General features: G+C 34.6%; 2 protein-coding genes across 3 annotated transcripts; one reads left to right on the top strand and one right to left on the bottom strand.

Moving 5' to 3' along the window:
• Nucleotides 1-8,840: 8,840 nt before the first annotated feature.
• Nucleotides 8,841-23,631, top strand: POU1F1 (POU class 1 homeobox 1; the record flags this gene model as incomplete). 2 transcript variants are annotated; one of them, XM_082654179.1, is made up of 6 exons in its annotated part: nucleotides 8,841-8,982; nucleotides 11,801-11,950; nucleotides 19,092-19,316; nucleotides 21,364-21,528; nucleotides 22,264-22,324; nucleotides 23,421-23,631. In XM_082654179.1, 6 exons carry the CDS (start codon nucleotides 8,841-8,843, stop codon nucleotides 23,629-23,631), a joined length of 954 nt encoding a protein of 317 aa, XP_082510305.1. The 2 variants fall into 2 exon arrangements, with proteins under 2 accessions (XP_082510305.1, XP_082510306.1); XM_082654180.1 differs by having other exon boundaries at nucleotides 11,879-11,950.
• A 4,597-nt stretch (nucleotides 23,632-28,228) lies between these two features.
• Nucleotides 28,229-58,070, bottom strand: CHMP2B (charged multivesicular body protein 2B). The gene is made up of 6 exons (XM_082655034.1): nucleotides 57,826-58,070; nucleotides 42,402-42,493; nucleotides 37,304-37,498; nucleotides 33,471-33,573; nucleotides 30,133-30,239; nucleotides 28,229-29,936 (listed from the first exon to the last, which is right to left on the bottom strand). Exons 1-6 carry the CDS (start codon nucleotides 57,857-57,859, stop codon nucleotides 29,826-29,828), a joined length of 642 nt encoding a protein of 213 aa, XP_082511160.1. The 5' UTR covers nucleotides 57,860-58,070; the 3' UTR covers nucleotides 28,229-29,825.
• Between the last annotated feature and the right edge of the window lie 14,019 nt (nucleotides 58,071-72,089).

Genomic DNA, 72,089 nt, shown 5'->3' on the forward strand with positions numbered 1-72,089 from the left:
TTACCTCCACAGACTTGTTCACTTACTACACTGAAAGAGTTCTTGTACTGGATGAAAATATATGTGGAGAGATTAAGATTTTTAAAGTAAGTACAAGTCAGAATATTTAGATATTTCTGTGATAGTAACACTACAAGAAACATAAAGGAAGTATTTTCAACTAAAGAAACATAAATAACAAATTTACATTTAAAATTTATATATCTAACAATGTCGGGAAAATATAGAACAGAGATCAGCATAAAATCACTTGGATATTGTTAAAATTACACTCAATTAAGTAACATATGCTGGGGTAACATGATATATTTCAAAACACTTAGCACAAATGGGTCACAGAGTAGATGTTCAATAAACAATAATTGAATCTGTATTCAAATTAGAAAACATTGTTTACAATAAAAGAATGTTCTTTCCTAATAATTGGGCACTAACCAGAAATGTGTGCCTGTGAGCCAAGAGCAGCCCTCAGAACTATTCTTAAATAATGACCCCCAGGCACTGGGGGTTTTCAATAAATTTAGATACGCTGCTACTTAGTTCTCCCACATTCATCAAGCCATTCATTTTTCCCCCATTTTAATCAGTGACTGAAAATAGATATAGTCACATCTCATTCAGAATAATATAGATTTATGAAAGTTTAGGTTATTAGATCTGTTTCTCAAATGATCACACAAATTTAAAAACACTTTATCTGCTTATGACATTGCTGCCTGATAAGTAGGAAATATAAAAGCAGCATAAACATTGTAGTAAAAAAAAAAAAAAAAAAACAAAGCATAGGATAAGCAGAAGAGGAGTAAATGGTATAGATAACATTTCAGGAGAGGTAGTCTTAAAGCAGAACATAGTATTAATTTGTCTTCTGAAAGCCTTCTAATTCTTCATTATGATCTATAATGCCTTGCTTACCGTCACTTTAAGAACATGTTTTTCTTCCAGTTTTATTGAGGTATAATTGACATATAGTACTGTATAAGGTTAAGGTGTACAGTATAATGATTTGACTATATGCATCATGAAATGATTACCACATTAACTTGAGTGAAATATTTTTTAGCAAATGTTGGGAATCACACATAAATAACTGAATTTTTTAGTTGACATATTCCAGCCCGCCTCAAAAAGAACACAAAATACTGAGGCAATCCCAAATAATCAAACTTAGCCTTTGATCTCTATCAGAGGAAATGAAACACCTTTCTTTCTCCTACTTTGCACCCCTGTTTACCTTGTCCCCCTTCTACAACCCCTACATTAGATTATCTTGTGTCCTGAACTAAGCCACAGCCAGATGATTATAATTAAATAATCTCACTGCAGTTACTAAGGAAAGCATTTGCTTCTTTCATCTTCAGAGATACCTAAATGAAAAAAGGAGTCAGACTCACTCGGCACAGTATCAATTAATTTGCTGTGTTCTGTATACATTTCTTGTTACACCACATGATATCCTTGTGTCACCCAATAAGACTACTAAGGAGCTAATCTTTTTTTTACACCATGAGTATAAGGAATAACAATATAATTTCTAATTTAGGTTCAAATAGCAAACACCTCTTGTGAAAGATTTACTCACTCCAGAATGTACCTCTATGCATCATGTATTAACGCTGTCTAATGAAACTTGGAGCAAAGATGTTTTCCAACTAAGTTAATTCAAGTGCAGCAGTCCATTGTTTAGACAAGACTTACTCTATTAAGTGAGTGAAGCAAATAATAAATCTACCCATGAACTGTAGTACAACAGGGATATGGCCCTTGTGGAAGAGCATCATTCCTAAGTCAATGTCTCACCTTGACATTTATTTTCCATAAGTACCAAGTTTACCCTTTAGACATCATTAAGAAAGCATTCATCTTCAGCAAGGCTGCAAGTCATTGACATTATCTCTTCCTTGGGCAATAAAGAACCTTGATTTCTGGAAACGAAAGAATTTAAGCAAGAATAAACTGCATAATGTGCACATTCGTTGCTGCTTTCACAATCAACAAAGAGCTAAATATGACATGCATGACTGCTGCATGTTTTGAATAATGTCAGCTTCCAATGTAACAGAGTTTCTTTTCAAGACATATGTCTGTATAATCTTTTCTTTAAAAAGTGCTTTGAGTAAAATCTATCGTCTTCTCAAATGTTGAGTTGTGGGAATACTACATTTTATTGTCACTTACACTAACTGAATAAATTAATTTAGATTCATTTTCATATCCTGATGGGAATCCCCCATCTTAATTCCTTCTCCTCTCTCTCTCTCTCTGTTTACATATAGAGAGAACATATGTATATACATATATAAATTCTAATTAGTTCAAAGTGATTTGAATTACAAATTGGTAAAGAAAGAATATTAACATTAATTGAACATATTGAATAGGGTTAAATTATTTAGTAGTGCCAGTCCATTACCCCACAAGAAATAATATCTATATTATTCATGTAATACACCTGGGAACTAATATAGGTTTATACAGAGACCCATATGCTGAGAAGGTGAGAATACTACATCTTGTAGAGAATTAGCTCTATTTCCATGTTTTCTCCCTGAAGTCATGTGACAAGCAAAAAGTCTAAATATAAAGATACGTAGAAAGAGTCAGGGAACTATAGTTAATAAATCTCAAAATCAATACACCTTTTCCTTATACAATAAAAGGCAATATTATGTAGCTTGTTTAGGCTTTAAATGGATGGCTTGGATTCCTATACCATCTCCGTTACTTACCGTATGACTTTTGGTAAGTCTTTAACCTCTCTATTCCTCAGTTTCCCAGTCTGTAAAACAGTGCCTAGGTTGCTGGATTAATGTGAGGATCAAAGAAAATAATTACCATAAAGCACATAGGCTTAATAAGCATAAATGTTTATTTTAAAATTCACATATTAATAATTCTTAACATTTATAGAGAACTTATTAGTATTATCTCCATTTTATAGAAAAAGTAAACTGAGACACTGTAAGGTGAAGTTACTTTCCTGTCACTTCATAGCTATTAAGGTGTCAAACTTGAGCTCAAGCCCAAAGATTTTGGCTCCAAAATCTATCTACATGCTGAACTATTACTTTATTTCTCAACTCATGCAAAAATGTAGAAAAATTAAGAAAAAAGATGTGAAAAAGAAAAAAAGATTTCACTTCTATTATCTGGAGACAAATAGATTTGAGTATTATTTCCTAATAATGTAACAGCAGTTTTTCTGGGTTTATATATTTTTGTCAAAATGTGATTATTCTGTCAAAACTCAGTTTATTTTTTAAAAAATAATTGTTTACTTAATTGAACAGAAGCTACAGTGAATGAACCAAACTAACAAATGTGCCTCACCAAGACGTCTGCTATATTTTCTATTATTACCTTAACTTGAAGTGGATTTTTCTTCTTATTTATCTGATAGTTTTCAAATTATGCTATAATTTTCATTAGTATCTAAGAAATTATAAATGAACTCTATTGCAGCATTATTTACAACAGGCAAGATATGGAAGCAACTTAAGTGTCCATCAATAGATGAATGAATAAGATACGGTGTATGTATACAGTGGAATATTACTCGGCCATAAAAAAGAATGAAATTGTGCCATTTGTGACAACATGGATGGATCAAGAGTGTATTATTCTAAGTGAAATAAGTCAGGCAGAGAGAGACAAATACTGTATGATTTCATTGAGATGTGAAATCTAAAAAACAAAACAAATGAACAAACATAACTATACAGAAACAGAGTCATAATACAGAGGAAAAACAGGTGGTTGCCAGAGGGGAGGTGAGTGGAGGGAGAGAAATAGGTGAGGGAGATTAAGAAGTACAAAGTTTCAGTTACAAAATAAATGTCACAGTTGTGAAATATATAGTATAGGGAATATAGTCAATAATTATGTAGTATCTTTGTATGGTGACAGATGACAACTAGACTTATCAATGTGATCATTTTGAAATGTATAGAAATATCAAATCACTATGTTCTATACCAGAAATTAACATAGTGTTGTAGGTCAGTTATACTTCAAAAACAAATAAAACTCATAGAAAAAGAGATCAAATTTGTGGCTACTACAGGTGGGGGTTAGGGGAAAGAGAAATTGGTTGAAGGTAGTCAAAAGGTACAAACTTCCAGTTATAAGAAAAGTAAATACTAGGGATGAAATGTACAACATGATAAAGATAATTCACTCTGCTGTATGTTATATATGAAGTTGTTAAGAGTGTAAGTCCGAAGAGTTCTCATCATAAGGAAAAACATTTTTTTTTTAATATTGCATCTATATGGGATGATGGATGTTAAGTAAACTTGTTGTGGTAATCACTTCATTATGTATATAAGTCAAATCATTATGTTGTACACCTTAAACTTATACAGTGCTGTATATCAATTATATCTCAGTAGAAAAAAGTTTTAAATAAATCAACTCTAGAAACATAATGCATACATCAGCTTAAAATGTTAAGAGGAATTTTTTAAGGCTCCAAAATAAAAAACAACAAAAACGAAAACAAAACTTCTAGACAAAAGAGAATTTTAAAACTTAAAATCACTAAGAAATGCACAAAGGAAAAGATCAACATATTTAGTTCATGGACAAAACATTATATATGTCAATATCCAATATAAATTTAAAAGACAAACAAGAAATTTTAAAAAATTTAATCATGAAATGATGTAAACAATGATAATTAAATTAATGTTTTAATATATTTAAAAAACACGTACAAATTGATAATAAAAATAAATATTAAGTAAAAAGGTAAAACATAACATCTTTTATTAATGAAACAAATACATATAGCTAATATAAATATGAAAATATAACATATTAACAATAAAAATGCAAATTAAATTAATAAAATGCTATTGTCTTAAGTGACTAATAGAGTTAAGTGTTTAAAATTTAGTTTATTAATACCATTGAGAAAGCAACAAAAATGTTTAAGTTTTACTCTACTGAGGCTATTATGAAATTGCAGAACAGCATCAGTCACATTTTAAGGGTGTCTTCCCAGGTAGCAATCCATCCTTCATTGTCTACAAATGCCTGAACGCTTCCAATGCAACCCAATCCATTCACAAATGTGGACACAGGGAACCACGTTGTGCTTCTGGAACACAACAAAAGCCATGGCCAATCAGAATGTTTCTCTCATAAATGTAGACTGAGAAATGGCAAAATAGTCTCTTTGGTTAAGAGCTTAAGGTGTGATCTGGAGATCTGTGAAGTGGCCATAGATGGACTCAACGTAGGTTGTGTTGTAGAGAGTTAAAAAGTGAGAGACACAGAGTAAAGGAGATAGGAGAGTCAGAGAGATGTGGCAGATGGCTTTCATTTCCTATTCAGTCCCTCCCTATGGCCTGACCTCTGTGAGTTCCAAGAATCCTCTGTATCACCTAATAATAAACAATTATTTTTTGCTCAACTTGTTCCTGGTATTTGAAACCAAATCATAATAGAACAAATTGTTTGAAAAAGAAACTTGGAAGACAAGCCACAAACTGGGAAAAAATATTTGCAAAAGACATATCTGATAATGGATTGTTATCCAAAATATACAAAGAACCCTTAAAATTCAACAATAAGAACAAACAGCAACCCAATTTAAAAATGGACAAACGATCTGAGCACTTTACTGAAGAAGATATACAGATGGCAAATAAATATGAAAAGATGCTCAACATCATATGCCATCAGGGAATAGTAAATTAAGAAAACAATAAAATACTACTGCATACCTACTAGAATGATCACAATCCAAAATACTGACAACACTAAATGCTGAGGAGGATGTAGAGCAACATGAACTCTCATTCACTGCTGGTGAGAATACAAAATGGTACAGCCACTTTGGAAGACAGTTTGTCAGTTTCTTACAAAACTAAACATATTCTTACTATACAATCCAGCAATCTTGCTCTTTGGTATTTATCCTAAGAAGCTGAAAATTTATGTCCACACAAAATCTTGCACACAGGTGTATACCCCAGCCTTATTCAAAATTGCCAAAACTTAGAAGTAACAAAATGTCCTTCAGTAGGTGAATGGATGAACTGTGGTACATCCAAACAATGCAATATTATTCAGAGCTAAAAAGAAAGGAGCTACCAAACCCTAAAAAGATCTGGGGGAAACTTACATGCATATTACCAAGTGAAAGAAGCCAATGTGAAAAAGCTATATACTGTATGATTCCAACCACATGGCATTCTGGAAAAGGCAAAACTATGGAGACAGTCAAAAGATCAATGGTGCCAGGGGTTAGGAGGAAGGGGAGAATGAATAGGCAGAGTAAGGAGGATTTTTAGAGCAGTGAAACTATCCTGTTTGATGCTACAATAGTTGATACAGGTCATTAAATATTTGTTCAAACTAGTTGAATACACAGGAGTAAACTCTAATGTAAACCGTGGACTTTGGATGATAATGATGTACCATTGCAGTTTCATTAATTGTAACAAATGTATCGCTCTGGTGCAGATGTGAGGTGGACCGTGCATGTGTGGGAGCAGAGTACATATAGGAACTCTTAGTACTTTCTGCTCCGTTTTGCTGTGAACCTAAAACTGCTGTAAAAAAAAAAAAAAAAAAAAAAGTCCTTCGAAAAGCAATTAAAGAATGTTTTCAAGAACTTTAAAAATATCATAAGACAAACTCATAATCCCACTTCTAAGAACCCATCATAAGGAGGGATATTCAAAAAATCATATAGATAAATTGTAAAAATGCATCGTGTAAAAAAACCATTTTGGACAAAGAGTTAATTGCACTGTTATTTATAAAAGTGAAAAGCAAAAAGCAATACAAACACCCAACAATAAATGGCTAAATTGTAATAGAGCTATATAGTTCAATACTATGCAAAAGCAAAACTGTGTACAAAAACGCATTTAAAAATCTGATAAATTAATAATTTACAGTGCTAAGTAAAGATTATAATGGGAACATCTACTTCCTGGCTTTACACAGTTTTAACTGTAACAGTCTGGTTTCCACTTCATAGCATAAATAGTTAAAAATTTTTAAACCATTATTAAGGAAATTATGTCTAAAATTGCAATTCTAGAATTTTAGATGGCAAATACTGGTGAAGTTCTTTGTTGCTCTTCCAGGCAAGTTTTACAGTGCTCCTCTTTATCATTTGGTTCATATACTTTACCGACATATTCCAATGACTCAAACTATAGCAAAATTATTAGGGGCAATTTTCAAGTACTATTCTCTCTAAATATCATTTAGTTTATTTTTACAATTATTGATGCCCTATAAACTTTTAATTTTCTTAGCAAATCTCTTTATAAAAAAATTCTCTTTATAAACACATCAAAAAAATACTTTTTTGTATAGGTGAAGTCTGAAAATTACAAGAATTCTGCAAAAGTAAAATAAATATGTTTGATTATCTGTAACCTTCTTCTCTCATTAGAGAAGACAAATGGAGCTTCAAAGAGAATTCAGAATGGAAAATATGTCATTTTTACAATAAATATTTTCAGGCAATATCTCATGATTTGGGCAACCTTATAACATCTTTTTCCTACAAAATATTTACTGGTTAATGACAAGCATTCAAATTTCAAGTTTTTGAAAGTGTATTCTCATCAATATCAACATTAAATTTAGCACAAAGCAACCAATTCCAAGGTAAATATTCCATAATATAAAATTTCAAAAATATCTAATGGAGCATAAGTCCTTGCTTTTGTCAGTAATATCTCTGCCTGTCAGGTTACTTCTGGTTCCTATATTATCCCTAGTATACATAATAAAGGCAGTATTGCATTCATTCATTTATATGTAGAAATCATGATCATTGTGAAATCATTATACTGATAATTATCTTTGAATCAATTGTTTATAGTATATTATTTTTTTCATAGTCTTATAATGTCAATATATTTTGTGTGGAAAGTTTGCACCCAGTGCAGGTTCTGGAGTGGAATGGCAAAGATCAGAGGCTCTGGCACAATCAAGGTTAGTGAGAATGGTACAGAGCTCACAAAGATGTGACATTTGCTGACATAACTGTAGAAAGTGACTAGAATAGTGTTGACATCTAGTAAGAGCTCACTAAGTGTATGTTCTTGTTGAATAAATTGAAACCAAGGGAAAGATACTATCACTAATGTTCATCTTCTCTACAAATTACTAGAATTTTATTTAATATTTTATCATTTTCTATTTGTGATATAGTAAAAATTCAATTGTTTTTCAGAATTATATTGAGTGTGAATCACTAGTTGGCAATATATTCATTCTCACATTTAGTCTTTTATGCTTCTTTCAATTTAAACTTTAAAATTCTGCTTCTTAAAATTATGTAGCGTGTACTTCTCTTGTTTTGTTATTTTTCAGATTTAATGAGGTTATGAAAAAAAGAAAAATATCTCATATGTATAAATTTATCATTTTGTTAGTAGCAAAAACACACCTAGTGTTTTTCAATTCATTGTAGTGTTATTTCTTTGAGGGCACTTTTTTTTTTTTTAAGCTCTTGATTCCTTTCTAAAAGGTCTGAATTACTGAAGTTGTTAAATAAAGTTTCATATTTCTCCTTGGCCTTCAGTTTGTACCCAAGAACCAGCTTCCCCACTTGGGCATGGATTATGTTTGGGTAAGAAGGAAGACTGTCCAGATTGATGAAGCAATACCCCTGGGAAAAGACGATTAACATGTATAAAGGGATTTCCCTGCAGTATAAATACCAGCACGCGTCCTCCTGGTGCTCAGAGCCTCCCTGATGTATATATGCAGGTAGTGAGATTTGAAACGGCCCTTTGAGATGGTGATATAATAAAACTCTGACTTGAGGAGCAGACTTCTCCTCATTTTTCTACTCTTTTGTGGGAATGAGTTGCCAACCTTTTACTTCGGCTGATACCTTTATACCTCTGAATTCTGAGTCTTCTGCAACTCTGCCTCTGATAATGCATCACAGCGCTGCCGAGTGCCTACCAGTCTCCAACCACGCCACCAACGTGATGTCCACAGGTACTGACTCCAATAACCGTCTACGTGTGGCTGGGCCTAACATGTCAGGGTGGACGCTTTGAATCTTGTTAGTTTAGAATCTCATTGCTTCTTTTATTTTCATTGGTGTTAAGTTAAATATTCAGGATATTGAAGAGGTCAAAATGCCTAAGAAAATTTTCAAGAAATATTAGTAAGTGTAGTAATTTCTATTATTGTTGGTTTTATTATGAAAAGAGATCTGTTTTCTATATAAGTAAACAGTGAGTCTGAGATTTATTTGGTTTTTAGATTACATTTACTACCATGTCTAAAAACAGTCATACACCTCACAGTAAACACAACTGAATGATTCCAAATACCAACAACAATGGGTTTCAAAGAATAAAATAATTAAGTGTTTAAATACTTAATTACTTTAATTACTTAAATACTTTAATTACTTAAATACTTTAATTTAAAGTATTACTTTAAATACTTTAATTTTTAGCATAATTAAAAACTCAGAAATCAAATCTAGAGGCAATATAATATTTAGAGCCCATGGACTGAGTTGAATTTTCTCAAAATTGAGTTCTGAAGAGACTTCAAAGTTTTTATATTTTCTTATATAACTTTCTTAAATGAAAATTAAACTTGAGAATTCAAATATATTGTCTCAAACACAACCAAGCAAATAAGTATATTTTTTTAATGTGTCCATTTTTTATGCAGTAACAAAGTGTTTTGAAGTTGATTTATAAACAGTCTTGAGTTGAGTAAATGTCTTCTGTTTAACAGCACTTTCCACTTGTTTTAAAAGCAATCTAAATATGAACTAAATTTTATACATTTAAAAATCAAAATTTGAGTTGATACATTTATATGCTGATTTAAAGTATTTTAGCCTTATCTTTTGTTATAATTAAGCAGCTTTCAAACTTATACGTAAGTTTAGCATTAATCTTCAGCTGAATTTTAAAGTATCTAGAGATCATATATTTAGACTCTGGGAAAATTATTAATGTAGTGATTTTTTTATATACTAAACATTCTCAGAATTTAATTTAAAATGTACTAATGAAAATATCCTCAAACATATTTTTTGGAAAATGTAATAAAGTATTTTTATCAAAGAGGTGTGGTATAAATAAATTTAAACAACCATCACATAGCTAATTGTATATTTTACATAATAGGCATTTATATAGGTTGGTGATGAGAAGGAAAATGCATTGTTTGCTTAATCTACTGTGTGTGGATAGTATTTGGCTAGAATAAAAGTAAAATTTGGAATTGAGGTTAAAATTAAGCAAGTTTAGGTCAAAACCCTATTTATTTATTTAAAAATAAGTAAATAATGTATAAATAAATAATTTATAACTAAGTTATAAATATTTATAACTAATTTATACATAATTATAAATAATTATGTATAAATAAATAATTTAAAAATAAATAAACAGTGTATTTAGTAAGTTAGCCTACCCTTTTACACTACTTCCCCACATCAGAAAGACAAAAGGTATTTAAACCTTGGAAGTAAAAACATTCATAATCAATAAAAGTGACCTAATGTGTTTTAAATAACAATAACATTGATTTTTATAATTTTTCCATCAAATTGTAATCATATACATCTAATTTTCTAAGTAAGGAATTAAAAATAGTGATTATAATGAGAAGAGCACTTAGATATTGAATGCGTTTCATGTTTATTTGTTTAATTTTGGAATGCATAGTAATCATTATAAAGTAAAATGATTTCAGTTCTCTCTCTGTGTCAGTTGTAAAATGAAAATTTATGCAGATATTTTAAAATATTAAAAATTGAGTTATAGTTAGAGAAAATATGTTTTACGTTCTGAAGAAATTTTGTCTTTAATCGGTAGACCATATATTTTCAAAGGATTCTAAATCTATTCTTTATAATATCTCATATTATTCAAGAAGATAAAACTTTATTTATGAAAATCCACCACTACATTCAGGATATCATGAAAAAAAAGCGAAAATAAAATACATAAGAAAACGTTGGCTAGTGATTTTATTGTCAGTAGTCCATTGTTATTCATCTTTAAAGCTTGATAAAAGTTTAGTAATTCAAATTTATACTTTCAACATATACATTAATTCAATGAAACCTATAACTATTTATAAATGAGGTTAAGTTTATATGCTAGGTTCAACCTTTATAAACCTCAAGTTACTCAACAATCAACGAACTTATTTTTTGACCAGCTTCATCATTAGACTTGTTGAATTAATTGTGTGCATGAAGAAAACCTACAACCTCAAGGTTTCAACACCAGCCTAAATACATCGTACATTGTCACAGGCTTTTCATAAGCCTCTGAACTTAGTGGGGTTTTTTATTATTATATCCAGTAAAAGGCTAGTGGCTCTGCCATTTCCTCTTTGATAGAAAAAATTTGTTAGGTGAATAAGCAGAAGTAAAGACTGATCAGGAGTTGATTTCTGTATTCATTGTTCCAGAAAAAGACCAGTATTATACTATGTTATACAAGAATTTTAAGAAAGTATCCTCTCGTCAGTTCTTTGCAATGTCTATATTGAGTGGAACCTGCGAGAATTCGGCTACTTCCGATTAGCCAAGTTTCAAACTGGTCAGTCACCCCAACACAGAGCACAGGATATAATTAATGAAGGCTCTAGTCCACTTTGATGATTCATGATCTCATTATTTGAGACAAATTTCAACCTCTAGTTTTAACCTACTCATCAGAGAACCGCCCCCAAATGAGAATAAATTATTGGCATATAACTTTAAGAATAGCTTAAACGTGTACTTTTGAAATGAAATGAATGTGTCTTGAATCCTCGTACATTTTCTTACCAGTCCCGTCTATTTTGTCTTTGATCCAAACTCCTAAATGTTTGTGCACATATTTCTTGGTGACAACATTGGGAAACACAGCAACAGGACTTCATTATTCTGTTCCTTCCTGTCATTATGGAAACCAGTCATCGACCTATGGAGTGATGGCAGGTAAGAAAAATTGTCCTTACATATAAGATTGAGTTTGGGGACACTTGGATGGATTTCCTGGGTCTGAGGGAATCTTGACCAGAGTATATTATGAATTTCAGATCTCTTAACCTTGGAAATGCTGGTAAAACCACCGCTTATTGAAATGTTCTCTGATCTGTGATGTCTTCAGAGACCATAATAGTTATACCTGATTGCCCCTATTCTACCCAGCTCTGAGCTGCTATGCTTCTTAACTCTTGTGTTTGCTTTGTGTGATTTTTATGTTAATTCTCTACTGCCAAACTGCTCATTGTCACTTGTTTATGCCATTAGTGGGCTTGCCTACAGTAATAATAAGGTAGCTGCTAGCCTTATGTGTCTATTTAAATTTAGATGTAAATTAACTAAAATAAGGTCAAATTTAAAATTCAGTTCCTCAGTTGCACTAGTATTTCATATTTCAAGTGCTCAGTAATCTTACGAGGCTACCAAAGCAGATAGACCAACTTCTAGAGCATTCTCCTCACCACAATATTTCTTCTGGCCATTTGGTCCATAAAGATAAATAAGACATTGAAGGCTAAGAGTGATTTGCAGCTGCTTTAGCAATAGTTGAGTCTTTGGCAGCCCTGTCTGAGATGCTTCTGAGTCTTAGATGAGATTGAAATAGTTGAAGTTACGTATCTTTTTTCCCTTTGAATGAGTAAAACATCACTAGGTCAAGATAAACTACTTGTTTATTGACACTTGCATGAAGATATTGATAGCACATTTCTTAAGGAAAAGAAAATATGACCTAAGAGATCCACTCATTACAAAATTCATGACTTAATTTTAGGATATGGCCATAGAAACAATTTTGCTGGGCACAGAAGTTTTTTGGGGGTATCCCTTAATCTTTTATATTTATTTCTGCAGCAGGGAGAGAAATACTGTGGGTAACAATAAACTACCAAGGATCTATGGGAGAATGTGAGTGTGTGTGTTTGTGTGTGTGTGCACGCTTGTGTGATATTGAGAAACTCTGGATAGAGAAATCACATATTAGGGAAATCTTTTCTTGTGTTTTGTTATCCAGAGTAGGTAATAAAACATCAAATATGGATTTATGCTTATACATTTGAAATAAAATTGAACAAAGAATTTAGTTCACCAACCTTTCATTTCTCAGAATTTCTCAGTTTAAGACTCAATAAAACATTAAAACTTTAAAATAAAATATTTCAGAACAAATTAGCTTCTTTTACCTTCTATTAGGCAGCATTCTGAATAAACTAGTATCCTCACCTTTATATAAAATGAAAATTGATGTTCTTAATGGTTACCTGTAAATCCTAATGTCTCTCTTTAATAAGTAAGAAATAAAGAAAGCCATATTTTTTCTTCCTCTTTGAAAACAGATCATTTATGATTCATATACGTAGTAGTTAATCAGTATTCATGATTAATGAGAACAGCCCTTGATGATGAACTATTTTCATTATAAAATAGAATAATATGCATTTAGCCACTAGAGGTGCACGCAGAATTCTTTCTGTGGCCTCCACCACATTTTGCTTATGGAGACTGGAAATAACAAGCTCATGGCCACGTGCTGCCCTTTCTTGGAGGAAAAAGGCCTTGCTCTTCCTTCACAGTAAGTTCCAGGAACGCCGGTACAACTATAGGCTCCCTCTATACCCAGCAAGTGGCAGGGATGGATTGAGGTTGGCACAAAGATAAAACCAGCCACAGACCAAATACTTTTAGACGGACTTTGCTACCACCTCCCTCTCACCAGATCTAGGCCAATGTCTGTGGAGTTCACAGCAGGCCTGAGAAATCTAACACCCTTCCAATTTCCAGGATTGGAGACAACAGGCCCAGGTTCACACTGAGAGTTCACAGGCAGCTCAGATTGTGCTGGTACAAGTTTCCCTGGCAGGCTCAGCAAACTCTCTTCCTCATTAAAAGTTAAAAAGGAGAGGCCCCTGGAAAAGCCCTTTAAAATGATTCAAAGCCTGGGTTGGTGATAATCACGAGAAAACTTGCCCTAAGATTTGGAGGTATTGTTGTAGTCTTAAAACAAAGTTAAATATATTTTGTCACTGAAAGAAATATTCACCATAGCAAGCATAGAGATTATATTTGAATATTTTTTGAGAGGGATATCATTAAAATATGGTGTGCTTTATAATTTGTTACAGTGTCACTATTTTGACATATATTTGGTAATTAGCCTTTGCATCATGGCCGATTAGATCTCAGAGAATCTGAACCTTTCTGCCGTCATCCCTAGAGAAGCTACACAAATTGAGTTGTAAAACACAAGAATTCAGAAGTATTCAGGAATTCAGAAAAGGTATAAAAAACACAAGAGAAACCTGGCAATGTCATTTGAATTTTCTGAGAAGTCTCAAGGCGTTCATCAAATCAGCTGCTTCCACACAATCCACAGAAGCGTTTAATCATCAACAACAAAGACAGATGCATTGTCACATACTCCATATAAAAGCGAAGCTGCAGAAAGAACCATATTTCAAACGGTGTGAAATTGCTTTATTTGAATACGGTTATTTTGTCACTATACTCTGATGCTTACATTCAGTTTGAGCATTTCATTAAATTAATAACCCATCGGAAGACAAAAGCTATAGCTAATATTTTGTTAAGGTTGGTAGGGAGGACTCTAATCATCAGATGAATTCACTGTGCTTCATAGACCAGGTGTGGGCATACCAAAGAGAATGACTGATTGGATGAAATGAATTAGCCACACCAGGAACTAATTACAAACCTTGTTCAAGTCAGCATCTCCAAGTGTCAGTCTCTTCATATCCAAGTTGCAGTGGGTACCACAGGTCTATCAGAGTTGAGCTGTGGCAACTTTGTACCAACTCAACCTGGCTTTCTCCTTGATCTTCTCTTCAGATACATTCTCAGTTACATTTCTTCTTCTGTCTCTTTTCTCCTGAGAACTTAGATAATTCAACAGCCTACAGTATAGATAATATGAAACAGGGAATTATAAATGGTATTCAAAAATCTCTTCTGGAAAAACACAAAATAAAGCAAAATAACAACAAAAACCCTTCAAAACTCTGATTCCTGGGTATCTTACATTGTGTCTCTTCTCCAGTTTCTAAAGCTGGGTCCAAGTTAGAAAACAAGCTTAATGAGCTGCATACTTTGTCCACCGTCCTGTGGAAACTGGGCAAATCAGCTACATGGTAATGATTGCTAAATCCAGCAAGGTTATGACATAATGGCCACCCAAGATGTGCTGTAAGAGTCCTTGCTTAAAAATGAATTTTATCAGGAAAGCAAAATAGCTGATATTGGAGAATTAATCAAGAAGATGGATGTTCTTTTCTTATGAGAAGTGGATAATAAGAGAAAAGACTAGTATGGCTGCAAGTGCCCTTTACACCTGGGCTAAGGCAAAGGGTAACAGAAATCTGTTTGACAGTGACATAGAGAAATAGTCTACGTTGGAGCCCATCGCTTCATTCTTAAGCTGTCTTTTTTTTTTTTTTTCTGTTTCATTTTTTTCTTTTATTTAGTCTTACTTTTCCCTAACTTATTCTGGTTGTGTTGACAATAAGGGAAGGAGTAATTCTGACCATCTTTTGCCTCTGGATCATGAAAGGGCTTTCAGTAGCACTGACTCTATGTATTTTCCCTAAATTTTGTATCCTCTGTCTCAACTGCACAACTCGGTGATTGTAAAGCAGCCACAGGCAATATTTAAACAAACAGGCATGGCTATGCTCCAAATCAACCTAATTTATAAAACCAGGAAAAGGACCCTGTTGTACATGAATAGGATGTACAAATGCACAAAAGAGAAAAAAAATCACAATTCAAATTTATGATTTGTTTCACGTTGTCATGCATGAGGACAAAAAAAAAAAAAAACAGAAATGGAGATATTCAAATGCACTTTGCTGTTCCAGTCTACAGCAAGGTGGGTGCATTTTACTGTGTCCCTCTGCTTCCCCTGTTTGTTCTTTTAAAGCTTCATAACCTCAGAGATGTTGTCAGTTAGCATCTGGCTGAGCCACGTGATGCAGAAGAGCCCCCTGCCCTGTATCACAGAACCTTGAGTCAGGTCCCCGCAAGGCAAGACCATGGCCTCCCCATCACCTGCTTTAAAAGACTCACCTCTGTTCCTCTCCCTCCTCCGCCACCCAGATGTACATGCAGAGCAGTTCAGAAAGGCTGTGGTGGATTAATCTGCAGTGTGAAAATACATCTTGGGCTGTAGGGAATGTACAAACACTTCCAAGCTATTTAGGTGTGCACTTGTTCTAGGCTTATAGACAATTTTGCTTTAGCAATGTTTTGGAAATTGTTCATGAAACTTCTGCGGCACACGACTCAATGTATCTTATTCTCCTCCTCCCCAATCTGACTTTTCAATAATCCAGGCTTTAGAAAAAAATTTTAAATATCTTGTCATGTATACCATACCAATCACTCCCCATTTTCTGCCAAATATAGGATCATATGATAGAAACCACAGGTTGTTTGGCTGTGCTTGTGACTGTCATGAATTTCTGTTTAAGGTTAGCTCCAGGAAAACCGTGTCCTTGTAGATAATTGTGGATACTTTCAATTAACGGAAAATAAAAACATGTCACACATTGTGGTTTCCTTTTTCCTCTGGATGCCAGACTTTTGAACATGGTATTTTCTGTGTACTTCTTATGGACTCATGTTCAAATTTATTTGTTAAATGTGCATTTCTCCAGAGTATTTATAATGTATAAACTAGCTTTAAAATTTTCCAGAAATAGAGATGGCACACTTCCAATATTTTATTAAATAAATATAATACTTTTGTGTGAAAGCGTTTGTTTAATGTAACCAAATATGTTTAAGATGCAGAAATCCTTAAAGTCATTTGATTTCCCTGAGTACAGACTACCTGAAAAATGGACTGATTATTTTGATGTGGTTTACTGCAATGTTCATTGGAATTCACTTCTAGTTTCAACTGTGTAGTGAATTCATCATAGCACCCAAGGAGAGTTATTTAACTTGTTTTCATTCAAATTTTAAATTGTGGGTAAAAAATACATATCTTTTCTACTTCATTTGTTTATATAAGGATAAGAAGATGACAAATGTAAAATGAACACAGCATGGAGATTTGTAGCAGTGCAACTATTATCAGCAAGAAAAATTGAAAAGAGTGATCAAGATTGCTAACAAATTCAGACCTTTCTGCATCTCATGTAAACGATATGCAACAAATTACTTATGTGAAATAAAAATAATTTGACACAGATTACATGAGTTATCCAAAGTGCCTTAAAATACATTAAATATGCAAAATAAAACAGCAGCCTGATTTGTCTCTGTTTTTACTGTTTCTCAGAGTATTTCATCATTAAGTGTATTAAGTGGCATTGCTCTTTCTGAATGACGAAAGAAGTGAAGATTTTTTCATATGTGTAAGATTCAACTCTGAAAGCAAAGCAAAAGAAAAGTCTTGAGATAAATATTAAGTAAATGTGAAAATAAAAGTGATCAGTTTTCTTTTTTATATATTAGTCCTTTCTTTTAGTTCAACTAGCAGAAATCTAAAACTAATAGAAAGCTAAAAATGAACCCTAAAGGTAATAAACATTAACAAATTGAGTTATGTAATAAATTAAAAATTGATATTAAAAAAAGAATAAAACTGGATAATTTTGATTTTTAGAAGTAACATTAATTGCTCTAGACAGGAATAGTTTCTTTTGTATATTTTTTACATCTGTGAAATGGCTAAATTTATTTTATGCTATTTTGTTTAATTTCTCAGTTGCATGTGTATTTTGCTTCAGAAAAGTAATATAGTCTACTGGGGTACACTATATAATTACATATTCTCATGTAAATAATATAAGCCAACAATTTGCTGACTTACACTATTCTTTGCTCATTACGTGTTGATATATTAATGTAAGCTTTATATATCCTGGCAAAATACACTATTACTCATGTCTGACTTGTGAATGTATTTATAGAGAAATTATAGGTAGCATAAACTCGATGTATTTTTTCAGTAAGTTTCTAAGAATGATTACTGCAGGTATTCTGTAGTCATTTATTTTTAGTTTAAATACTTATTTGTACTCATAAGAAAGATTATTAATTATTGCATATTTTATTTACATCAAAATGTCTTGGTTATACAGGTGTCATTTAATATAAATTAAAGTTAAATCTCTATGAATAAAAATGTAAAATACTGATGAAGAAAATAAAATGTGTGGGAGTTTGGCTTATACCATCCTCTCACCCACGCTCCACAACTGAGGCAGACTCTTCTTTCCAAATGAAGAATGAAATCTAGAAGCAATTTAAAAATTAAATCGTTTAGTTTTTTGGGATTTATTTAACTCACTAAATGGATTCAATGCTTCATCATTTATGGGTGATTACCTATCATATCTAGAACTGCACCTTTCCTTGCCACATATTTTTGCTTCCTAAATAATTGTCAAGAAGTGATTCCATTATATTTTGTACTTTTCAAGAACTCTTGTTGCTGACTTTTTAATAGAACTTTAAAAATTACTTTTTGTTAATGTCTGTCGCTTGTTAATGTCGAATCTATTTAAACATATTAATGCATTTTGTGTTCTCATAATTTTATTTTTACCTGCCTTTACTAAATTAAGCATTTACTGAAAAAACAGTGGGGTTTCTTAATAATGTAAAATCAATTTTTCAATCCTACGAAAACTTCCCAGCATAGCCTTTAACCACGTGCCTGATTATAACAAACATCACAGATTATTTGTTCAATGAATTAAGAAAACAGAGATGAATATGTACATTCTGGTTAAAGTTGAACCTCAGATTCCCAGGAATAGATGTCTTTTAAGAGAAAAAAATGATGGAAAACTCACACTTCTGTGAAATTTGCTTATTTCTATTTTAATTATTTGCAAGTCCCTGCTTCTTCCCTTTGGCTTTGCAGTATCTTTGTTTTTGCTGCTCCCAGGAAGGTGGAAAATAAATCATCGCATTTATACTAAGTTACTCTTCTATTTCAGAAGACTGAATGTCAGGTAACCTTTCAGAATTGAGACTGGCTGTCACAATAATCTTATGGGCCAAACTCTTGCATGTATAGAAATGGGGGATAATTACAAACGGTCCTTTCCTTTTCTTGCTGTTACAGGGAGCTTAGCCCCTTGTCTTTATAAGTTTCCCGACCACACCTTGAGTCATGGCTTTCCTCCCATGCACCAGCCTCTCCTGGCAGAGGACCTCACAGCCGCTGATTTCAAGCAGGAGCTCAGGCGGAAAAGCAAGTTGGCTGAAGAGCCAATAGACATGGATTCTCCAGAAATCCGAGAACTTGAAAAGTTTGCCAATGAATTTAAAGTGAGAAGAATTAAGCTAGGTATGTGCTTGTTATGAGCAGTGGGGCACACAACCTGCTCTGCAAATTCTTACTCGGTTACTGTTCAGTCTCTTACACTCTGCTCAAAAGTCCAAGACAGTTCTCATTCTACATATCTACTGTGGATGTAAGTTACTCGAATGATGACACACCTACAAAAACCTTCATTTCCCTGTAAATTCTTAGTAGCCAAAATACATAGATTTCTAAATTAATGGTACTCTTTTTCAGAGATAAGTTTTGAAGTGCCTTTTTTACCTATATTTTATTTGAAGAGATACCTTTGTATGATTCAAAGGCTAAAAAGGTATAAGTGAAATATATCCCTTCTGCTTGTTTTTCCTGTTTATCAGTGTTGTGTGGCCTTCCAGAGGTATTTTATGCATATACATACAAGCAGATACATATATTTCTTCATACAGATTTTTTTTCATTTAACTATTTGTTTTGGAGAGCTTTCAATATTAGTTTTTTAGAGAGCTTTCTGTAATGCATCTGCCAATTTCCATTTTATGAATATACTACCAGTCTCCTGCTGATGGAATTTGTATGGCCTTTAATCTTATGCTACTGAAAGCAATACCACAATAATTAACTTCATAAATGTCATTTTGCACCTATATAAATACATGTGAAGGCAAAGTGTTAAAAGCAAAATTGCCTGATCAAAGAGTATGTGTGTTTGGAATCTCGATAGATGTCAAATTGGTCTCTGTGGAAGTTGTACCAAATTTTACTACCACCATAGGTGTCTCTTTTGCCACCCTGCAGAATATGAGCTCCATGAAAGCAGGAGTTTTTTGTACTTTGTTTATTTCTTTCTTTTTTGTTTTCTCCTTAGGGGCATATCCTCAGCACTTAGAACAGTGACTGGCACATAGAATAAAAAAATAGTTGTTGAAGGAAAAAGATGCTTAAATCTTTTGGATCTTTGCAAATCAGATAGGTCAAAGTGGTGCCTCATGGTAGTTCCATTTTAAATTTCTCTTATTATGAGTGAAGAGTGAAAGATGTTCTTTCATGTGTTTGACAGTCATGTGTAATTCCTTTTCTGTGAACTGTCTGTTCTCAGCCTTTGCTCACTTTCTATTGAAAAGTGTTTTTAATGTAAATAACCATAATAATTAACCTTGATTTTAATGCATGAAATGTATTTTTTAATGGATTGAAATGATGGTGCAAACTTTTGCATTTGTGAAATGAGCCACTGGTAATTTTTAATGATATTTATTGATGGGCATCATATGTAATCATTTTGTGCATACAGGTATATAGCCTTAGGCCCTGAATTAATATGTAGTAACTATTTGTCATAAACACGCAGTAGGCATCTTTATAACATTCATTTTCAATTTGCTATTTATATTGCTGTGAATGTTTCAAATTCTATATTGATGGCTTATATCAACTTGTATTCTAAAAATGTTTGAGACAATCTATGAGAACTTTTTGCCTGGAGATAGAAGCATTACTGAATGATATCATAAATATGCTTGGAGGTATACATAAAATATTGTGTGATCAAAGTCTCATAATAAACATGTTTTTAGGGAAAGTAAACACAATTCTTAGTTTTAGGGAAAGTAAACACAATTCTTAGTATTATCTTCAACATGTTGAATCTTTCACTCTTAAAGTTGAGATAAAAATATTTATGATATACCACCATGTATTTTATGCATTATATTTAATATACTAGAGATTTTGAGTATATATCATCAGATGTTTAATAAAAATGATTAAGAGAGAATTTTTAAATGTCTTCTAAAGTGTTTATGACACATCTAACCAATCTGGCTAAATATTATGAGTGGCAGATGTTCCTACCTGAATTCTTTTGACTTCTAAAAAAGTAATTTATTAACTAGAAGGAATTTTTTTTTGAAATACTGAACAGTTCTACACTGAACCTTACTGTTATTCTAAGTTGCCAACAAATATATGGTTAAAAGTGGTAATTGACAAAGATACACAAAATTGTACAATAATGGACCAAAATGAATGCTTCTTGAAAAACAAGTTAATGGCCTTTGTTGTTTTTTCACAGGATACACCCAAACAAATGTTGGGGAAGCCCTGGCAGCTGTGCATGGCTCTGAATTCAGTCAAACGACTATCTGCCGATTTGAAAACCTGCAGCTCAGCTTCAAAAATGCATGCAAACTAAAAGCAATATTATCCAAATGGCTGGAGGAAGCCGAGCAAGTAGGAGGTACTAAAGTTGTTTCTGGAGACTCAGTGATGTTCTAACCTGAACACAATGCCTTCCCTTGGTTGGATTAATGCTAAAGTGAGAGGCTTGAAGTTTGGTTTGGGTTTGCTTTTTCTCTTTGACGTGAAAAATAAATATCTTGTTTCATCACACTAAAAAAAGCAAGGCCAGAGCGAGTGTAGAAATAAGCTTACTGGGAATGTAAATTGTGAGAGAATAAACGGTATAAGGAGAACTTCTAGACAATATGGCATAGGTGTGAAGTGGTAAAATGATTCTTTTTAACACATCCAGATTGTTTTGCCTCTGGGCTATATACGGTAGTAATTATACATGAATCATTTTCATAACCTAATATAAGTGTAGCCAGAGCATTTGCACACACAAGCAATTGCTAGATGAGCAATTTATTGTGATAAAATTATCTACTTATATTAATGTCAAGGCTGGATAAAGAGCAAGGTTTGAGAGCATTCAGAGCAAGTGTTCCAACCAAAAGTAGGGATATGATTTAAAAGACAATTGTTTTTGCTAAGTTAATATTTATTTCTGTTGTTAACATTTTAATCTAGGGCTTGTAATCTAAAATGATGTAGACCACAAAACTTTAAAACAAAAATGTGTGGTAATTTTATTTTGCATTGTTTTATAAAGAAAATTTTGAATCCAAATCTGATAGTTAAAATAAAAAGACTTACTTTGTTTTTGTAATTATTCATCTTTTCTCCATCACAGCTTTATACAATGAGAAAGTGGGTGCAAATGAAAGAAAAAGGAAACGGAGAACAACTATCAGGTATACTTTTGAGATATTAAGAGTTACTGGAGAAGAAAAAGATATTTTACAAATGGAATGAGCATTTAAGCATAATATAGATTCAATATAACATAAAAATGAATAGAGTCAATTGAGAAAATAAGATAGGTGAAAAAGCATAACATTTAATAAATTACTGGTGAGATATAGCTGGAAATTTAAAATCTGATGGAAAAGTATGTATTGTTTGATTCAAGAACAGTTTTACTCTGCAAGTTTTGGATAAAACAGAAACTGGACAATCACTTCTAAATAGAGTGACCGTTTCTATTGTCCTTTTTATTTTATTTTTTGCGGTACGCGGGCCTCTCACTGCTGTGGCCTCTCCCGTTCCGGAGCACAGGCTCTGGACGCGCAGGCTCAGCGGCCATGGCTCACGGGCCCAGCCGCTCCACGGCATGTGGGATCTTCCCGGACCGGGGCACGAACCCGTGTCCCCTGCATCGGCAGGCAGACTCTCAACCACTGCACCACCAGGGAAGCCCTCTATTGTCCTTTTAGACATAATTCTTGCTCTGGCAGTATGGTATCTATGTTATTACAAATAACAAAACAAAACTAGTCATCAGTATTTTAGCTGCTTAAAGTTCAAGGTAACTCCTTTCATTTCAAGCTAGATTGTTCATTGATCTTTTTGTAATTTCCATGAGGCTCACAGAGGAATTGATAAAATACAGTTTTTGTTTTAGTGGGTTAGTTGTACACAAAACATTTCATTTATTGTAAATAAATGATTTCTGGGGGACATTTAGAAATGCCTACAGAATTATTTCCTTCTCAGTAAGTCAGTGCCCTCTTGTGGCACAAAGTGGGATAAACACAATGTCTGGGTTCCCCTACTTATTTCTTCCTGTGACTCTGGTATAGGTAGCCTACGTAAGACTAGCAAGCATCCAGATGTTCAACAAACTGCACATTTATCTTTGTTGAAGAGCTTTGAAGGTGTTTTCGGAGTCTTTAAATTTCCTTTTTATGTTAATATTTAGGAAATCCAACCTAACAATTTTGATCTGCCAAAAACATCCCTAAAAATATCCTATCTCCCTTTCTCTCCTGTCAACTCCCCACCTCCCAGTATTGCTGCTAAAGACGCTCTGGAGAGACATTTTGGAGAACAGAATAAACCTTCCTCTCAAGAGATCTTGCGGATGGCTGAAGAACTGAACCTGGAGAAAGAAGTAGTGAGGGTTTGGTTTTGCAACCGAAGGCAGAGAGAAAAACGGGTGAAAACAAGTCTGAATCAGAGTTTATTTACTATTTCTAAGGAGCATCTTGAATGCAGATAAGATTTCCTATTGTGTAATAGCCAGTTTTTCTATTTTTCATTCCTTTCTCTTCTCCAGCCAAAATACAAATTCCTTTTTTGGTTAGCTTCAAAAAAATCCTATCAGTAACTTTTGCAGAAGCTTTTCTTTTCTACTTTAAAAATAAATACAATTTAAATTATATTGATGAATTATTCTCAGAAGCCACGTTGTACTTTTTAAGCCAGAGACTAATAGGAATAAAACAGTGATTCTCTCTCTCAATATATCTCTCCCTCTCTCTTTATACACACACACACACACACACACACACACACGGGAGTGGTCTTTTAAAGTTTCCTTTTCCAAAGGCTGTGTATTTGCTTTTTAATATTTTAGTCAGTAATGTCACATAAAGAGTATCACCAGAGAAGATCCAATTAGAAAATTCCTTAACTGATGTCCTGCTTACCATCAGCTCTAATAGTTTGTTTGAACTAAATTTTTTTTTAATTTATTTTATTATTTATTTATTTTTGGCTGCATTGGGTCTTTGTTGCTGTGTGTGGGCTTTCTCCAGTTACGGTGAGTGGGGGCTATTCTTGTTGTGATGCACGGGCTTCTCGTTGCAGTGGTTTCACTTGTTGCAGAGCACGGGCTCTAGGTGCACAGGCTTCAGTAGTTGTGGCACGTGGGCTCAGTAGTTGTGGCTCGCGGACTGTAGAGCGCCGGCTCAGTAGTTGTGGCGCACGGGTTTAGTTGCTCCGCGGCATGTGGGATCTTCCCGGACCAGGGCTCGAACCCGTGTCCCCTGCGTTGGCAGGCGGATTCACCACTGCGCCACTAGGGAAGTCTTGAACTAAAAGTTTTGCACTTAAGAACCACAGGGGCCTTTGAATTTTATTATTGCATTTAGGAATAAATCTTAGAAGTGACACCATTGAAGTTAACATTTAGGGCATAGAGCCCAAAGAAGTTTCAAAAGAAATTTGTAGAAATATTGTTATGTTCTTTTTATTCTTCCCAGACATTAGCTTTTTTGATGTTTAGCTTTAGAAAACATGCTTTATTGATTCTTGAGCCCCACACTGCTATTTCTGTAAGCTGTAAAAGTGCAAGGAAGATGTCTGGCTTGTTTGCTGTTGTTTCTCCAGTGTCTGGGAAAGCCTGTGCTCACAAGGGGCATGCAGTCTTTGTTAAATGAACAAAGGAGTGTGCTCTTAACAATGGCTACAAACTTGAATGGAGTCTAATTTAATAACATAACTTATTTTTGAAATCTCACAACCTAGAAAATCATCTGGGGTCCTATCAGAAAAGATGATCATTTTTTATGTAATTGGTTAGAATATGATTTATTATTAATAAAAAAGTTTACTATATTGAGCTTTTCAATTCAGAGAGTTGTACCTTGAGGGACATATTTATTTAATTTATAAGAATGTGCACTGTACAGCACAGGGAATATAGCCACTATTTTATAATAATTTTAAATGGAGTATAATCTGTAAAAATATTGAATCGCTATGTTGTACACCTGAAGTTAACATAATATTGTAACTCAACTATACTTCAATTTAAAAATAGAATGCACTTCTTTAAAACTTGTAGGCAGAAGTAGACTGTAATGTGATAGCACTATCAAATAATGACTTTGTTTTGCATTTTGAATGTCAATCTGCTGGCAATGTTTATCTAACTTATTTTATGGAACAATTAGACTAAATTTTTTTATTTAGAATGCTTACTAAATAAACTATACTGTCCTGTCTCTTGCTTTTTATATTAATAAAGACCAAGCATTATACAGGTCATAATCTATGTAGATTATGTTTGTGCACATATAATCAGCATTAACTGGATGGCTAGAAACTTTGATATATCATGAACAACAAAAAAAATTAGTTTTCACGGGATTGACATATATACAGATATGTATAGATAACTAATGAGAAACTGCTGTATAGCACAGGGAACTCTACTTCATGTCGCTGTATGGTAGACACTAACACAACATTGTAAAACAACTATACCCCAATAATTAAAAAGAAATAGTTTTCAGTGGCCTGATCGTCCATGCTTAAGCACACATCTAGCACCCAGGAGGTGTTAAATAATATATATAACTGTATATTTAATATATTATATATATATATTTACTATATATATATAAAGGTTTTTCTTATTTGAGAGTAAATTCCAAATTATTCAGCTATGTGGATTTACAAGTACTTTCTCTTGATAATTCACCTGCTTAAAGCATACATTAGCTGGGGGAAGTGATTCTTTAGTTTGCAAAAGGCAGGGCAAAATGTACATACATATATACACACCTAAAAATACATATATGCATGCCTTTGAAACTTTCAAATAGAAGCAAATGTAATGCAATATAAATCTAGAATAGTTTTTGCACTTAAAACCCAGACATTTTGCACTTAAAATATGAAACTGCTGGGAATGTTTTATCTGACATTATATAGCAAAAAGCATGTATACATGCTTAGTCATCATTACAGATGTATGTTTAGATCATATTATCAGACATTCATTTTGAAGGTCATTCTTTGCAACTTTAGATACAATTAGCATTGGGAACCAATTTTTCTCCCTAAAAATATTTTGAATCAATAATATTGAAATAGCAATTCCTTAGTTATTTAGCTATTCATTGGTTGTAAATGCACTGGTATTTGCTATTAACTCATTTGTATAAATGAGTTTTGAGACTATATTTTCTAACTATATTGATAGAATTTTAACAGATACTGGCCTTTTTAAAAAATAGAAAATGGTTAATGTTATTTAGAATCCTAAACTGCAATTAAACAAATGACAAATGTGATTTGCTGTGCAGTATCTACATGTTCATACGTTTGGGAATAAACGTCAAAAGCTGACTTTAGCCACACAGGCTTTCCAGCTCATGTTTTTGTGAGCTCTTCTGTGGTAAATCTTCAGGAATTCAGTAGAGTTCCACTAAAATGGGAAGATCTGTCACTTAGCTATTGGTATACTCCATTTTACCCTGTAGAGGTGGTTGAGAAACTCATTCATGTAATTTACCTTTCCATATCTAATGGTGGAAGTATTTGTTAAAGGAAACATTTTCAGTGTTTGGGGACAGAGGGTGTGTGTGTGTGTGTGTGTGTGTGTGTGTGTGTGTGTGCACGTGTGTGTGCGTGTACTGCGTTTTCAGGCTCTTAGAGGGATGGCTTGTGGGGGAGGAAGAAGTGTGTGTGCTGTTCCAATTGCAGGGTACCTCAAATCAGACTTCAGGATCCTCAGGCTTCAATCCAATTGACTCTTGAAGGAACTAAGTTACAGGAATGGTCTTAAATACCTTTATGGGACTCAGCTTCTACAGAAAGGAAATTGGAAAAGATCTATTTTTTTGTAGCTGCAAAACCCTATTCATGTAGAGTAATGGCATCAAAGGAGAAAGTCATCACAAGTCTCTTTTCAGATCTGCACATACACTATTTTAACATGGGAGTGTCTGAAATAGGAGTACATGTTTAAATTGGGCCCACTGGGATCACGCTACTGGGCTAGTAAGGAATGGACATGTGGCCAAGGGGCAAGGGCAGGCTTCTCCTAAAGGCATTCATTACAAAGAATAAAATACACATCACTGTGCAGGTCAAATAACATAAAGCTCACAGGCTACTAGATTCCCCACTCTGGTCTACAAGGTCACTTATCTTTTAAAAAATTTTTTTTAATTTATTTTATTGAAGTATAGTTGATTTTCAATATTGTGTTAATTTCCTGAGCCCATTTCCACTATCCCTGCCATGACCAGGTGCTCCTCTCAGAGCACAGAGTACAGTCTGTGCAACACAGTCATGTGACAGATGGTCATTTTATGTTTTCTAAGTTGCATATTGACATTTTTGTACCACATTCTACTTCTCGGAGACTCAGCAATCTCCTCCATCCATGACTTTTACATCCAGTAATAGAATAGGACATTGGGCTGCATCCCTTTCAGGAACAGAGAAATTGCTATACTCCTCTGCTCTTTCTACTGGCAAACTTTTGTTTGACTACAGCTGTTAAAGAAATCCTTTTGCCAAAAGTAGGAAATCAGGGAAATCAAGTTTAAAAAAAAAAAAATCAGTATTTTCATTAAACTCAGTGTGTAAGAACCCTTGTTTCCTAATCTTAAGGGTCTAAAAGGAAATTTTATTTTTAGCAAAGGATAGTGTAACATTACAAATTTATAGTGACTGTTTGTGAAAACTGCCACTAGAGCATTTTATAAATGTAGCCAAATCAGAATGACTCTACTTTTTCCTTTGGATCCCAAAGTCTTCTGTGGCATCCATTTTTGACTGAAATTTAAAAAATAAGCTCTAAGACCTATCTGTTTAAAAATGGTTATCCCCTGGAAGTTCTAAGAAAGAAACTGTCAAATAAATGTCATGTAAAACCACCAATTCTTACTTACTCTATTCACAGACATCAGTCTTGTATCAGCTGCTAATTCTTAAAAAGATAATTATTGCTAAAATGTAAGTAGCAGAGTTATCTAATTTTTCCTTCCAAGAAAGTAATAAAAATCAGTCTTTTGAAAAATTACCAGATATGCATAAAACGTTTAACTTTAGCAGAAACCAAAAATAGAGTTAAAGGAAAAAAAAGCATAACAGCAATAAACCTTTATTGGGATTTTTTTTTTAACAAAATAATTTTAAAAACAAAACCCCCCACATGTAAACAAGAAAGTAAACAAGAAAGTTAGTTAGCATTATTATGTACATCCAAGAATCAAAACAAGTTCTGGGTTAACATTCCATAATCCAGTAAAATGTTTTGACCCATCAATGTTCAGGGTAACTGCATTTAATATTATCAATAACGGAATCTTATCTTTGAACATTATAAAATGGTTTATGGATTATAAACTGGAAAGTTTAGGTTTTTGTTTTTCCCACCAATCCATATGCCACATGTCTACTAGTCCTAAAATGTATTGATGTTGTCCATATTAGTCCAAAATATCCATTATCCGAAATTAACCAGGTTACACCTATCTGATCTCCTCCAGAAGAGTTTTTATGGTGGGATGTGCTAGAACCCATATATGACAACATCATTTTTCAAAGCTAACCTAATTCTAAATTCTAACTAATCTGCCACTTCTTCACTTATTCTCACTTTCTATCCATACATTAAATACCATAGCAACTTTACCTTAAAAAATGCAGCTAATACATTAATACACATTCAGGCAGTAATTTCTGACAAAGTTATAGTTTATTTACCAAGAAAAAATGCTAATTTTTAAAATTTAGGTTGAGTACTGTCATAGTAGTGTTATTCAACTGAGAATGATGGCTTCAATTTAGAGGGTTCAGTGTACACATTAATACAGTTCAAAACTAAGGAGATTAAATTATAACTCATATGGAGAAAATCTAAGTTCTTGGAAGAAAGATCAAAATATATTGTTTTATTACTAAAAAATGTTATTAATTCAGTGTCTCTTTTTGCTAATTATATTTAATTCACTTTTATAAGCTTTACAAAAAAGAGCCTGGATAATTTTTGTAAAAGGCTTCAGTTTGAGTTTAAAATGTAATTCTTTTCTGTCAGTTAAAATGATTTAAAGATGTGCACAATATGTTTGTGCTATTTAAGGCAGGTGCCAAGCACATTTTGAAAGGTAAGAAACTTACCAACTAGAATGTTCTCCCAAAGGAAAAAAAAAGAAAAGAAAAGCTCATAACAGTTTTTGTTTAAGACAGATGTTTAAATAGCACTCTTCTTTTAGGTAATTTAAAAATAATTTGGCAGGTAAACCACCTATGGTCATAACACATATCGCTTACAAAGGACAAGTTAACAGATACAGAATTAATGATATACTTTTAATATTTTTACAGGTCTCTTTAAGCTGGTGCCTAGTGGCTTTAACAAGATTTGTATTCAGTGAAAAAGATTTAGAACATAAACTACGCTAAGTAATGAATATAATTTCTCTATGCCATGCAGAAGTCAACATTTACACATCATCACTCCTAAACAGTTTTAATTAAAATCCAAACTGTTCCCATTTTTGCATCATTGTCATTCTTTGGCAAAAGATTCAAAACAGCCATGGGTTAGGAAACAACTGTTTACTCATGGTCTTCATTTTTGCAAAATAAATGTGTTTTGTAAAAGGAATCTGCACTGTGCCTGGTTTATACTAAATAATTATAATAGGCAAAATATAATGGCTTTTTTGATTAATCTACTCCTAAAGCTTTGAGTTGCCGTTCAATCTCTTCATCGGAGATTGTAGCCTTTGAAGTAGAGGCAGATGGTAAGCTTCGGGCTGCTGATGGAGCTTTGGCCATCTATATTAAAGAGAGAAAAAATGTGTATTGTCAAACTTTTGGGATAGGACATAAAGGATGTGCTGCAAACAGGTGTAATTTACTTTTCAAACAAATATTAAAAATATACAACCTAACATAAAGGAAAACTTAAAACAATTAAGTGACACAAATGGTAGAGAAAATATTTCCAACTGAGAGAATAAGACATTCATACCTTTCCAGAGATTTCAATTCCAATTTCATCAAGAACTTGATTCACAATATCTTGGCTTTCTTCTTCATCATCAGAGCCATCAAAGATGTCATCAAGTGTGTCATTGACTTGAGAGGAGGGGAGGAAACAAAGCAATTACTTTCAAACAGATTTCAGGTTAGGTTTATATTTTTAGAAAAAGGCCCAACTATGTAATTTACACAGTACAAATAAAATTTATGAATAGATGGAGAAAAGTAAAGATCTTAGGTAGTTTACACTTAAGTAGAACAGAAAAAAAAATAAACAGTTTGTGATAAATGGAAAGGTAAATGATTATAAAGCTTCAAAGGGAAGAGAGTATATCCACCTGGGGGGAGGTAAAATGTGAGATGGTCCTTGAAGAACACATAGGATTTAACCAAACAGAGATAGCATAGTGTGAGCAAGGACAATAGGGAATATATATAAGAAAGAGTAAGTTCCTCTGTTTATTTAAGATGTATAAATGGAAAATAGTTGAGAAGGAAAGAATTAAAGCAACTGGCCTGTGATCATTACTAACATGGTCACCGGGGAATGCCCCCAGAGAAAGGAAGACAAGTAACCTAGTCTGATCTCTCTGTAAGCACACTGCAAATTGGGCTCCTGGTAAACAGACTAATATTTGCTAGCAAGAGAGTCCTTGTTTATGGAATGCTCCTAGCAGGCTGTTTTTGCTTTGGTATTGCTATAGCTACTATCTATGGGTTTATATCCATGACTCCCTAGAAAATAACATAAAAGGTAGATGACCATCTGAGGTATAAATTTAATATATTTCCTAAAATGCTCTTTTCAACATGAGATGATAAGCAAACCTATTGGACACATCATCTCTTATGCTAGGTCAAAGAGCTTATGTCTGATATGGAAAGAAAAGATTTGGAGAGTCATTTGGGATGTCCACCACCCTCCTTGTTTTGCATGTGCATCTTAATAGCTTGTATCCTTGACATTGCTACTAAAGCTTGATATTGGTTAAGATCTCTGATTTGTATGAGCACGATTTGATAATTTAATTTTGTGTGTTAGTTTAATGGTATAAAGTCAATTGGAAAAAGCTAAACAGCTAAAGGCCAAAAAAGTGGAATATCATCTCCGAAGAAGTAAAATGAATGTTAAGACTTTAATTACAATCTCAATTCTTCCACTTAGTACCTGTGCAACTTTGGGGGAAGTCACTTTACCTCTCTGGGCCTCAGTATTCGCACTGACAAAATAAAGGGGCTTGACCTGAAAATTGTTTCTGATTTATAATGTAGGATTTTATTTTGTAGTCAGAAAGAAGCCACTGTGGGAATATGATCAGCACACTCAGAGGTAAGCTTCTAGAAAAATTATTTAGCAGTGATACTCAGATTATAGTGAAGTAACAAGGGAGGTGGGGAGTCCAGGTCAGAGTTTATAAGGGCCTGAATGCAAAAAGACTTGCAGAAAAAATGAAAGAAAAGGATGGAGGAGAAACACCAGAATGGTGTAATCAGGATGTAATAAAAATTTCCCAAAGATCTTGTTTCCAAAATCTAAATGTGAACAAGCATTGGAGCAACACTGTACAATATAAATTCTAATTGGACAAAGACATGCCCATTTAAACCTTGAATTTATCTTTGGGTGAAAATACTAATGTTAAAATACCTTACTGAAAAAACAAGTAACCACCAATAACTACTATTCTTTCAGACTCACTTTCAAATTACTAAAACACAAACAAGAACTGTGACAGATACAAGTTTTAAGTACGAGCTTATTGATTCTCTTCATTATAGCTTAATGGAATAGTTAATCCCTCTGTTAAGATCTGCTCACACCTGTGCCACCACTGGAATCCACATAAACATATTAGATACTGTGATCATTATATAAATGACAATTCCCTCAGTCATTAAAAATTCACTAATGATGTCTTTGAAAAATTATATTTTTAAAAGTAAAGGTTCAAAGTAAAAACTAAAGTAAACAATTTTTGGAACTATCAAAGATACATGTACAGTATCATTAAACCTTAGAAGGAAAACAGATACTCTGAAATAGAATACTAGAACAAAGGTAAATTTAGTAATCCTAGTAATTTAATTAGATACTATTTTATGCAATAAATGCCATTAAATTAAAATGCTAGCAGATAAGCAGAACTAAACTGGCATATCCCGACATAGTTGTAAAACAATTAGAAAATATCTTTGCAAAATAATGATGCCAGCTTTGACATATCATACAAATAATGATTCAATGTTGACCAGGGTGTTGTGAAGGGTCACTCATTTATTATCGGTGAAATAAAGATGGGTATAGTCCTTCTGGAAAAAGTCTGGCAGTATGAATCAAAAGCTTTATAAAAGTTAATACTCTAAGAACATTGAAGAAATTCAGACAAAGAAACATATTTATCAAAGGATTATCAAATACATTGAACATTTTAAAACAATCTTATTGACCAATGTAAGAATGGTTCAATAAATTAGGGTATATTGATGTTACATAATATTAAAGCCATTAAAAAAAACAGACTTCAGAGAAAATTCAAGGTTATGAGTACATGTTTATGTTATACTACTGTTTTTTAAAGGCAAGGTAAGATTCAAAATTGTCCATGTTATATTATCTCATTTTATAAGATATGGAAAAATATAGGAAAGACATATACAATGTTAACCCTAACTATATCTGGGTGGTGTGATGATAAATTTTTTTTATAACTTTGTTCATTTTATTCCTCATATTTCCACCACAGCCTGTAGTTTATACTCAAAAAGAAGAAAATTAAATATTAAATTTAGACTCTGGAAAGGGAAAAAGAAAAAAGAAAGAACTCCGTTATTTCTACCTCCAATATAAACAGATTTTCTATAGCATGAAATATATATATTAAATTTATATATAGATAGATATACATTAGATATTCTACAGTATGAAAAAATAAAAATATATCTTCTATATATATTTATAGATCTTCTATAGTATGAAAGAATCAACACAACTCTTAAACTATCTAACTTATACCAGGAAGAGTTATTTTATTCACAAGTTGGTTTTGGTCCTCTAATCAACAAAGTAAGACTGCTGAGGCCAATATGGCATAGAAATATGGCATCACATATTTTATATTTTTCCTTCAGTTAAATGTTAATAGAATTTTGAGCCTTATATAAAAAGACAATGAAATTACAATATAGTCATCTATCTAGAAGGGAGCTGTATCATTTCTTTTCTCATCATTTGTGCCTTCGTGGATGAGAATATGAGGTTGCTAGTAAATAAACTTGCTAATTCAAAGAGAAAAACCTGTAAATTTCATTACAAGTTATTAAACTTACTCATTTCTTCAGTCATTTCCATTTTCATGTTTTCCTTCTGGAAATTCTGCATTGTTTGTAATGTCTTTTGTGGATCCATCTTCTTGTTAACTGCCTGCATTGTCTAAATATATGAAAAGATTCACGTTAGCTACATAATTATGAAAATTTTACTATGGAGTAAGTCCAAAGGGAGCACATCAATAAAAGGCAGGTTTCTTAAAGATATTCTACCATAATCAAACATAATAGCGTTAGTATTCTAGAAAAAAAATGAAATGCTCATTTGGAAACCATCTGCTTAACATCTATATAATAAAGACAACTGCGAAAAACCTCATCTGAACAGTAGGCAAAAAATTATATAATAAAAAACACTGGGGCTTCCCTGGTGGCGCAGTGGTTGAGAGTCCGCTTGCCGATGCAGGGGACACGGGTTCGTGCCCCGGTCCGGGAAGATCCCACATGCCGCGGAGTGGCTAGGCCCGTGAACCATGGCCGCTGAGCCTGCGCGTCCGGAGGCTGTGCTCCGCAACGGGAGAGGCCCGCGTACCGCAAAAAAAAAAAACACTGACAACATAAAATCCACTGCTATTCAAATGGGAAAACTACATTTGCCTATAATGTGGCAAGCAGGTAATGTCTAAATTAAAAAGAATTGTTTAATTTTTTCAAAAAATTTCAAAAGTTTTAATGTCTAAATTAAAGGATATACTAGCATACATATTTAACCTATTAATTCATTTTAAACCATGATTTCAAGAAATGTTCAAAACATTGAGTTTTGCAAAAATACATGAAAAGAATTCTCTTACATTTTATATTCACAACTACTTTTGTTAAAAGAAATTAATGCCACCTAGTAAGGCCAAAATATTTTATATATTATTATTATATATGTGTCTGTGTATATATTATATGTGTGTATTATATGAAATATGTCAGTTTCAAAGATACAAAGCAAACACAGTCTTTTATGCATGCTGCAGCCAAAGTAATCTTTGCAAGTATGACACTGTACTCCCCCAACCCCCACCAGCCCACACATACCTAACTCTCCAGTGGCTTTGCATTGCTTTTAGTATTAAAAGCCAAATTCCATAATTGACCTGTGATACCAAGCACCATCTGAACTCTGATTAACAAGCCAGTCTCATTCTACACCACTGTCCTCTAGACACACTGATCTAACATTTCCTTAAATGTGCTATGTTTCCTCCTGCCACAGGACCTTTGCATATACTGTCCCTCACCTGGAATGCTCTTCTTTATTTGCTTTCACTATCAATACTTCAGATTTCAGTTTACATACAACTTCCTTAGGGAAGTAGTCCCTGACACCCTAGGTTAGAACAGATACCCCTGTTAAATCCTACTCACTATAGATTAAAATTTTATTTATTGGTGTAAATTACATTACTTTACTCGCAAATTACATTACTGTTACAAAAATATACTAAAAACAACAAGGATGCTGACAGTGATAATAGAGCAGCTAATGCCTATATATATTAGCTTTCTGTGTGCCAGGCACTGTTCTAAGCACTTTACGTACAATATTTAAAGTTAATTGACATTTAAACCTAACAAGTCTTTATGTGCTAGGTATTACCATTTCCCCTCCATTACAAATGGAAAATGAAGGTATAGGAAGGTGAAATAGCTTGCTAAGGTCACATAGCTACCAAGTGAGATCTGAACCCAAGTAATCTGACTCCAAAGCTTATGTTTTTAATCATCGCACTAAACTACATCTCAAACAGGCTGCCTTTTAAATAGACTTTAACCTATTACAGGTTAAGCCCTTGCCTGGTTTTGCTTTCCATTTCATCTCCATCACTTATTATAATTCCTACTTAGGGGACCTAAACAAATATTTCCTGAATTAATAAATTTCTGAGAAATTTAAGTGAAAACTAATTCATACATTGCTATATGGCAGGACCACATTAGGTACCTTTTCCTCCCCTGTCACCTGCAGAAAATTGCAAAATGAGTAGTCTTCCTCCTCAACATTATTGAAATGTTATCCAGTCCAGGTGTGTGATCTTCAGATATGACCTTTTCCTCAAATTAGACAGACATTTAGTTCTGTCAATTTGGTAAAACCAAAAAAGGAAAAAAAAGTTTTTGCCTTTAACTGTGTTTTTCACTGTAAGATGACTAAGATTCCTAGAGAGTAAAAACTAACAGAACGAAGGTATATTGAAATATTCTGTTTTTTTAAGGAACAAATGTGCCACTGTACATAAGATAGGCACATTCTATTTTCATGTGTTCTGCAGTCTAAAAGGCAATTATACTTGATCCTCATTATTTCTGGATTCCTTAGTTTTGAATTTGCCTACTCATTAAAATATATTTGTAACAAGTCAACACTTGCAGTACTTTTGTGCTCACTTGTGGACATGCTCAGAGCTGCAAAACATCTGAGTCACCCAACACACGTTTCCAGCTTTGTTCAAGCAAGGTGACACTCTGCCATCTTGACTCAGCACTAATACTGTAAATTAGTGTTTTCTTTGCGGTTTATTTTGTGCCTTTGGTTGGTTGAGGGTTAAAATGTACTGAAGTGTGGTCTAGCGTTTCTAAGTGCAAGAAGCCTGTGACGTGCCTTGGATCAAATGTGGAAAAATTGGAAAAAATACAAATGTGGAAAAAATACATTGTTAGATAAGCTTTTTTCAGGCATGAGTTACAGTGCTACTGACCATGAGTTCAATGTTAATGATCAACTATGATAAGTAAGGTGTCTTTCAACAGAAACATATAAAACAGGGTTAGGTATAGACTGGTTGACAAAAATTGTGATCAAAGGCTCACAGGAACCTAAGCCTGCATTTCCCCTAGGAGCAATGGTTTGATATTCCCTAATTCAGTATTCCTGACTTTATAGAACATAACTACTGCAAATAATGAGAATCAACTGTTATGTACTATTTTCCTAATATAAACCTGTACTTTCTCTCCTCTGTAACTTTTCTTCCTTTTGCTCTTCACATTCATATTCTTTCTTCCCTTTATTTAAAGCCTATTGATATTTAAGACGTAGGTCTTCTGCAAAGTCTTTCAGATCAAGTATGATTGCCTTTTAAACTGCAGAACACATGGAAATAGAATGTGTCCATCTTATGTACAGTAAGTACTATTCAGGGATCTGTGCAGTTTACTGAAACCTAGCATAGACTGATGTATAGTGAGTTTCCTTGTCAGACACATCTTAACCTCCTCCCATCCCCGACTGAACTATATAAGATCTGTGAGGGCAGAGCCTTTGTCTGGAATTTATGATTTCTCACAATTCTTAATATACATCAAAGAGCTCATTACTTATTAAATGTCTGAAAGGCTCACAGTCCTTTAAGGTCTATAGTAAAAACACTAATTTTTTTAATGTAAAGACTGTAAGTTAAACTTAAGTTCCTGATAAAAATTAACTGATAACTTCTTCTCACGATACTCATGTGTCCTTCTGACACATTCATGAAAATGAATCAAGAGAAAATTATTATTCAAATTATTATACCAAAACTTACGGCATAATGAAATAAGGCCAAAAATCTTAAAATGATGTTTTAAGTCAATTTTAAAAATTTAGAAGCTACATATAATCTTGCAACAGTGGAACTGCCCTGGAACAAAAATTTTTATATTAAAACAAATCAATAAAAAAATCTAGAAATATTTATCTGGATTATGTAGTATTATAACTCATTTTATTAAAAATTAGAAAGATTCTGTAACACATATATATCAGAGGGTGCTTTAAATTTAATTTGAATCTAATCTGAATACTGACATTTAAATATCTCAGATAAAATCATAAAGCTATGGATATAAAGGTTCCCACTTACTTTTGCTGTAGTAGACATTGCTCCTGCCATCTTCATCTGGGAGTTCATCACTTTTGTTTGTGTGGACATAGACGTGACTTTTGAACTTACAGCAAAAGTTCTTGTTTTCTGTTTCCTTAGATGTACAAGCTGTTTGGCTAAAACTCTGCAAGCTTCTTTATTACCAATCTTGGCCATTTTCTTAATTTCTAATTCCTAAGAGAGGAAATAAAAAGAGGGGAACAAAATCATTAAGGGGAAGTCCTCAATGATTTAAGAAGAATAGACTGAACATATACAGTATACCATTTCACCCTGATTATGAAAAAAGAAAGAGGCTAGTATAAAGTCACAGAAGTAGTAATATGAGAGGGAAATTTATTCTACATGTCTACATGGAAAAGAGAGAACTAGTACCTTCATCCAGAAATACAAAACAAGTCTACAAAACAGTACTCACATAAAGCCCAGAAGAGAATTTAAAAACTCAACCCAAAAGCAGGTAGGAAAAAAAGGAAAAAAAAAAAAAATCAAACAAAGAGTTGGTAGGAGATAGCAAAATAGAAGACCACAGTGGTATATTTAAAGCTAGTAATATAGACAATTATGTTAGGTGAAAAGATCTGTCTCCATCTCAAATAAAAGGCAGACTGTTATATTAGATAAGAACATAAAGGCAATTATATGCTATCTCAAGAAACCAAATTTAATTACCAAAACAAAGCTAAATAGAGCTAAGTAAAAGGATAGAAGAATATATTCTATATAAATACTTACTAAAATCTGGAAATTTGGAGTGGTTACATTAACCAGATCAAAAAAACTTAACTTACCAGAATAAAAAGGGGCATTTCAATAATAATAAAGGAATTAATACATAAAGGTGTCAAAACAATCCTAAATGTGTACGCACCTAAAACAGTACTTCCAAATTTATGAAGCAAAAACTGATAGAACTGAAAGGCATAACAGACAAATACATAACTAGGATGAGGGGTATCAACAGCTCCTTTCTTAAGTATATTGCTGTACTTGTTAGGACAAGTGGACAGAAAATCTGTAATGATACAGAAGATTTACAAAAACACTATCACCAACTTGACCTAAGCAACATTTACTAAAAGCTCCATCGCCAACAGCAGAATACTCACTCTTTGCAAGTGTACACTAAAAATAAAAATCACCAAAATATACCATATTCTGTAACAGAAAACAAGGCTCAACAAATATAAAAGGATTGAAATCATATGAGGTATGATCTCTAACTACAGTAAAATTAAACTAGAAAGCAGTAAGAAAAATATGAAAGGAAAAACAGAAGCAGATATCAAACAATGTGGTTTGAAATAAGTCATGGGTTAAAGAAAAAAATCAGAGGGGAAATGAGATAATATTTTAAATTAATAAAATGAAAATGCCCCATATCAAAACGTGTGAGCTGCAGTTTAAAAAAAATTCTTAGAAACGTATAGCATTAGAGCTTACATTAAAAAAATGAATATCTCGTCGGCTTCAAAATAGAGAAAGTAGAAAGAAGAGCAAATAAAACACGAAGAAAACAAAAGGAAGGAAATAATATAAACAAGAAATGTATGAACTAGGAAAGAAAAAAATACAGAAAATTAATGAGATCAAAGGCTGTTTTTTTAACAGGAAATTGATCAAATTGATAAACCACTAGCCAGTCAGAAGAGGGAAAAAAACTGAGACAGAGAGAACACACAAACGATAAATATTGGGAATGTAAAGGGAGGCATCACTTTATATCCTAAAGATGTTAAAGAATAATAAAAAATATTATAAACACGATGTCATTACCTTTTAAAATTTATTGGAAATGGACAAATTACTTGACAGATACACACTACCAAATCTCATTCAGAAAGGTAGATAGCGTGATCCATTCTATATCTATTTTCTAAAAATTGAAAATTTTAGAATTTAAAAATCTATCCACAAAGATAGATTTTTGTGTAGCTTAAAATCTATCCACAAAGAAAACTTCACTCCCAATGGCTTTACTGATGAAACCTATCAAACATGTAAGAAAGAAATACACAAACCCTTCCAGTAAATGAAACAGTAAGGCGCACTTGCCAATTCATGCTTTAAGGTCAGCAGTACTCTGACGTCAAAACCACATGAAGACACTATACAAAAAGATAACTACAAATTAACAGCTTTTATGAACAGATAATATATTAACAGCTTTTATGAACAGATAATATATATTTCATAATATTCTTATGAAAATTTCAGCAAATAGAAATAAAAGTATTTTTAAAAAATTCATCATTACCAATGAAGTTTATCCCAGTAGCAAAAGCTTGATTCAGCTTTGGAATTCAACTTTGGAATTCATCAATGACATAATTCACTATACTAACAGACTAAAGAAGAAGAACTACATAATCATCATCTCAACAGATGCAAAAAAAAAAAAAAAAAAGCAGCACTTGACAAAATTAATTCCTGATAAAAACTCTCAACAAACTAGATACAAAAGGAACTTCCTCAACCTGAGAAAGGGCCTCTACAAAAAGCCTACAGTTAATATCATACTTAATGATGAAAGACTGAATGTCTTCCCCTAAAATCAGTAAAAAGAGGTTATAAACCACTTTTAACATTGGAAGTCCTGGCCAGTGTAATAAGGTATAAAAAAAAAAAAGCATTAAGATTGAAAAGGAAGATGAAAAATTTTATTTACACAGATGACATGACTGTCTATGTAGAAAGAGATAATAAAATAGAACAGAATCCACAAACAGGTTACTAGAATAAGTGAGTTTAGGAAGGTTACAGGATAAAAGATCAATATACAAAAAAATGAATGTATTTCTAAATACCAGCAACACAAAATCAGAAATCTGATGAAAGAAGCACAGGATTAGTATAATTACAAGTACAAATACTGCTGAGAAAAATTTTAATCTAAATAAATAGAGAGATATAGCATGCTCATGGGTTGAAAGATTAACATTGTTAAGATGCCAAATTGGTTCAATGTAATCCCAATCAAAATCTGATCCTTTTTTGTAGAAATTGACAAATTTACTTTAAAGTTCATAGGGAAATACAAAGCACCTAAAATAGCCAAAACAATTTTAAAAAGAAGCACAAAACTTAAGGGTTAATGCTATACAACTTTAAGACTTAATTATTAAGTGTTAGTAAAAACAGTGTGGTATTGGCTTAAAAATAGTTATATAGTAAAGCAATTATACTCTAATAAAGATGTTAAAAAAAAAAAGAATAGTCATATAGGTCAATGGAAGAGCATAGAGTCAAGAATGAGGCCCACGTGTATTTGAACAAATGATTTTCCGCAAAAATGACAAGGTATTTGAATAGGGAAAGATGTCACCAACAAATGATGATGGAGCAACTGAATATCCAAATGCAAAACGTTAACCTCTACCCTTACCTGACAACACAGTAAAATTTAATTCAGTAAGATTCACAGTCCTAAATGTAAGAACTGAAATTATAACACTTCTAGAAGAAAATCTCAGAGAAAATATTAGTGACTTAGGGTTAAGCAAAGATTTCTTAGATAGGACACTAAAAGTACTAAATCACAGAAGAAAAAAAATAAATAAATTTCACTTGATCAAAATAAAAATCTTCTGTTCCTCAAAAGACACTCTTAGGGAAATAAAGGACCAAGCCAAGAACTGGAAAAAATAACTGCAAAACATATATTCAATAAAGCACTTGCACTCAGAATATATAAAGAACTCTCACAACTAAATAATTAGAAAACTTGATGAAAAAAATAGGTAAAATATTTCAATAGACACTTTGGCAAAGAAAATATTTAAATGGTGAACAGGCACATGAAAAGATGCTGAACATCATTAGTGATTAGGGAAATGCAATTTAAAATGACAATCTACTAAACACCACTAGAATGGCTAAAATATGAAGACTGTAAACTCCAACTATTGGCTGGGATGTGAAACAATTTTATTCTCATATATAACTGGTGGGAACAGAAAATATTATAGTTATATATATACTCTCATATATAACTGGTGGGAACAACAACTTTAAAAAATTATTTAGCATTCGTATACAGTCAAACATACATTTAACCTGTGATCTACCAAGCAATCCCACCCCTAGGAAACATATGTTCAAACAAAGACTTCAACTGAATGTTTATAACAACCTTTATCAAAATAGCTGAAACCTGGAAATAACCCAAATGTCCACTGGTTGGTGAATGGGATAGACAAACTGTGAAATGTCCACACAATGAAATAATATTCATCAATAAAAAGGAGTTAGTATTCATACATGTAACAACACTGATTAATCTCAAAATAATTATGAATGAAAGAAGCCATATAAAAATGAATTCACTTTATGATTCCATCTGTATAAAATTCTAGGAAATGTAAACTAATCTACAATGACAGATCAGTGTTGCCTAACTATGGAGGGAAACAGGGAGGGATGGGTAGAAGGGACTACAAAGGGAAAAAGGAAACTTTTGGTGATGATGGATATGTTCATTATCTTGACTGTAGTAATGGTTTCATGAGTTAATACATATGTTAAAATGTATCAAATTGTATGCTTTAAAAATGTACAGTCAACTGCATGTCAAGTATACCTCAAACATGCTGGTTTTAAAAAATATTTTAAGCAACATACATTTAAAAGCATAACATAAAAATACAGAAAGATAGCCAATCTATTAAAAAAGTACATTTATTATCACAGACCCAATAACAGTTAAAATATCAAGTAAGACACCTATGAGTTAACATAATTATTTTCTTGTAACACTCTCTTGTTTTCTAGGACTATTTTATCTTTGCTGTTAACTGACAAGAAGGTGGCTGCTTTAAGCAATATTTCTTCCTAGGCATTCATGTCTTTCACAAACTGAAGAATATAATCAGCAGAATACACAGAATCCTGATAAAAGTCAGCAGAATGACACAGTAAACAAAGGTAAGCAGAAATTGCAGGAAGACGTTAAACGTCATTTCTTAGTAAAGTAAATCACTTACCACCTGTCGTGTCTTTTTCCTAGTTAGCTAATTATTCCAACACTGATTTCTAAATTTGTTTGAAAAGTTAAACTGAAATTTAATGTTTTACTTACCAGCTGTTTTTCTTGTTTCTCTAAAGCTGCTCGATCTCTGATTATAGCCCTCTGTGTTCCTCGTAACTCTCGATTCTGTTCCTTTATTACATCTAAGAGAACCACAAAAGAAACCTAAATGTATGAGCTGTAAAATCTTCTTCAATACCATTTAAAATACTGGACTCAGAAACCTCAATTAAAAAAAACCCAAAAAAACCTTAAATTACAAGATGTTAATTTTTTTTGTTTCAATTCAATATACTAAAAATTAATCAAATGTTAAAACAAATTATAAATATCGATTATATAAAAAAGTACAGAAGTGCAAATATGCTATAGTTTAGCCAAAAGTATATATAAATCACAGTAAAATACTCCCTTAGAGAACTGATTATTATACAATGTTTTATATGGCATATATATGTATATTTCATATGCATACACACATGCACACACACACACGTGCACACACACACACATGCACACACACACACACACCCTTCTTATCTCTCCTTACTCCAGTATTACATGAAATTCCAAGAAGGAAGACAAGCAATGTGTTTATTAAATCTTTTTTTTCTACACTAAGTCATCATAACAGAGTGAAGCAGCCAACCTTCCAATGAAGCAGACCTGGATTTGAATCGCACCTCTGCCACTTGATAATTATATGATGATACCTTGCAAAGTTAGTTAACACTCTAAACCTCAGGTTTCTTACAAAATTAGGATTGTTGTTAAGGAGTAAATAACATACACAATGCCCTGATATATTTGAAGTGTCCAGTTATTGTTAATGTCTTTCTCATTTATCTCAATTCATCTGGATCCACCGGTCTCACCTTTTTGTTTAAAAGATTGTTTTTTGATGTGGACCATTTTTAAAGTCTTTATTGAATTTGTTACAATATTGCTTCTGTTTTATGTTTTGGTTTTTTGGCTGTGAGGCACATGGGATCTTAGCTCCCCGAGCAGGGGTCGAACCCACACCCCCTGCATTGGAAGGCGAAGTCTTAACCACTGGACTGCCAGGGAAGTCCTAGCCTTACCTTTTGAAGAATTAAAATATTAGTCTGAGACTGACAATCATTTGGGTTAACTGTTACTAAATAGTGATTTCTTCAAAGGATCACAGATATGGATAGTAATGCTTGCCAAAACTGTTCCCTCATTGTCAGGAATCTTGCTAAGTGCTTACATACAGTATACAGTACAATGTTCACAATAATGCCATGGAGTTGTTTTTTTCTATTATTTTATATATATGAGAAAACTAAGTGTTAGTAAGTTTAAATAATGTGCCCAAGGAATCCAAGTGTTGTCTCCTGAATCAGTGATCTTAATCATTTCACTAGAGTACCTTTTTAGTAAAGAGGTAGATTTAAAACCACCACCACCACAATAGAAAGAATAGTCTCTTCATCAAATGGCACTGGGAAAACTAGATATCCACATGACACACACACACACACACACAAAGAAATTGGACCCCTACCTCACACCATATTTAAAAATTAACTCATAAAAGATTAATGACCCAAATATAAGAGCTAAAATCATAAAACTCAGAAGAAAACACAGGAGAAAATCTACATGATTTGCGATTTGGCAACTGATTCTTAGATATGACACTAAAAGCACAAGCAGCAAAAGAAAAAATAGATAAACTGGACTTCATGAAAATTAAAAACTGTGATTAAAGGACATTACCAAATGAAAAGACAGTGTAGAAAATGGGAGGAAATATGGGCTTCCCTGGTGGCGCAGTGGTTGAGAGTCTGCCTGCCAATGCAGGGGACACGGGTTCAGGCCCTTGTCCGGGAAGATCTCACATGCTGCGTGAGCCACGGCCACTGAGCCTGTGCTCCGCAACGGGAGAGGCCACAGCAGTTAGAGGCCCGCGTACCACAAAAAAAAAAAAAAGAAAAAAGAAAGAAAGAAAATGGGACGAAATATATGTAAATTATATATGAGTCTAGTATCCAGAATATATAAAAAACTCTGATAGCTCAAAAACAAAAGACAAACAACTCAATAAATGAGTGAAGGCCTTGAATAAACATTTCTCCAAAGATACACAAATGGCCAATAAACACTTGGAAAAGATGCAAAATATCATTAGTCATTAGGAAAACCAGATACCACTTCACATCTGCCAAAATCGCTATAATCAAAAAAAGGAAAATAAGTGTTGATCTGCCAGTAGGAATGTAAATTATTTCAGCCACTGTGGATAACAGTTGGGTGGTTCCTCAAAAAGTTAAACATAAAATTACCAAATCACCTCACAATTCCCCTCGTAGGTATTCACCCAAAAGAACTGAAACAAGTACCTAAACAAATACTCTCTACACAAATGCAGCACTATTTACAATAGTCAAAAGGTGGAAACAACCCAAATGTCCGTGAACTGATGAATTGATAAACAAACTGTGGTATATACATATAATATAATGGAATATTGTTCAGTTATTTAAAAAAATGAAGTACTGATACATAGTGCAACATGGATAAACCTCAAAAGCGTGCTAAGTGAAAGAAGCCAGTTACAAATGGTCTTTTATGATTACACTGGTATGAAATATCCAGAATAGGTCCACAAAGACAGAAAGCAGATTGATAGTTGCCAGGAGTTGGAGAGAGGGGGGATGGATGAGTCACTACTTAATGGATATAAGGTTTTATTCTAAAGTGATGAAAATGGTTTGGAACTAGAGATCATGGTTATACACCATTGTGAATGTACTAAATGCTACAGACCTGTTCACTCTAAAATGATTAATGTCATGTGACTTTCATCTCAATTAAAACAGCAGCAAAGCCAGCAACCGTTATCCTTTCTAGTGATGGAGCATCACAACTTATATTCTATACATTTCTGTTTTAATGATACTTTACTCAGAATACAAATAACGAATTACACTGAGTAATAGGCACCATACTAAGTGCTTCACAACAACCCCCAAAGGTAGGTACTATTATCTCACTTGTTTCAGAGGGGGTAATTGATATTTGGTGAGGTAATCTGCCCCAGGGAGAAAAAGTGGTAGGATTCACATACAGCCATTCTGATTCCAAGGCCTCTGATTTTAAATATGCTATTACACTGTGAAGCTTTTAGGAAAACAAAAAGTAAAGTTATCAGAGACATAATCCTTATAAATATAGATCCATATCAATAAAAATACTGTTAAAACAGAATGAAAAACATTTCATGTTATTATATAGAATATAACTAATCAACTACAATGACTTTCTGAATAAAAGTTAAAATAAGATGCCAGAGCTCCTATATCCTACATACAAGACATCTATTTCTCCTCCTTTTCTTACTCTGTTTCTCAATGAAGTTATATTGGTGGACATCTCATGCTCAGGATTTACTAAGAACACATTCTATATGTTCCTTAAATATAAGAATATGAAACCATAAAATATCTATATGGGAGGCAAAAAGAGAGGGAGCTCTCTCCCTCCACCAACTTTCTTCTGGATGGGAAACATGTTTCATTTAAAAAAGAGGGAAGGAGATATTCTATAGACAAATATATTTGGGAAATGTTCAAGTTGGAAAAAAAAATAAACCGATTTCTTTGCTTCAAGGCTTCTAAGAACATTTAACATAAGAATATACATTGTCAATCTTTAAGGGGAGAATATGTGATAGATTGTTTCCCAAATTCATTAAGCCAAGGATCCCTTTTGAGAAATCTCTATTAAAATTTCTCAGATACAAATGTTTCATGGAGCATTGGTTGGGATCTTATTTTAAAATAACATGACTTATTAGTTTGCTAGGGCTATCATAACAAACACCACAGACTGAGTGCTTAAACAACAGAAATTTGTTTTCTCCTAGTTCTGGAGGCTGTAAATCCAAGATTAAGGTGCTGGCTGGGTTGGTTTTTCCTGAGCCCTCTCTCCTTGGCATGCAGATGTCCACCTTCTTGCTGTGTCCTCACATGGCCTTTTATCTGTGTGTGCCCATCCCTGGTATCTCTTCCTCTTCTTATAGGGACATCAGTCCTATTAGATTAGGGCTCCACCCTCATGATCTCATTTAACCTTAATAATCTCCCTAAAGACCCTATCTCCAAATACAGTCACATCAGGAGTTGGGGCTTCAACATACCAATTTTAAGGGGACATAATTAGGTCCACAACACATGATATTTTTTCCTCTGACATCTACAGATTCATACTAAACAAAATAACAAAGAAAGCGCTCATTTCCCCTTTCAAAACAGTCATTAGCCTTTTCATCCTCAACATTTAAACCCTCCAAATTTTTATCTTTTGGTCTTAGTTCCCTATTTTGCCAAAGGCAATGGATTGGTATGAAAACATTCACCACTTATCCTACTATTTCAATAGAAAATATGCCCTAAATTTAAAACTATGAAATTACAAATGAACTTTTAGAGTACAGCCCCTTTGTATACTAAAAACTCCCTGAACTCAACTAGGATAAGATGAAATATTAAAATAATGATGACGGTCTCCTAAAGTTACAAAAGTACTGGGCTGAAAGAGAAGTCACTGTATTGATAAGTTGAATAGTGACCAGGTAATTGGCACAGTGCAAAGCACTGTGAAACACTACTGAAAGCCTTGACTGCTAAGATCTAGAATGTTATCCACATACATTTGTTTCATTAGTTGGGTGGCATAATGAAAAATACATTATTTGGTCTTTGGCTTGAGTTCCTGGCACAAAGGTCCTAAAACCCTTAGAATTTCCTGAGTGATAGAAACATCTTTTGACTCAGAGAGGGGTACACCTAGATAGCTTCAGGATGGGGCTGGTTACCAGAAAGTCCAAATATTTGATTAGAAGGTGGGCAATTTCAGCCCCATCCCTCAGGGGAGGGGAGTGGGGCCAGAGGTTGGGTTATAATAACTCTTAAACAAAGAGATTGGAAGAGCTTCTGGGTTCGTGAACATATTGATGTTCTGGGAAGGTAACATGTCCAGAGAGGGCAGAGAAGCTCTGAGCTGCACCCCTCACCCCACCCCCCCTGCATAATAACTTGCTTCCGTTTGGCTGTTCCTGAGTTGCATCCTTATAATAAAATGGTAATACTAAGTAAAGCACTTTCCTGAGTTATGAGTTGTTCTAGTGAATTACCAAACCTGAAGAGGGAGTTGTGGTGACACTAGAATTTATAGCTGGTCGGTCAGAAGTACTGGTGGTAATCTAGGACTGTGACTGGCCTCTTAAGTGAGGACAGTCTTGTGGACAGAGCCCTTAACCTGTGGTGTGGGGTCTGTGCTAACTCTAGACAGTTAGTGTTAATATTGAACTGAACTGCTGGAGACACCCAGTTGGTGTCAGAGAATCAGAGTAAAGAACAGATAAAGCCATCTTTCTTGAAAAACAAGTAGGACATGAAATTTTAACAAAACATAATTTAAATAGTTTGACTTCACTTTTCTTAATTTTATGGAACTATGTGTACCATAACTGTCACTGTATATAAGAGAAGGAAAATAAAGAAAATTAACTACTGCATATTCCACAGCCTATTGTTAATAGACCTATTAATATTTAAACAGTTCTAGGCTATAAACCAAGAGCATCTAATGTTATACTAAAACAGAGTCATAACACTTTAAACCATATTAAGGTAAGTAGGAAAAGACAGTAAAATATTTTTTCATATGAGATGACAGGTATATCTTATAAAACAAATTACTCTTTAATTTTCTTTAAAAACAATCCCTACACTAAACCCCCAGTTGGTCTTCTAGATAATTCAGAAGGAATAACATGAGAAAGATTCTGAGACAATTTTAATGTTTTTAAGGCCAAGTTTATCTCCAATCATATTTATTTCTTAGTAGGTCTGATTGATTCCTAAGATTACAAGCTCTTTAAGAGCAAGGAACACATTTTATTTTATTTACCTATCTGTATTCCCATTTTACTTCGTGTCAACAACTATACCAATATATTAGTTAACGGTAATCTAAGGCAGCACAAACATATATATCAAAATGTAAAAGGATTTGCCTTATAGTCATAATTTAACACATTTCTTTAAAAATGTATAATAAAATCTATTGGTTATCAAGAAAGATGGCTGATAATTTAACAAATTATCATAGTAAGATCTGAACTATGATAGATACCTTTCTACGATGGAAAAATGTAACACTGAAATAATCAGATGTTTCTAATTTTTTGCTGTCCCCTTTTCTCCTTCTGAGTTATGACCATGACAGAAATATGTGCAGGTACTGCTGACCTAGGAGAGACGGAGCACTTGGCTTTGCCTAACCTGTGCTTCCCTGTCCATCCCGTTTCCTCCTCTAGTAAAGATCACTCCCTGAACTCTCATATGCCAGCACTTCTTCTACCTCGTGGGGCACTGTGAAGTGTTTCGTAACAGGTGGCTATAGGGAACTTGCACAATGTGAAAATACATGGGAGTGCCTGTGGCGTGCTCTCTCTGTTACCATTTGGTGAGGTCCAGAGGGTCTGGGAACTCCCCCACCCACCACCCTCTCCTCACCCACACCCAGCACAACACTGAGAAAAAGCCACTCAGGCCCGCTCCACTCTGGGAACTAAAGCCTGTCTCAAGCCTTTCAGGCTCTTTTTAACTGAACAAAAGAAGGCATGTATACATAGAGTGATAAGATCACTGATGCAAATTTTGGACTTAAGAAGATACAGACAGAAAAGCTCATTCTGTACTCTTTGGTTCTGAGCCAATAAGGCCTATCTGCTTACAGAAAAAAGAAAGAAAAAAGCCAAAAAATAAAATCTAAAAGAGCCTCTCATGTGGTCTAGCTCACTAGAATTCTCTACTGGGATTTGAGGCCAAGGCCCAACTTGAACTATGGCTGTCCTTCTAGAGCCTGCTCATTTACATGCTATTTGCATATCTGAGGCTTAAAGCAAAAAGTGGTTACCGACTGCAAATACAGACATTCATTAATTTGTGAGTAATATCCTCTAAAGTGCCTATCATTTGAGAAAAGGGAGGGGGCCTGTCTCAAGCTTTCCGGATAGTTCAGGATTACTGCCCCACGAGCACTAAGGCACAACTCACCGACTGTACCACTCAGCTGGATTCAAGCTGCTCTCTTAGACAGCATCCGCGTACCATGTACTGGGTTTGCCACTTTACTATAAGGTCATGATGGACTTTTTAATCTAATATATTTTTTCTGCTTTTAAATGTATTTCTTCAGAGAAAAATCATTTTGATTTATGCAACTTTATTGCCTACCAATTACCCTGAATCTAATGATCACATGGGTTGAGAAAGGAGCACAAAATGCTCCCACATCCTGCTTTACCATCTCCATTAACTGGGTTTTGGAAATCAAGATCCAAGAGGAAAGTGAGCTTCCTCTTCAGATTTCATGTGCAAGCTCTGCAAGCTAGTATCAATGGAAATAGTGGGTACTCTGGCACCGGTATAGTGGGACAATGGATATTAGATAAACCCTGATCGTGGCTATGAACAGAAGAGCTGGGAGTGTGAGTTCAGCTAAAGCAGTCATGGTGGAGCTCACCAATGAACAATAAAGGGGGATGGGGGTCCTGGCCATTTGGGGCTATACCATTTTCTTAGGTTGATGAGGAGAAAAAAACTGCAAAAATGCTCCAAACTCAAAGGTTAAGGGGTAAGAAACAAATACTAAAGGCCAGTAACCAGAAAATACCAGCTCTAAAAGCCAAATTTACTCAGAGGCAGAAGGACAATGACAATGAGAGAGTGGGTGAGGAGAAATCAGAATTTGATATGCAAAGCAAACTTGTTTCTCAGGCTTTGGACATGATATATGAGAAATCAGGGAGAAAAGGTATCAGCTTAATTAACCAGTTTTAAACACATGAAAAAGAAAAAATAAAAACAAAAATAAATAAACTGTAGGAAACAGAAAGGACAGTACAGAATCACGCCAACAGCTTTACTCTATACATAGATCCACTTAAGAACAAGGTTGAAGTTGAAAAACTCAGCAGGACTCACTTGGGAGGAAGAGGTAGAACACTAAGAAGAGAATAGGAGTCCAGCCCTAAGGTAGGATAAAAGGAAGCAATAAGGAATGTTTTTCCCCCCACCAGTAAAGTCTCAAAAGTCACTCAAGCCCTGAGGAATTCATTGAAATGAATTTGTTCATTATTATTAAAATATCAGTGTTTTCAAGAGCTGAAGGAAGGTTTTGAGATGTCAGCTGTTGGCACATCTTTGGGTCTTATGTGGCTCTCAAAGACACAGCCTTTGGCATCATCATCAATAACAGCTTCAGAAAACTGTCAAAGGGCAGTTTTCAGCTTAGATAAGTAAGGGAATGAGGGAATGACCCTTTGAAAGAACAGTCTCACAGATATATGGATGGACTTGAAGGTAGAAAAATGGTAGCATGAAAAGAAATACCAGTCTTTGGTATCATGCTTGGGATGGAGAAATACAAAGGAAAGATATTTTCCTACAGAAATATCTGTTCCTAGGCTTCTGAAAGGGCCTCCTGCCTTGCTGTTCTCTATGCCTAGGAGGTTCACGTACCAGATCATCACATGACTATTTCTTCTCAACATTCTGTTTTTCCCTCAAATGCCACATAAGTAGGGAAATCTTTTTTCATCACTCAGGTAACCACTCTCCCACACACACAAACAACAACAACAAAAACAGCAATAATGGATTTGGCGGGGGGGGGCAATAGAGGAAATTTTGAATTTCATTCCATATTAAATAATGTTATTGTATACTATTAAATTTTTTGAGAGTCATCATGGCATGTGGTTATATAGGTGAACATCCTATTTTTGGAAAATATTTGGTGGACTATTCAGAGATAGTTTCATTATGTCTATAACTTACCCTAAATAGTTCAACAAGAACCCACATGTGTGTATATAAGTACATATAAAGACATACAAACATAGAGGAGGGAGAGAGAGAGCAAATGTGGCATAATGTTAATAACTGGTGCATTTAGGCAATGCGAAAATGGGTGTTCATTGAATACTGTCACTTCAACTTTTCTGTAGATTTGAAATTGTTCAAAATAAAAAGAGAATAGTCTACATTCCTAAAAATAAACACATAAATAAATAAAAGTATGAAAAAATTTTGCCCAGAAAAATGCTCAGAAGAGAGAATGGTGCTCCTGAATTCCTTATTCAATTATTTTTCTTTGGTGTGCCAAGAATTTAGGGACCAAACAGAAAGTAATTTGAGTTTTTAAATATTCATAATAATAATCACTCTGGGAACACACAACACGCTAGGAAAGATCTGGGTACTTACTGTAGGTAGCACCATAAGAATTTTGTATTTTACTTGGAAGAAAGCAGAATGTTTCTGAAGGGGATCTAATTTATATAGATGGTAAATTTTATTCCTTCTTGAGCTATAAAAAATGTGGCATCACAACTGACTCTTGACAGATTTATCCAACTTAGTCAAAACTTCTCAGGTTCTGAACTCTGGAAAACTAGCATACATAGATACCACCCCAATGAGGCAAAACCCAAGAAGCTTTGTTCCTCTACTGTCAGTAACATTACTCAAATTATCTCTAAACTTGTACTAAGGTTCGAGGTGAGTGGCGATAATATGGATGTAGATTATAGTAAGCTCTGGATACTGGAAACACAACTTTTGGTTAGTAAATGCTACTATTTTGGAATTTACTCTCTAAATTCTAAACTGCTGCAGCTATTTTCATTTATGCTGAAGACTCTCTGCAACCTTGCAAATGTGGAATGAAGGAAAAACTTAGAAAAAGCATAATCCAACTTTGGAAGTGCGTGAGGATCTACTTTGATTCTGGCGAATGCAAATCGGGAAGCAGATGGGAATTCTATGCAAAAAGTCATCATAATTTAAAATATGTCAGCGTGAGAAAGAGTATGGTATATGCAGATGAATGTGAGAAGTGTTCTTGGAGAGTAAAATGAAATGGCTAGAAAGGAAGACAAGGACCAGATCAAGCAGGGCCATACATACCTTATTAAAGGGCATTCACTTGATCCTTTTAGTGCTAGAGACTCAATAAATGGATATATACCTAGGAGTAGCATAGTAAGATTTGGATTTCATATATATCAATCACACAGGCAACTTTGTATTGAGTTGGCCAAAAAGTGTCTTTGGTTTTTCCGTAAAAATAAAAGACACATTTTTCATTTTCACCGAGAACTTTATTGAACAACGTATTCACCATTTTGTTCCACTACTTTCTGCCATTTTTCAGGCAACTTCATAATTCCATCTTCCCAAAACTTTTTATTTTTTTGAGAAAAGAACTGTTCCAGGTGCCTTTTACAGTCTTCCAGGGAGTTGAAATTTTTTCCATTAAGAGAATTTTGTAAAGACCGAAATAAATGGAAATCCGAAGGTGAAATGTCTGATGAATACAGCGGATGAATCAGAACTTCCCAGCCAAGCTGTAACAGTTTTTGCCTGGTCATCAAAGTAACATGCAGTCTAGCGTTATCTTGATAGAAGATTATGCGTTTTCTGTTGACTAATTCTGGATGCTTCTTGTGGAGTGCTGCTTTCAGTTAAGTCTAATTGGGAGCAGCACTTGTGGGGATTAATCGTTTGGTTTTCTGGAAGGAGCTCATAACAGAGGACTCCCTTCCAATCCCACCATATACACATCACCTTCTTCGATGAAGACCGACCTTTGGTGTGGTTGGTGGTGGTTCATTTCGCTTGCCCCATGATCTCTTCCGTTCCAGTAGCCAATCACATGCAGAAATACAGTCAAGAAGTTTTTTTTCATTAAACTTATGTGGAACCCAAACATCAAAGTGATTCACATAACCAAGCTGGGGCAATGGATTTTCAGCGCTTGATTTGGATATTTTGAGTATGTTGGCTATCTCACAAGTGGTATAACATTGATTGTTCTCAATTAATGTCTCAATTTGATCCCTATCAACTTCAACTGGTCTACCGGACCGTGGAGCACCGTCCAGCAAGAAATTTCCAGCAGGAAACTTCGCAAACCACTTTTGACACGTTCGATCAGTCACAGCACCTTCTCTATACACTGCACAAATCATTTTTTGCATTTCAGTTGCGTTTTTACCTTTCTTGAAATAATAAAACATAATATGCCGAAAATGTTTTTTCTTCCATCTTCAATATTAAAATGGCTACACAAAAATTCACCAACTTTGAGTTGTAAGTAAGTAAAAGTAAGTAAGTAAAAAGTAAGTAAAAGTAAAAAGTAAGTCTTTTTTTTAAATGCACGCTGATATGACAGCCATTACACACAATCTAACAAAATTGTTTTGGATGAAGTTAAAGACAACTAAGTGCTACTAGAGCCATCTTACAGAAAAAGACAAACAAACCTTTTGGCCAACCCAACAGATGAATGATTTAAAGGCTATGAAGTTACAGGAAGGAAACACAGAAAAGTGATGTAGTAAAGTGTAAGATAAATGGGATCTGAATAAGAGCAAGGAAGATCATATGTGCCAAACATTTAAGAGGCATAAGGGACAGGACTTGGTAATTAATTGAAGGTACAGGGCAAAATCAAGAAGTGCCAAACACTAGAAGAGGAGAACCCAGTAAAGGAACTGACTTGAAGGAGATGGTGATGAATTCTGTTTGGGATCTGTTTTAATTTGAGGTATTTGGGACATCAAGGTGGAGATACTTAGCAAACTATTGGATACATTGGTCTGAAACTCAGAAAAATATATCTAGAGATACACAATTGGGATCCATCAGCACTTGGGTTATATCTAAAATAATAAGAGTTTAGATAAGATCATGTAGGGAGAGAATGTACAATTAGAATAGTGGTAGTTCAAGATGGAACCAAGAAAAATACTAACATTTAAAGGGCAGGTTCAAATAAGAAAGGAAGAAAGGAGGAGAGAAAAGGAAGAAAGGAGGGAGGAAAGAAGGAAGGAAGAAAGAAAGGAAAAATGAAAGAAAAACATAAAAGAAAAAGAGTAGTCAGAAAAATTTGAGGAAAATTAAGACAGTGTTACGTCATGCGAGCTGAAAGAAAATTTCAAGGAAGAAATTATTGTCAAAATCAAATGCAAAGCATAAGCCCAAGAGACGATCACTAAAAAATGACCACTGGATTTGGTGATCTAGAAGTCATTGATGATCTTAGCAAGATCTCATTCATTACATGAGATGTAAAACAAACTGCTGTACAATGGGGGGCATCAGAGAAGTAAAGAAGTGAAGATAGGAGACACCACCACTCCTTCGAGAGGTTTCGATGAAGAGCAAAAAGAGACTGGAAAATACTTCCTAAGAAAATGCTGGGTTAAGGGAGAGTCAGGAAAAGGAGGGTTGTTTCCAGTTCTACCACCATTAGAAATTAAAGTTCTAATACTAACTCTGAGAGAAAAGAGTCTGCCTCACAGACAAAAGGTAGGTGTACATGGTACCTACCAAAAGCTGAGAATTCCATGTACTTAGCAAGAACAGCAAAATTAAACTGTGCCACAGGCCCTCCAATAAGAAGAAATAACAATGATAATACCCAAAGAGATGAGGTCCTGGCTCTGCTGTAGGCCCGTACCCAAGTGAATTTAGTAGCTGTGTGATCTTGGGCAAGTTACTTAGTCCTTTGCCTCTCAGTTTCCTCATCTATAAAGTGGGGATAATAATAGTACTTATAGGTTTTGTAAGAATTAAATAAGATACTGATACAAAATGCTAACAGTGCTGGCTTAGAGTAATACCTCAAATTTGTCTTTGGTCAGGATAACAGACAAAAAGTATATAGTGCCTAAAGAACTTCACTTTTTAAGAGGCATATTTAGTTGTGCATTCATGACAAGTCCTCATGGCATCCTGATTCACAGGTTCATAATTAGCTTCAATAAATAGGTCACCATTAGTCCACTTAGGAAAAAAACAAAAGAAAAACAAAAAACAAAAAAACACTGTAGATAAACACATTGCCATATATACGCCTTATATATATATATGTGTGTATAACTTATAAATCAGTAAAAGTACTCAACTGTAATTTCAAATTCAAAAGAATCTCTTCTTTAGCACTGAGGTACAATTCTCATTAATTTTTGTAACAAAGTATACACTGCAGAGACTTGTTCATCTTTATGTCAAAAATGAATTAAACATAACTCTGGATAGTAATAAGTGCTCTAATGTTGTCTCCCTTTTTAATTTACATGTGCAGTATTCTTTAATGATATAGTATGCAACTCTTCTAGCCAATCCAAAGAGACAAAAAGATTCAATTATTCTCCAGCTCTATAAGCAGTTACATATTTTCTTTTATATCAGAATTCATTATTGCTGAAACAGATAAAAAGACAGCATACAGTAAAAGATCTTGTGATCAATAATCAACGAGTCTAAGGATCTGGGAGAAATGCATAAGAATACATTTAATTTCATAATATATAGCCTCATTATTGCTAAGAAGAATGCTGTCACCTTTTAAACAAAACACCTGATTTTTGATAAAACAAAGAATAAAAACATCAGTAAATATCTAGATCAAAATAATGAAAGTACAGGTCGACAGTTAAGATGTCATTAAGTGATCTGAACTGACATGATAATTTAAGAAAACATCAAGTATGCAGTTTGGTAGTTATAGTAAATGTACACAGTAGCCAAATTTATATTCAGAAATTTCATACACAGATCTTTAAGACAGTAGTATAGTTCCTGCCAAAAGTCCTTAGGATCTTTTTCTCGCAAATAAGTGTATTTAGCAAAAACATTATTTCTTGGATGAATTAACCCAACTTCAAATAAATATACAGTTAAACACCCTCACTGCACATCCTCATTGTCTTTATTTTTTCTGCTCTATACTTCAAGTACAATAATCCCTAGATTGCCAAAAGCACCAGGAAGCACAGCACTAAAAATATAGAACTGATATTTATGTCTTTGTAAATATTTTACAGATATCAAGCAATTAAAGCTAGGCTGTTTGGCTTATAACGTTAATTTTTAAAATTTAATTTGTAACATCACAGTAAGAAAGATGCAACCCTTTTCCTCTGTTTAGTAAATTCTCACTCTATAAAACTGAAACAAAAAAAATGAACCTTTTTTTCCCCTGGAGTACTATACAATGACTGAAAATCATATTACTGGTACTGAAACACTGAAAAACTAAAGTGCCATGCTAAAGATTAAATAGGATTCTCAGGTAAAACACACATAAAACTCATTTCACATAATTGTATTACTTCCTATTCCAACTTGGTAGTTATTTCAGGTGTTGTAAGTGGTATTTCTCAGTTAATAAAAGGTCAATTTCACCCACTCAGAATAAGCAAAAATATTATTATGCTCTGTGATAAATTAGGGGTAAAATGACATTATGTGTTGAAGTAAAGGGTAGGGTGGCAGGGTAAAGATGATGTTTTTGTCATCCTCCACAAAATAATTGTGCTGGCATTGGAAAAGTCACTACAAAGGAATGAAGGAGTTACCCCAGGTCTGGACTGAGCACCCTGTTTGTACCAATCACTGTCTAGCTACCACTGCTCCTTTTGTGGCAGAGTTAGACCCTTACAAAGAAGTGATTCTTCGACTGAACCAACAACAACCTAGATTCAACATGTAATGAGAAACACGATTTTTAAATAACTTGAATGAATTTGATTCCTAGTAGAGTCAATGAAAGTATCAAGACTAATTAAACAGTTATATAAACACATATTACAGTCATTCTTTATAAATACCCATTTGTATATTCCTGTACATTCACTTCTTTCCCCCTTAACATGACATTGAGCTAAATGTCTGAAGCAATGCAAGTATCTTAAAATATAAACTTCTATGCAGATAATGCATACCATATCTCTTTAGATAGCAAAAGATAATCATAAGGGAGAAAAATCTACTATGAAAACTAAATCCAGGCACTTCCCCTGGATTTCTTTAATTTTTCTACCGGTGTCAGTCAAGAAGCATTTTTTTCACGTCTCTATTGATGGAGTGTTCCTAGGGCAAGACCGGCCCGTACCCAAGTTCATTTTGTAAGAGTAGCCTATTACACCCTCCCCCACCTCAACACAGGTTTCCGGTTTGGATGCCCAGAAGTAGTACGGCTCCAAACTGAAGGAGCAGTAAACCAAGCAGGGGAAACCAATAAGAAATTCATCAAATCACCAAATCTAATGACACTCAAGGGTCAGCCGCATCCTGCCTCCTTGTATGCTCAGGATCCCGCTAAAGGAGAAACCTGGGGGCGGGGCTGTTAAGGACTATGTTATCAGAGAGAGGAAGCCAGACTGCCCAGGTGAGGTTGAGGTGGGGCGAGTCAGAAGAGATAGGGTAACAGAAAAGTGACGCACGAGGTAGGTCAAGTGGTTACCTGTGGGGCCACTTGATCCAGCCCCGCCCCCAGGGACAGCAAAAAGAATCGCGGCCGGAAGCCCGCAAAATACACCGGGGAAAGACAGAGCTGGGCCCCTTCGGCCCGGCCTGGAACTCACCATCCACGGTTTTCTTCTTGAAGAGGGACGCCATGGTCAGGGACCGCGCCCGGGCAGCCCGGCTCGGCCCGGTCCGGCCCGCGACTGGGAAAGAACCGGAGGGAAAGGACAGGCCTTTGGAGGGCTCGGGATGGCGGAGCGGATGGGCAAGAGAAGAGGGCGGGGTCTCTAGACAGGACCCGCGGAGGGCGGGTATCCACGAACCCTGCCGCAGCGGAGTTGCCCTCAGCTCAGGTGACCGCGAACTAAGACACTTTTTGGAGAAGTCACTTGCAGGAGGCGCCTGCGCGATCTGCGCGCGCGCCTGCGTACTGCGGCGCCTGAAGCTGCAGCCGGTGCCCTCAGTTCAGCTGCTGCCCTCTCTCCTGCTTGCGGCGTCCCAGTGTGGCGAATCATGCGAGGCTAGAGGTAGTAGCAGTGCGTAGGAGACTGCGGGCTGTGTCAGGTAGCTTCTAGGTGCGGGTTCCGTGCTGAATGCTGACAGAGATGAGCCTTACTTAGCGTTCTTCTTGCCCCGGAGAAGCTGGAAGTAAGGGGGTCCCCAGAATCCTAGGACAAGCGTGGGTCGTCCTGGAACAAGTTGATTTACGACCATCCCCTTGCTGTCTGTATCAAGGCATTCATAAGTGCAGGGGCTGGTGTTAATGCTGAGGTCCGAGCCCCGGTGGTGTTTGTCTCGGGAGTTCACGCTCTTTTGGGCCCTGACTTGCTCAGCGGTCTCTCCGACGCCACCCACGCAGCCCCCTGCCGGACCCGAGGCGCTCACTGCGGCCCTGAGCCCGAGGCTCTGACCACCAGGTGTGGGTCTCCGGGGATCAGGTTTCTAGGCTTGGGAGTGGCGGGGGAGGAAGGGAATGGGGAGCAGCTTCCTTAAGGCAACATTTTTTATTTAATGTTCTTGGCTGGAAACATGAAAAAAATCCATACACATTTGTTGTATACCGGTTTAAATGTCTCCAACTCTATTTCTTTAATATCTCAATTTCTTGTAATTGCTCAAGGAAAATTTATGGCTACACTGTGAACCTATTAGAATGCTACATACCTGTACATTGGTATTCACTGTGGAAAAAAGCTCCATATTATGTAAAAGGAAACGCATAATGAATTATTTCAAGAATCCTGTGTATAAGTGTAAATATGGGAAATACTGTCTCTGGATCAAGACCTTGAGTTCATCGTTCATTTTGTGAGTGTGTGTGTCTCTCTTTCTGTGTTTACACATCTCTGTTTAATATATTATTTTGCTATTTGGAATCTTAATTTTGCTTTGAACTTTTTTCTCCCAATCTATTAGTGCTTTAAGCAGCACTGCCTTCCACAGGATGAAAATCATAGTACCTTTTTTACAAAGATGTGATTTATGATAGGAAGACACCTCAATAATAGTATCAGTATTATTAGTCACCTCTGGCTTTAAGAATCATGTCTCAAGGATTTTTAAGTATTTGGGGTAGTCAGACTTTCCTTCCCCATTTTTCCGCCTCTTGAGACATCAAAGCCCTCAGAGCCACTGATCATCCCGCTGTTGCTGCTAAAATTTAGCTAAGAGTCTGCTCATGAAAACTTTCTCAGAATAACATAGTTGTATGCAAGGTATAATTATCTTACTCCTTCTCAAGTTATCTGAGATATTGTGGGAAGGTGAAGAAGTAAGGAAACAGGAAAAACAAAAAAAACCATAAGCAGTAAACAGCCTCTGCCCCCAAGTCCCGGCCTTTCTTGGGGTAAGCTCTATAGCAAAAAGACGGTTTGCCCTGGCTGCCTGTTGTAATGAATAGCATTGAGCTGTGCTTGAGTGCCTGAGAGGCAATAAACTGTGATGTGTTTAGTGATCGTATTCCTCCCTGATGCAGTCACCCTTGTTTTATTACTCCCACACAATCCCCCCCACTGACCCAATTGTAACAGTTGGGAAAATGCCAAAATACTTAGCAACCATATGGAAGACCCTCCAAAAGTGCACAGCAGGAGCTAAAGGCAGGGCTTCCTCATTACAATAAAAACAAAATAGAAATATGCAGTATTTAAGCTCAGCACTCAAATAGTTTAATTCTCCCCTGGTTTGAAGCAGGCTGATATGCAGCTGATAAGCAAACTGGCATCCATTCTGATTAGTTGCTGGCCAAACTACTGGTTTATATTTTGTAGATCACTCCTTATGGAAGGGCATGTACACTTAAATATAACTGAGACTTAGGACACCAAGGTGCCATAAATTAGAATACAATGGTATTTTTCATTTGTTCAAAACCACCATCATCGCATACAAACTCACTGAATCAACAAGACATATATATAAGCATAGTGGATAGAGAAGATGTTTTAATGTTATTCTTTTTAAACCTCATTAAGAAATAATGAACTAATATCCTATGGTCATTATGACCCAATAATAGTCTTCCAAACTGCTCAGGCAGTGAAAAATATATTTGTTATATACCTAATGACACATACCATGTTTTGTGTGAAGAAACAAATACAGTTCCTCCATCATTTTCTTTTACCCGCCTTCCTACCAGGTTTTTCATCTTTTATCATTTACTTGTTACTCTCTGACACGAATTCCGACATGTGGGATTTTTTTCCCCACACGAAGCCATTCTCCAACACCAGCTGGGTGTCCTACGACTCACCTCAATTCTGACACCATCTACTCAGAGATATAGCATCAGATCCACAGCATAAGGGCTCAGTCCCAAAAGATCATCCTCACTTCAGGTGCCAGTCGCAAGTCCAGGTTGTTACCTGTGCTTCTGACCAAGCATCCATAAATCAGAGGTTCCTATGACCCCCCTCCTTGGGTTTAATTAATTTGTTAGATTATCTCACAGAACTCAGGAAACCAGTTTATTCACTAGACTACCAGTTTATTACGAAGGATATTAAAGGAATCCACAGCCAGATGAAGAGATACATAGGGCCAGGTCCTGAATGCAGGTTCTTTTGTCTCCATGGAGTTTGGGACCCAGGCACAGTGGCATGTGGATGTGTTCTGGTTCACCAACCTGGAAGCTCCCTAAACCCAGACCTTTTGGGTTTTTATGGAGCCTTCCTTACATAGGCATGGTTGATTAAATCATTGACCCATGGTGACTGAACTCAATCTCTAGCCCCTTTCTCCCCTCCAGAGGTTGGAGGAAGGAGACTGGAAGTTCCAACCCTTTATTCACATGGTTGTTTCCCTTCATGACCAGCCCCCATCCTTAGAGGCTTTCGAAAATCACCTTATTAACATAAACTCAGGTGTGTTTGAAAGGTGTTTGTTATGAGTGTCAACATACATTTATTGCTCTTATCATTTATGAATTCCTAAGAGTTTTAGAAGCTTTGTGTGAGAAATGAGGAGGGAGACCAAATATATATTTCTTTTTTATAAATCATAATAGCACACTTGTCCATCACAGAGGAACAGATGTTAGCTCGGTATAAGAAAAAGAGCTTTTAAAAGCAGAGCTTCTCTAAAATAGGATGGGTGCCGTGTGAGACAGTGAGTTCCTTGTCACAGAAGTGTTCAAGCGGGAGCAGGTTATTGTAGAAAGAATTCCTTTGAAGAATCAAAGTTTTGATTAGAAGGTTTCTAAGGTTCCTTTAAATTTTAGAATTTTATTATGAATAAAATATAGCTCAGGACAAATATCTTGGCGTATGGTGTCCCATATCCTACAGGTAATACCATCAAATCTTATTGACTTCACCTTTAAAGATATGGGAAGCCAAAAAAATATAGCATTTTATGCTGGAGAGGGTGGGAAGAAAAGGGAACCCTCTTGCACTGTTGGTGAGAATGTAAATTGATACAGCCACTATGGAGGTTCCTCAAAAGAACTAAAAATAGAATTACCATATGACCCAGCAATCCCACTACTGGGCATATACCCTGAGAAAACCATAATTCAAAAAGAGTCATGTACCACAATGTTCACTGCAGCTCTGTTTACAATAGCCAGGACATGGAAGCAACCTGCATGTCCATTGACAGATGAATGGATAAAGAAGATGTGGCACATATATACAATGGAATACTACTCAGCCATTAAAAGAAACGAAATTGAGTTATTTGTAGTGAGGTGGATGGACCTGAGACTCATACAGAGTGAAGTAAGTCAGAAAGAGAAAAATAAATACCGTATGCTAACACATATATATGGAATCTAAAAAGAAAAAAAAAATGGTTCTGAAGAACCTAGGGGCAGGACAGGAATAAAGACACAGACGTAGAGAATGGACTTGAGGACAGGCGGAGGGGGAAGGGTAAGTTGGGACGAAGTGAGAGAGTGGCATGGACATATATACACTACCAAATGTAAAATAGATAGCTAGTGGGAAGCAGCCGCATAGCACAGGGAGATCAACTCGGTGTTTTGTGTCCACCTAGAGGGGTGGGATAGGAAGGGTTGGAGGGAGACGCAAGAGAGAGGAGATATGGGGATAAATGTATAGCTGATTAACTTTGTTATAGAGCAGAAACTAACACACCACTGTAAAGCAATTATACCCCAATAAAGTTATTTAAAAAAAGATAGCATTTTACCATTCTGAATCATCCCAATCCAAGTAACCTTCATCTTTCTTCTAGATCATTACCATCTATGTCAAGGTTCCCCAACCCCTGGGATACCAGTCCACAGACTGTTAGGAACCAGGCCATACAGCAGGAGGTGAGTGGCTGGCGAGCAAGCAAAGCTTCATCTGCCGCTCCCCCATCGCGATCCCGAACCATCCCCCCAACCCGCCCCCGTCCATGGAAAAATTCTTCCACAAAACCGATCCCTGGTGCCAAAAAGGTTGGCGACCAATGATCTATGTTATTTTTCTGTTTCCATCCTTACCTCACTCTTCTTTTGTCACAATATAGAGACAGAGTGGTCCTGTTAAAATGTGAATCAGAGCATCCTGATGATGCTTATCTGTTTCTCAGAAAGAGATCAACATAATCTCAATACTTATGTCTGGACCACACATACGTATGTGAATGTGTACCTACACACACACACACACACACACACACACACACACACACACACACACACGTTTTACAGATTGAACTTCTGTTATTCATTCGTTATATGTTCAAAATTTTACCATCCAGATTGCCCTCCTAATTATTTCCCTTCATCATGAGTCACTCACATGGAACATAATTGTTTACATGCGATCCTAAAATTATGCCATCTATTACCTCCCTTGTTCTGTACATGGAATTTCTGATAGCACTCTCTTCGACTGCATTACCATTTTTGACTATCATGTTCTTTGAAATGCGTCAAACTTTTAGTCAAGTAAAACTTTTAGCATTTTTTAAAAATATAAATTCCTACTCAGTCCACTCATCCTATTCTGGATTATGGATAATATTAACCCAAATACAAAAGTTTTCATGCATCACTAGAGACATCCATTCATCTTTGTATTGATTCATTTATAAGTACTTCTGAGGCATTGTAGCTATCTATGAATCTATTTATACAAAATCATCAAGATTTTATTTAATTTTCATTTTTAAGATCATTTTGAAGATTTCTGTAATCTTTATTAAGACAGAAAAACTTCTGCTGATATCAAGGTACAATATGCCTGTTATATCACATTTTATCAGTTATAACAACCATAAAGATAAAAAAGATGAGTTGAGTTTGGCGTAATTTATTCCAGAGGAAACAACATTCACTCCACATGCTCAACAATTTGTTTTTCGAGTATTAATAAAACATAATTTAATAATCTATTTAAGAGTGTTTTCTGAAGTATTTTATAACATAGTTTCCTCTTTGAGAACCAGAATAGTTGCCATTCTCCAGTCTTTTGCTGACATAGCCTATAATTTTAATGGACACCCTCTTTTACTCGTTTGGCTGTTATACAACATCATGGTTGAGAGTGCTGACTTTGGACATAGACTGCCCAGGTCTATAACCAGCTCAGACACTTTCTAGCTATCAGACATGGGGCAAGTCATTGAACCTCTCCATGTCCATTTCATCACATGTAAAATAGGGATAATATTAGTACTACCTTCAAATGGCTGTTGAAAGAATTAAATGAACTAATATATGTAAATACTCAGAGTAGTGCCAAACACATATTAAGCACTATAAGATATTATGTCTCTGTGTTAATATTCCTACACCTTACCTTTCCATGTTTCCTCAAGAGTAATCACTTCACTCTGAAATTCACTAATCTGTAATAGAGAAAATATAAATCTTCGATTTGTGTTTAATAATTCTGATTCTGGTTACCTTCATTCTGTCAGTCACCACACCTTACTTATCCCCCAATTAGCCAATTTCCTTCTCCTTAATTAAAAAAAATCTGTTTTTCTTGTCTTTGATTCTATTATATTTATAGAAGTTGACTTGTTATAGGAATATGTGTCTAACATTGGTATTTATTATATTGGGAGGATCCATTACAGGTTTGTTTGTGTTCGTCTCTTCTCACCAGCATCCCATCCTAAGCTCCTTGGATTCAGAGAGACTATCCTGTCATAAGCTTCAATCATTTCCTGTTGGAATATAAATATATCAATATTTAGTCAAAACTTAATAATGCAGTAGCATCTTCTATTACATGTGTTTCTGTATTTTTAATGCCAAAGGGACATAATGTATATTTAGTACATTTGTATTAACTTGACATACTCAGTTTCGAGGCTTTATATATATCTGAAAGCAGCCAACATTATCCATCCCCATAAACAACATAGTTCTAGACGGCCTGGTTCTGAGTCAATAAATAACCCAAGGATTAATGTGGATAACCCCTTTTTTGTTTCCTGTTTCACTTAGGTTCAAATTTGAGCAGACCATAAGCTGTTTTGCTATTTCACTAACTACCTTACACAATACATTCTGCCTTATATTTAATAATGCTACAGTACAGAATATACACACTATATTCTTACACACTATATCTTGCCTTATACTTAATAATGCTATGGAAAAATAACATGTCAACTTACGTAGCATTAAAAATTATTTTAGAGACAGAAACTTAGGACAGAAAGAGTCATTGGCAAAGTTAAAAAATCTCTTATTTCTTAAGAGATGTAAACAGTTGAGAGAAATAAAAAGGCTTTTCAAAGTCATATAGCTAACAAGGTGTTGAGTCAGAAAATGTGAGGACAGACTCCTTTGGTGAGTTCATAGTCAGTGATGCTGACTCTGTTTGTCAATTACCATGTGACTGTGACTGAGTAGGTTGTGTGTACTCAGGGGGCAGGACATCAAAGAGTGTGGACTGTCTAAGGTTGCTACTTCCCACATTTGCTCACAGAGAAATACAAGGTTTGATTTCAGGGCAAGGAAAGTTAGAGAAGGACCTCCTGTTTTACCTTTACTTCCTGGTTCCAATCTCTTGTCAGGGCTCAACATCTACACGTGGATCCCCCTCTATCAACTTCTCCAAATTCAGTGCAGAAGAGGCAGCACTTACTCCATCTGACTAAACAAAGGACAACATTCAAATGAGATTATCTCAAACACATAGATAATTTTTGTCCATTTCAAACCAAATAATGTATGCAACATTTTCCCATATTTTAGCATGTTTTGGCATTAAAATTTCAAATTTTTCCTATAATTTCTGCCTCCATGCTTTTATGGTTCTAGAAATTCACCTCATTTTTCTCTTTGTCAAATCTTGCTTTTAAAAATATCTGCCATAGAGAATGAGTCAAACAAGTCAGACATTCAGTCAATGAAAAGCTAAATGAGTAGCCTAAATGTGAATGGCCGCACATCATTGGTTTTACAGTCAAAAGGAGTTCGTGTGTTATTTAGAATATGTAAAAACATGATCCTTTTTGAAAAATAAACTAAACTTTGCCCTGAATTTCTCACAGTGTTAATGGAGTTGCACATGAGTAAATCAAGACAGGATTTGTGCCCCCTAGCACAACACAGCATATGTATATATTGGTGGGAGTATTCTTGGTGCTTTCTCACATCAACTGTAGCAGATTTCTAGGAAAGGGAGTAAAAGACATTTGGACAAATCCTGACATGGGATTTTTCATTGGAACGGACTTGGTTTAATACTTTGTTTCAAATTCTTCCTTATGGATATAGTGCATGTGTATTTAATCAAATTTTATTTAATTGATATTTAATTTTGGTCTCAAGCTGCATTTATAGTGTTGACAATCAACATATTTAAATGACTGACAGCCTTTTCCTTTTATCTTCCACATATGTCTGGCAAAAAAGGTTTCAATAAACATGTATTACATCAAGTCAACAATATTCAATCAACATTTAGCATATAATTTAAATACATTTCAAAAATGCATATTGGGGTAATGACACTCAATTTTATTGTAAGAAAGACAAATTAGGTAGAACTAGATCAGAATGCTCAATAATTTATTCAGTCATTTATTTGTTCATTTGTTCATTCACTTATGCTAGACTTTTAGAGGTGACCACAACAGTGAGAGGCACGCGTACCGCAAAAAGAAGAAGAAAAAAGAGACAATCTGGAAGGCAGTCTCTGAGAAATCTGCAGGCATTGTTGATACATTTACACATTTTGGCTTATGAAGAAATAACAGAATGTTCCCACCACTTTCAGTGCCCACGATATAATTCATGTAGCTCATTGAAACAGGTTGTGTAAATATGAGAGACCAGCCCTTTGGATAAGCTCCCCATTCTCTTAGGTACATTTGAGCTAGGAATTTTCTCTTTCAGCAAATTATTTCTGCCATTCAAAACTGAGATTCAGGAGAGCACTCGTAAATATTTTTATAAGTATATTCTGATTTTAATGAAGACAAAAGTATTTTAGATCAGAAGCATAAATGTCAAATTTGAGATCGATCAGTCCCTGAAAGGAATGATGCCAAAATGGGATTGTGATTATGGAAATGGGATTTTCTGAAGCCTTATCTACAATCTGCTAAAGAAATTAGAAAGTGATGTAGGCAATTCCCATGAACAAGTCAGGATGTACACAGGTACCCAGCTCATCTTTTAATTTCTAAGCCGTCAGAAACAGTTCTTAAGTCTCACAGTTCCCTCAAACCCAATGTAAGGTTATCCAGGTTAGGGTGGTGAAATAGAGATTGGGAGAAAGTACTAGTATTTCTGTGGGACACATTCTTCATAGAAGAAGCAAAAGGCACAAAAATAAAAAGGCTTTTATTTATTAAATTAAATAATTTTATTTAATTAAATTTTATTTAATTTAATAAAAATTAAAATTTTTAAATTTTACCTCAATTAAAATTACGAAGGTTCTTCCAGAATATGGTTTAAAATTAAGAAGCTTCTTCCAGAATATGGTTTGACATAAAACAAAAAGTTTTATATCAAAAGAATGCCAAATGACAAGGAAGACTTTTCCAAAATCAAGTCAGAAATGTTGGTCAGATAACTTATATGAATACAAATATAAATTATGCTTAATCTTAGTCATTTTAGTAATATCTGACATTACAAGAGAGGGCAGTTTCTTTTTCTGCATTTTGCTCATAACCCATTACGTAATAAAGCAGATCTAAGCACAGGGTTGTGTTACTAAGGGAGGTTGGGGACCCTCCCTTTGAGGGTCATAAATATAGTTTTCCATCTGCTGGAAACTGTTTAGGGGAAGCACGCCTGAAGTCAGGGGGCTGGATCAGATGATCTCTGGGGGTCTCTGCCAGCCTTTTGAGTCTTTGAGAGAAATTTCTAATCAGCATGCTAATGAGTACTTTAAATTTGTATTCTGGTTTCCTTGAAGATAATTACCAGAAACACTAAGCAGAGAATAGCATTTCTAAATGCCTGTTTCAAATATGCAGAGAAAGAAGAAAGAAAAAAACGATTCTGTTTCAAAAGAAAAAATAGAGGTAATAAAATGTGACCCACTTGATGTCAGAGAAGGCAATTACCTGAGAAGATAGTATGGTTCAGTGGTCTTGTTAACGTCTGAGAAAGTCCAAGGTTGCTGGATCTTTTCCTTGTTCTTATGATGTCTTGCTGTGTGACCCAGGGCAAGTCATTTGACCTTAGTTTCCTCATCTGAAAAAGCAAGACCCCAGGAGTTGTGCTTGATTACCTGACTAATATCAAGCTACAGGAATTAAATGAAGAATGGAATTTCATTTTGGGCTTCATCACTGCTGCAGAGATGACAGATGGGAATCATATGAATTAGGTTAGCCCCTGTGCTTCATTAACTGACAGAAAAAAAGTCTGAATGACATGGATGGTAAACTACACTTTGAAAACCCTTTAAGAAATCTTAATTTGGGTATTATATAGATGATAAGCACAGCAAAGATGTATTTTGATTTCTACCTTATGGAAAATCAACTGTAATATTATTCTATATGTTCTAATTTAGTTACTCCAAAATTGGCCCCAGAAAAAAAAGCATGGGAAAAATACATACATTAGGCCAATATCTTTTCTTCCCATACCTAGTTTTTAGAGGGGGAAAAAACTTTTTTATTAATATTAATGTATAGCTGCTTTATAAATAAGGCCAAAAATGTATCAGTCCAAATTATTTTCCTCCTTATGTACTCCTTTTCTTTACCAGTAGTAAAATAAGTTTAATCTGAATTTTCATGTTTCTGGCACAAAACATCATTTGCCTTGGGTGACTAAGCTGACAGGTTTCCAAACCTGGTACATAGGGTTAAATGCTTAGCTCCATGTTATTTCCAACAACACATTTCTCCCACCAGAGATCACTGCTTGCTTTAACGAACATGCTCCAAACAGAAATCAAACGAGGAAAGAATTAAACTTATGCCTAACACAGAAGATAATGATTTCCCAAATCAGCTAAAACTTATCTCTGGGTACTACTGATAACCATTATCTACATTTTAATAAACAATATGTTCCCATCACAGTGAAAGAACCAAACCCATTCTGAAAAAGTAGCTGGCATTTATAAAGATTACAATTATATGCAGCCTTCTGTTCACAAACAATAAAGAGAGGGCAGGGATATCACAGGAAATACTGCTCTACATGAGGTTTGGGGAATCATAAATTCTGGTTCTGACTCTGCTATTTAGGTTTTAGATGGCATTATACCTTAGTCCCACCATCTGTATGGTATGAATAATCATATTTCTCTAACTCACAGGTGTGTTGTAAAGAATAGACAATAAAAAGTAACTCTGAACATATAACCATTCTCAGAGCCCAGATGATAAGGAAAATAAATGGTTAAGAGATACAAAGCAAGTGAGTTGAACTTTCTAATAAAACTCTGAGAGTCACATTTAACCCGATAACAAATATATATTCTAACAGTGTTTACCTACCAAAATTTTTATATGACTCAATTTTATCTACAAAATGTGCATGATTTGGACTTTGGCATTTTATTCCAAAGTCTGTGAGGAACAACAAAAGAGAAAAACACAGCCCAACCCTACATTGTTTTGATATCTCTTACATGAGGGATCAGCTAATGGTACATTCTCCCTGTAAGTCTATGCAGTATTTAATATCGAACTACATCTTTAATTGACAGATTGAACTACTTTAGTTGAAGAACAGGGACTAGGGAAACTGTTAGGAGTTGAAGAAATGCCTTTTTATTCCAGGTATTGGCACTTATTAACATGACACAGGCAAAATGCCCAGCAAGACTTTGTGTTTCTTCTAAATTTTGAATTCCAAGGATACCAAATCTATATTCCAATTTAGAGCAGATATTTACCCCTAGATATTCAGAGACACTCAGAATAGAAAGGTTAGAGTATACATATGGCCATTAAGCACGATTTTTGCTTATTAGTGGGTTATTTGCAAATATAGGAAAAATCATTGTGAACCAAGGAATCACCCCCGGTGCTGACTTCTAAAAACATGTTACTAAATGTATATTACTAAATGTTATTAAAAGCAAATTAGCATCCTTTGGTATATGAGAGAAAGGTAACATGCTGACTTTCTTCTCTTCATGCTTGAAAGAACATTTCCTATCTCTGCTGCCTGATAAACACTTTTTTGTCTTAACTCCTTTACCCTCCATGGAAGAAAATCAGAGCTTAGAAATGTGGAGGTGGAAGTTGTGTGTCTCCAATTCCTTTCTTTGTATAACTTTCTGGGAAGATTTTGCTCTCAACAAACCTTTTTTTTTTTTTTTTTTTTTTTTTACCCTTCTCCCTCAACTTCCTTTTGTGAAATTTGAGCTTCATCCAAGAAAAATAAAATAAACAACACAAATAAATAAGTTGAGGATCTGTGGTTTAGTGTTAGGGAAGTCAGAAGGAAAGAGAATTTCACGGATGGGTAGTCAAATCTGTGAAAATCACATACAGTAGATGGAAAGTATGGGGCAGAGAAAAAGGCCATTTGATTTTGTGATCATCATTGGTGACCTTCAGAAGTGCAGTTTCACTAGTTTAGGAACAAAAGGTCAAAATGCTTAGAGATAAAGAGCAAATGATTGTGAGAAAAAAAGTGGAGTCATTGAATAAAGAATACATTTCAAAATTTTGAGAGTTAAATAAAAGGAAGTAGATTGTTTTCAAGATTCTTGAAATATAACCTCACAGCATCTGGTGGGGTGTGTGTGTAGGTCCGGGAAAACTCTTTTAGTTGGTGGACCCAAGCATATTTATGGAAAAAGTGAGAAATGCCTTCCTGTTTTGTACGTGGCTGTCTGTAGTCCTAGCCCTATCAACCTTGAATAGGTGCCCATGAGTACTTCTACTTTTTTTTCATCATTCATAACTTATGTTTTTCATCCTTCTCATCTCCTCACCTTCCAAGGACCAAGGTCAAGAATGTACCTTGAAGTCAGGGCAATGAATTTGGTTTTGGGGTTTCATCCTGTCCTGAGTTTGGAATAGTTTAGAGCATCTGGATTCTTTTCAGTGTAACATCTAAGAGGTAAACATTTCTTTACTAATATTGACAATCTTAAAGGAAGGAAGTGCACAAAAGGAACAGGAAACTTCTATTCCCCAATGAGTGTATTTATAACAATGTGAGAGCTCCTTGTGGAGACAGAGATGAAAGATGGTAGCACCATTGTTTGTCAAACTGAGCTGAAGACTACCTGCATCACAATCATCTGTGGTGTTTATCTATGTCACTGATTTGCTAGAAAGATCAAAGGAAGGTTTATCTTTAGAAAGGAAAAGGAGTATCTTTGCCTCTGAGATTTAAGAAAAAAAAAAATAGAGGCTGGATGAGCTTTAAGGAAAAGTGAACAAGTGAGCACATACATAGCTTACTTATAACATCTTGATTCTCTAAGTGATGAGGAAGTAAAGTCCTCTACTGAGAAAGAAGTAAATGGGTGGAATTGTGAGTAGACAAAAAAATAGAGAAGTTTTGGAATGGTCACCTTGCTGAACTCCCTAGGAATCAACAATATTTTGTTGTTTATAAGGCATAATTTTTCTAACGATTGATGGCCACTTAAAATCAGTGCTGGCTAAGTCTTAATGTAATTCCTATTTCCAGCACATATGAGAATTCTATCATGGCTATCCATATTGTCACTTAAATTGAGTTATGTGCATTGCTGAAAATGTCATCAAGATGATTACTCTGTGATTCAGCATTGAAACAATAAGTTATTTTGTACTTAGAAAGGCATGGAAACAGAGCAGTGGGACATGAATTTGATATTAATGAAGCAAATATTCATCAGAGGAGGAATGAACACAATTCTATAATTTCTTTCAAAGAACAACCAAAAGTTTTAATGAAATCCAAGAACATAAGACATGCATATTTTTATTACTGAGATGTTTGTAAAAAGATTGGCAATTACACACCAGACAATGTAACTGAAGGAAAGAGAAATTTCCACGTACCTCAGCGTAGATGAATGAACTTTCAAATCAATGAGAAGTTAGTGTGACCAATGCAACTGTAACACAGGATTATTTTTATAACATGTGATTCAGTTGAATCAAACAGGATAAACTGGTGAATCCTGCAGCTCTTTGACATGTCCCCAGATTAGACAATAAATACCAAAGCACTAAGAAGATGAAGATCATGAGGCTGGATGAAGAAAGGCAATGTATCACCATGAAGCTCTGCATAATTGCCAACGGCCAAATGTTCCCTCCGCGTTGCATTTTAACCTCAAAATATTTCTGAAAGCTATCTCCTCAAAAATGCTACTCTATATTTTCATGCACATACATAAATGCATGTGCACATGCACCTGCACACACACACAGATGGTTGGAAAATGACAGCTATTAGACTGGGCATATGTTTTCTGCAAGAGACACCTAGGAACCTTTCCTAATGAGTATCAATATTTTACTTCTTGATTTATTTAGT

The sequence above is a fragment of the Grampus griseus genome, assembly GCF_964374135.1.
Source record: "Grampus griseus genome assembly, chromosome: 5".
NCBI classification, from domain to species: domain Eukaryota; kingdom Metazoa; phylum Chordata; class Mammalia; order Artiodactyla; family Delphinidae; genus Grampus; species Grampus griseus.

Coding starts and splice junctions, on each gene's coding strand:
- CHMP2B (XM_082655034.1), bottom strand. CDS start 57,859: ATGGCGTCCCTCTTCAAGAAGAAAACCGTGGATG. Junction 42,494..57,825: donor CAAGAAGAAAACCGTGGATG/GTGAGTTCCAGG, acceptor TGGTTCTCTTAG/ATGTAATAAAGGAACAGAAT. Junction 37,499..42,401: donor AGAAACAAGAAAAACAGCTG/GTAAGTAAAACA, acceptor TTCCTCTCTTAG/GAATTAGAAATTAAGAAAAT.